General features: G+C 37.6%; 2 protein-coding genes across 2 annotated transcripts; one reads left to right on the forward strand and one right to left on the reverse strand.

The window, feature by feature from the left end:
• The first annotated feature begins 6,435 nt into the window (after positions 1–6,435).
• On the forward strand, positions 6,436–26,914 carry FRRS1 (ferric chelate reductase 1). The gene is made up of 16 exons (XM_032191808.1): positions 6,436–6,462; positions 13,735–13,930; positions 14,161–14,297; positions 15,446–15,540; positions 16,204–16,354; positions 17,158–17,337; positions 18,188–18,286; positions 19,510–19,657; positions 20,207–20,323; positions 21,088–21,203; positions 21,480–21,566; positions 22,022–22,119; positions 22,264–22,322; positions 23,039–23,182; positions 23,958–24,019; positions 24,113–26,914. The coding sequence occupies exons 2-16, from the start codon at positions 13,735–13,737 to the stop codon at positions 24,203–24,205; spliced, it is 1,782 nt and encodes a 593-aa protein (XP_032047699.1). The 5' UTR covers positions 6,436–6,462; the 3' UTR covers positions 24,206–26,914.
• Positions 26,915–29,487: 2,573 nt separating this feature from the next.
• PALMD (palmdelphin) lies at positions 29,488–56,363 on the reverse strand. Its single transcript, XM_032192762.1, has 8 exons — positions 56,112–56,363; positions 53,073–53,153; positions 47,537–47,667; positions 38,049–38,163; positions 37,131–37,164; positions 36,932–37,042; positions 35,116–36,204; positions 29,488–31,000 (listed from the first exon to the last, which is right to left on the reverse strand). The coding sequence occupies exons 1-8, from the start codon at positions 56,154–56,156 to the stop codon at positions 30,957–30,959; spliced, it is 1,650 nt and encodes a 549-aa protein (XP_032048653.1). The 5' UTR covers positions 56,157–56,363; the 3' UTR covers positions 29,488–30,956.
• Between the last annotated feature and the right edge of the window lie 15,726 nt (positions 56,364–72,089).

The raw sequence follows: 72,089 nt of genomic DNA on the forward strand, positions 1-72,089 counted from the left end.
GGGGAGTCTCGGCTCCTCCAACGGCGCGCACCTCACCCCCGCCAGGGTCCCTTTTTATATCTTGGTAATTCCGGGATTACGCAGCACATCCTGGTATATTCTGCGACTGCGCGCACTGTTGCTAGGGGGTCGTCTCTGTCCCTCTGGTGGTCGTGAAGATGAAGGCCGTAGTCTTCCTCCGCGTTGTGGTTCAACTTCTTTTTTTTATTTGGTCATGTTGGCCCAGCGTGAGACAGGAATGCAGGATGTTGATACACTAGTTTAGCAACTTATCAGGAGATGGTTACATGAACTTTGCAGCAGTGTCTTTGAACAAAAGAGGCAACTGAGATGCAGAAGGAGAGAAGGGGAGGGGGTTCTCTTTTTTGTTACATTAAGCAAAAGAATTTTCATAGTGTCTAGCAAAGGAGTTTTCACAACTCCTGTTCCTCAAACAGAACTCCTTGTTTTTATAATACAAAAGACAATGAACAAACATTTATTGTGTATTACACTTCATACACAGGACAGGCTTGTGCTCAACAGAAGCTCAGCTCTGTCAGTACACTACCTGTTTTGGTAGTGTACTTCTCTGAATTGGAAGTGTCCTAGCAAGGAAATAAAATAAGTTCCAGCAGGTACGGGAATCACAGGAACAAAGTCAACAGTAAATGAAAGAGATCTGGACTGTATATTTGCTATGGTCCTCAGCAGGCTTCAGTATCCAGAAATGACTTTGCAGTTGTGCTGCCACAGAGCCTTACACCAGTGCCTTTGCCTCCAGGCTAGCTAGTGGCCTGGTGCATGCTGAAAACAGAGAAGGATTTAGAAGTCTTGTAGCTGCTTAAGCAGTGAACAGTTCTAAGACAGGAAGAAAAAATAATACCCATGTAACTGAGTCCTTGGATAGTTACCCTAAAGTATGTGCTTGTGAAAAACATTTTAAACTAGAAGGGTATTTGTGACTGTAATTTCACCAGTGCTACTAAATTTCCAAATGTAGCTTCTGTTCTCCCTACTTGAATTTCCATTGGGAGCAGGGAAACACCTTGCTAGGTCAGCACTGACATGTCTCTGCTAGCATATCCATTCAGCTTTTGAAATGTATCCAAGTTTATGTTAAAGGATTGTTAAATTTCACATGACAAAAATCAGTAGGAAACCAAACCAACATAGAGCCTCCTGATTCCCAACCCTAAAGCAGTTATTTTGACCAATGTTTATCACAGTAGCTAGAACAGACATCAACAATCTAAATTAAAGACTTGATGTGCTATAGAGCAAAGATGTTCATTAAGTATTATTAAGTCACTTAATAATTAGAACAGTATAATTTCATTAACTTTCAATTCAATATGATAAAAAAGAACTATTACAAAGTTACTGAATGAATATACCAGATCCCTTGATGAAGGGGAAAGCAGAACAGACTGCCCTAATCCTTTCTCCATCCATATCACCTGATATGCTTCACATCTCTCAAAGCTTTTGTGCCTGTGTTAATTCAGCAGTGGTAAATTAAACCAGTTTTCTGCATATGGGAGTCGCACCACCAAAAGATCAATGTGCAACTGCTACCATTTAGCATTGCAAACATTACATAGGGCACAATTAACAGCAGTCACGAATAGTATTTGTTACACTGGCATCTAAATGGTGAATTTCACAGTGCTGTTTCATCGTCAGTTTGCAGTTTCTTTGTGTGTGATGTGATACACCACAGCAGGAAAAGATCAATAGTAGCTTCAAAATAAGAGTGGATCAATGCCATTGATCAGGAAATAATTTTCCATCTTTTTCAAACATATTCATACCAGAATATTTTAGTTCTTTTATATGTGTTCAGTTTTGGGCCCCTCGCTACAAGAAGGACATCGAGGTGCTTGAGCGGGTCCAGAGAAGGGCGACGAAGCTGGTGAGGGGCCTGGAGAACAAGTCCTACGAGGAGCGGCTGAGGGAGCTGGGCTTGTTCAGCCTGGAGAAGAGGAGGCTCAGGGGCGACCTTATCGCTCTCTACAGGTACCTCGAAGGAGGCTGTAGCGAGGTGGGGCTTGGTCTGTTCTCCCACGTGCCTGGTGACAGGACGAGGGGGAATGGACTTAAGTTGCGCCAGGGGAGTTTTAGGTTGGATGTTAGGAAGAACTTCTTTACTGAAAGGGTTGTTAGGCATTGGAACAGGCTGCCCAGGGAAGTGGTGGAGTCACCATCCCTGGAAGTCTTCAAAAGACGTTTAGATGTAGAGCTTAGGGATATGGTTTAGTGGGGACTGTTAGCGTTAGGTCAGAGGTTGGACTTGATGATCTTGAGGTCTCTTCCAACCTGGAAGTTCTGTGATTCTGTGATATACATCTTCCTGGTACTCCCTCCCTTCCTGCTTTCTGTTTTGCACCCCAGTATTACAGAATACTTATCCTAGCAGTGGCCTCAATATGCTTTGGGTGGCCTATTTGCTAGATGTGAGATCATACCTAAGTCATATTGCTCATGGTTACTTTAAGGATTGACTGCAAAGCGTAGCAAAGTAGAGTATTTGCATGACAGTATTTTTTTTTTCTTTTTAAATACCAGAATAGCTTCCAATAACAATAGTAAAGGCAAATTAGCACAGAGAGAACTTAACTTCAGGCTAAAATTATAAGCAGATTCTTTTGGCCTGCATGCAGGAGATATTTGACTTTATACGATTTAAAATGATAACACAGTTTTTCTCAATGCCCCACACCTCTGACCTGTAAATCCCTGAATTACAGGTCATGAACTACATATGATGATTCAAACAACAGGAAGTTTCAAAGGTGTTGAATCTTCTGGCTGGCTGTTGTCTTCTAATGGGGAGATCTTCAGAAATGCAAACCTGATTTTGAAAGAAAGCTCCGTTTCTATAAAAGTTTCTCTGCAATTTGGTTAGATTGCAGCCTTTTCTGTGAGTTGGATCTTTGCCACACAGTGGCTGAAAACAGTGTTGTTCTCAAACACATTACACGCCCAGCTGGAATTTACATGTGGCCTTGGACTTTAGAATCTAGTATTGAGAGAAAGTGTTGGCCAGAACATTCAACTGATCACCTCCAGACCATTTTATCTCTTTCTTTGTTTAAATCCCTTCTAAATAACTAAACAGATTGCAATAGCCTGATACGCAGGGAAAAACAGTAGGGTGAAAAAAAATATAGTTTTGTAAGTAAGAATTCATATGAGATGAAGGGGCTAAGGCACTAGCCTCTGCAGTTTGTTCTTACTGAACATGTAAATGCCCTTTACTCTACTCATTTGGCAGTATTGGTTTGACCTTTCAGAGATGAACTTTGTGTCATCGTGAATTTTTGGACTGCTGGAATATTTCTTGTCTTGTTTTTAATCCTAGCTTTGCCACTCTTCTACTCATTGGCTTCAAACAAACCATGGTTACTGCTTCATGGTCTCTGTAAAATTACACTGCTAATACATACACATATATACATATGTATTAAATACGTTAATTATGTTAATATATGTTAAATACATATATATTTAAATAGAAAATCACGAAATTCAATGCATATATCATATGCATATTAAAGAAGTTCAACTATAATTTTATTATTAATATAGTTTTTTTCACAGACTTTAAGATATATTTTACTGTGCTTTTGATAAGACCTTTGCATAAATTTGATATTAATGGTCCTATGAGAATGGGGTGACCAGACTAATTTTTTTTTACATGTAGGACATATTAGACCTGCTTACTGAATCACTACCAGCATTTTTATTTTACTGTAAATCGTTCCAATTAACACTAGTGAGATATGGTGAGATCTAAGACTTCAGAGATCCTATTCCTAAAGTAACTGGTAATAATGTTTTGTCAAGAGGAAGATGAGGTGGAACTGAGATTGGGTAGCAAAGAAACTTGTCAGTGTGTGGAAGAGCATTATACTAGGTTTCAATTCACCTGGTAGTTCCACGTAATCCAGTTTTAAGTGCCTTAAACTGAAGCACTTGTTGGTTAGTGCTTTTGCTAGCAAGCTCGCTGTGCCCTGTGAAATGGGATAATAGGATCTCAGGTACAGTGAAATTAATAATTAAAACAACAAACAAAACAAAGAACAATACCACAGAAATGATGAAAACATAGAAATCTCAATTAGATTAATATTTTAGTACTTTTATCAGAAAACTTCAATAGTTTGCTTCATATAATGTTATGGCCCACACATCATGAAATGGGTAAAATGATTTTACTACAGCCCTTTATTATGATGTGCTTTGAATTGAGCAGGGACTTTGGGTAAAGTGGCAGGTTGCTATTGCATCATAACACCTGCACAGACCTGGCTCAAATTGATATTGGCAACCTCAATTAATTCATTTCAGATAAGCGAGGGAATACTTTTGTGTTTAAATTCTCTTTAAGCCAAAGCAGATGTTCATTTTGGTAGAAAGTATCTAACAAGTGTACTTCAGCTGTTGATGAATCAGAATAGACACAAAAACAAAGTACGTTTCTGTGTAGCCGGAGTAGAAAACCTTATTTTACTTAGTGGCTAATGCCACCAGGTGGCTATTTAGTGTAATTGACTAAAAGCAGTAAATTTCGCTTTTACCTCTGGGTAAACAAATATTTTTGTTAAATACATTTCCCAGTGTTATTTGTTACATTTGTGAAACATTTAAAAATGAGTGAACATAGGGAAGCTTGATTACCAGATGGAAAGAAAGACCAAAGGAAAAAAGACATAAAAAGAGTATTTATTGGGGCCAAAGGTAAAAATCAGTTGATAAGTTTTAAATAGTGTCAGAGCTCAAGGAAAAAGAATTAATTAAGTATGGAGAAAAATATTTCATCCTACATTGTGACTTTTACCATCGTTTATTTCCTTTTAAATGGTCAGGATTGTTTCCATGACTCAAGATTCCCTTCTCACTGGGGGGAAAAAAAAAAAAAAAGGGAAAAAAAGAAAAGCATGTGAAAATTGCACTGTAGGAAAAAATCTTCCTAAGATAATGTTATTGTCATTATTTCCCTAATACTTACTTAACTAAGCTAGTAAAGCTGAAAAACTTGAAAGTCTCTTGATTTGAACTCAAGTGCTGTCTTGCAGTGGTAATTTCACCAGTGACGTAGAGAAACCATTTGCCTAGTGCACATATATGGCACTTGAGCAAGAGCTGACCTTACAGAATTCCCCAGTTTTGCTGTATCGTTTGCTTACTAGCCAGGAGGAAATTTGATTACGAGGAACCACATAAAAACATGGGGCCTGTTCAGACCTAGCTGCAATGGCTTATTGTTTCCCATATTCCCTTGGGCTTGAAAAAATAGCACAGCTATCAGTACACGCCAATATTGGACTGAAAGCTATTTAATTTCCAAAATTATATGTTTTAGTTGTTTGCTCAGTTCTTAAGCAACACAAATTCCCCCTGAAATACTCGTCATGCAGTCTGCTTTGTAAAATTGCTGTTGTTCTCAAAATTATAAGCTTTCAGCTACTTCCTTATGGCCTTGCCAGAAACCATGCAAAAAAAAGCCATCAGCTTCTCTTTATATTTGATGGTATGTTCCAGGACACAGAACAAAGGAAGGCATTTGCCACTTGCCATAGCCATCCCCTGGTGTAGTTCATCAGCAGGTTATACAACTTTATCTCTCTTCAGGGTTGTAGTAAGATTAAAACCCAACTGCCAGCCCTCTGTGTCTCTAACGGATACTATGGTTAGGGCAGAAACTTCTGCTTTGCAGTAAGTGTAGCATTGTTATGAGCACGTTAGCACAGCTATAACTGCAGTACATCTTACAAAGAAGATAAATCCATGGGCTTTTTATAGTTCGTATATCCTAATGCATTTTATTTCCTTAATAGTACTTGACTATTGATACTTAAGAACAAGTTAACATGCAGTATTCTGTCATGAGAATATATTCATTAAGTCTGCATAACTATTGATTTTTTTTTTTTTCTCTCTCAATAGAAGGACTAACATATTTCAGAAGAATCCTTCCAGACAGACTGGTGACCGTGCAGGAGGGCAGAGGTACTTGTACTCACTAGTTAAAGAATTTAACTAGTGAGTTAGAAATTGTTGTCTCTTACTTTTCTTGGTTTATATCTCTTTAGCAGTAGCTTACGCCTGGTTAAGTAATACAAAAAGAGATGCAAAGCAGCATTCCTCTCCTTACCAACTTTACCTTTCACACGTAAGCTAATATATTTCCCTAAACTCTCTGTAGCTTCCAACAGCATTGCAGCTTGCATTTCCATCCCTCCTCGCAGACCTGCAGGCTTCCATATAGCTTATATTTCTTATACAACAGAGGCAGGGCTGGCTGCAGCCCCAGACACCCCGCACACCTCGGCCCCCCGCACACTACGGCTGCCCCCAGCCCGGCCCCCGGGGCCCGCGGGCGCCTCCTCCGCTGCCGGTGCCGCCCCCGGGGCCCGCCCCGCCCGGCGCCGCCAGCAGCAAAGCGCCCGGTGCGCGGCGGGGCCGAGCGGGCAGGTGAGGGGCTGCTGGGGGGGACGGAGGGGGCATGGGGCTGCCGGGGGTTGTGGCTTAATCAGCACCAGGGAGCGTGGCTCCAGCGAGCTGCTCGGAAGCTGCTCGTGCTGTACGGCCGGCAGTAGTCGTGCTGGAAGCTGGGGGCCCTTCTGAGCGCCTCTGAACTGCTGCTGTCAGTGCAAGCGCTTCTGAAAGGCTTCGGACAGAGCTCTGACCTGGCTTTGCCCTAATATTGTTAAAATACTAGAGAAGACTCTAAAGGTAAACGCAGGGTTATTGCATCTGAAAGTTACGCTGCTCACGTGCCTCTGGCGTGTTCCTTGCTTCTTAGTGCTATAGGAGTATTTCCATGTGTTATTTCTTTATTAATATTCATATTTCTTTATTAATATTCATATGAGGTAACCTCATGGTAACTGTTGCAGTTGACGATGTAGTTGAAATTGGTTGTTGAGTGTAACTAAACTGAAGCTACTTTTTAGGACAGTATGCACCTTACAGGGTTCTTTGTATGCTTACAAGCTTGCAGGGTTGGGGCCCTAATGGTTTGTATGCAGAGCAGTTGTCCCATATAAAATTAAATAATTAAAATCAGTCACCAAACAGGGTGAAATCCTTGCCTCTTGCTCATTCTTAGTGGATAAGAGGGAGGGTAGGGGAAAAAAAAAAAAAAAAGCTGAAGTTCCTCTTTAAGACTTTATTTTTCTTCTGAAAGAAAAAATCTCTTTGATATGATAAGCTTTAAAATCATACTGTAAATTTATAATAACTTATGCTGTGAGTAATAAGGTATCAAAAGTTTTTCTTTTTATTTCCCCCCCCCCCTTTAACTGCATCAGAAGGTAATTAAAGTAATGACTTAATGCAGAACTGCTGTGAGGCATGTGGAATGAAGATGTGGGGTCAGTGCTTAATGGTAACTTCATGCATTTCATCTGAAATCTAGCCTTGTGGGCTTAGCTGGGGATGCAACAAAAAATGTTGGCTTGAGGTAAAGAACACTCATAAATATTTCCTTTTTTAGTGTCTGTGTCCTGTTTCTAGTTGCAGAAGAACTTCCTCTGATCCTGCATGTGATAAGGGTTAATACTGTGAGATGTGAACCAAATAGAAGTTATGATGTACCTATAAGCTTTCTTGCTATAAGTAGAAAGCTAATGGCAATTTTATTTGAACTTCTGTCACTGTAGCAGGACTGGCTGTGAAGTTAGCACCTGAAGTAGGAAGACCAACAGGCTGAGGTGTACGTGTTTTGTCATTTTGTGGCTGTGTGTTTTTTCTTCTTAATTTTGAAAGGATAACGAATTATCATGAATGTGAATGCTAGCTGCATGAGTAAGGGCAAAAAACAGATAATCTGATATGGCAACTTTCAAACCAGCAGGAGAAATTGACGCACGCTCTCTTTCTGAGAGGGAAACTGACTCTTTAACAGCAAGGCTCTCTGCTTTGTGCAAGTGTGTTTCTAAAGAGACACAGCACAGTATCATGTGTTCATACAGCTGATTTTGCTTTAGACAGCTTCTTCCTTTCCTGCTTGCCCTCTTCTCTTGTGGTGTTCAGGAGAAAAGTTTTGGCCATGATGGTTTTTGTACCTTTTGCTTGGCAACATGTTCGTCTTGCCCATCCTCTCTCTCTCTGAAACTAGTTTTAGGTTTCATACTATGCAGCTAGTGAAATTCTGTCAAATAGCTGAAAGACAACTTCTATGAAGAGATGCTTTGTGTGTGGGCATTATGTGTTTGAGGAACTAGACTGCCAGGGCTTGCTTTCCTGTCACTACCTGCAGGGACTAGGAGCCTTTTAAACACAGGAAGGAATAAATATTAAAAAAAAAAAATAGTACAAATTTAGTATGGACCTTCTCTTTGCCTCTGTTGTCCTCAGGGACATGCTGGTAACAGGAGAAAAAAAAAAAGCTTACAGATAGTAAGTATTTACAAATAACTTTTTCTTTGTAGGTAACTACAAAAATGAGAAATATCTCTTTAGTTTTCTTCAGTTGTTTTGTTGATTCTGAAGCCACACTGTAAATATCTAAATTAGGCTACTAAATTAGCCAGCTGAAGGCAGGTAACCAGGACTTCTCTCTTTCTCCCTTCTTGGGAGAGAAAATATACAACTGCTTTTGGTCTTTGAAGTTTGACAGTGTTAAAGTTATCCACCTAAAAAACAGTTGAATTTCCTCCTGTGTTTTAGATGCAGCCTGCCTGGTTAACCCTCCTAGCAATCCAGTTACTAGTTGAAGCCGCGTGACCCATTACAAATTTTCAGTCTTATTTGTAGCCTACTGTATGGTTGGTTCTGGCTCTTTCAAAAGCTGTTTCTACAATTATAACACTCAATTATTCCAATTGCTTCCAATCTTTCCCTTCCTTTTTCCTTAAAGAAGAAGGAGATGACTCCTGCATGAATGAGATGGCAAATTTCAGATGTTCAGTCAAGATACCACAGCAACACTTGCTGCTTTATGGAAGCTGGTGGATACTGTTAAGCAAACCTGTCTTTCTCTTTGCAATCAGTCTTTCCAGGCAGTCTCTTGAGATACAGCCAAAGACAATTACTTTGACAAGAACATCGCTAATACTTAAAGTTCAAGCCCATCACAAGTAGCAAGAATGCTAGCTACTACATCTCCATTTCCGCTAGCTGAAAGGTGGTTTCTAGCTCACTCTTTCAGGACTGTCTTTTGTAGGTTTTCGGTGAGCTACATGTTATTAAAAATAACTGACCTGCATCCCAATACTGGTGGAGCAACAGGCCATGCCTTTAGGACTGCATTCTGATTCTTCTACATGACTTTCCCCCAGATTCATTGTGACTTCTATGTAGTGTAGGTTTCCCAGAAGGGTGCTCTCACTAGAAGCTCTTTCTCTTGGGTTCTGACCTGTCCAACAAATGCCAAGTAACATGTCGTAACTCAAGTGATGCTTCACTGAAACTCCAGTTCAAATTCAGCCAGAACTGTCACTTCATAAGTCATCTCTCAGTTCTTAATACTGACTAATCTCTGCATGAAATTGAATTTTACAGTTATAATCAAGTTTTGTATGAAATAATCAGTAGTTGACAGTCTTGGTATTTGATCCCCTTCTTAATGGTAATGAGGTTTTCCTTTTGTGCCTTCCCTCCCAGGGCAGGGTGAGGGGGTGAGTTGTTATACTGAAGTAGGAGGGAGGGAGAGAGGGTGAAGGAGGGAATATGTTTGTAGTCATGCTTCAAACTGTTGGGTGTTGGAATATTTTTATTTGACAATAAGGGCACAAATCATAGTGGTTTGGATAACTTTCATCTAGTAATGATGTGATATGTTATAGTATTGATTTGTCAAGGAGTTGTATTTCAAAAGTTTGTAAATAAGTCACTGTGACCGAAGGTTCTCAAATCAACAAGCTATAATAACTTAGAGTGGAAACAGTATTTTCAAATGCTGTAGGTAAGAGCAGACCATTCCACTGTTTGCATGCCTCAAAACTTGAGTTAACAGAATCAGACTATCACTTTGAATCTAGGTTTCATGGCCATACTTGATGATTTAAGGGTTTCACATAGTTCACTTTCAGTCAGTTTTTTTTTATTCACTTTTCTAGAGAATACAATCAAGGTGACAGCTGCTGATTCACCTTTATTAGAACACTTTTTAATTTCAGCTATGTTTATGGGAGGAGTAGAATAACTGGATGAATGAGTTCTCTAAGATGGTTTTGATCAGCTTCTCAGGTTCTTTTTGACACAAGGTAGGGAGCTTATTTTGGTTTTTACTTTATTCTTTAAAAGGTACGTATCCTTTCATAATGTGAATCATGTTTCACTTTGTTACACTTCAGCTTTCCTGAAAACAACCTGTCTGTAATGAGCACTGCCCTGCCTGTGCAATTAAACCTAACCAAGAAAGAGGCATTGTACTTTTATATGTAGCTGTGAGATCTAGTTGTCTTACCTTCCTGTGCTCTTCCAGCAAAGGGGAATATCAGGAAAAAGTTGCACATTGCACAGTTTATTGTATATTCACTTACTGTAGGCCTCGGTCCTGTTACCTGTGTTTGATCAGAGCATCTCGGTTCAGTTCTTAGTGTCACTACTCCTCTAAGTAGCAGTTCTGCGTTATAGGATATAACATGCTAAGCATCTAAAAATACAATCCTTTCTTACAACATCACTTGGAAGAAAATAACTGTTATATCTGTAGATCTCTCTAGAGAAAAGAGAAAACTCAACGAATGAAGTGATCAGTCTACACTGGAGTGACTTGTTGCTTGCCAGTGGTAGACTTGTTTGTATTTTTCCCTGCTGAACAGGTGACCTACTTGTCCAAATACCTGGTGGTGATGGATATAATTGCTTATTGATCTTCAGCCTACGTATTTCTTTGTCACTTATCAGAATTACTTATTACCGATTCATTAGCTTAATTCATTCCCAAGCTATAATGTGCTCTGCTTTCCAGACAAAGTCACTTTTTCCTTCTCTTAGGGTGGTTATACTCAGGAGGGCATGACATGCAATTTCATGCTCTTGCAACAAGTACTCCTTTAAAGCTAAAGGAGACATCTTAGCTTTCTTGAATGTGGAAGTTCTGGGCATCTCTTGAATATCCCCTCTTCCTCTCTCTGTATTCCAATTGTCCTTGCACTGCTCATTATGTGAGGTGTGTTTTGAACAGATACTGGCTGAAGGCCAGATAAGTGTGTGCATGTTACGGAAGGGGTTGGGGAACACTAGAACACTGTAGGATCCTAACAGTTGGGGTGCAGAAGGTAAGTGATTATAAACTTTTTTTGTTGCTTTTACTTTATTCTTTAAAAGGCATATATTCTTTCATAATGAAGTTAAGCATGATTCACATTACACTTCACGTTACACTTCAGCTTTCCTGAATTCAGCCTCTCTGTAATGAGTACTTTCTTTTTTTTTTTTTTTTCTTTCCTAAACTATTACCTTAAATATTAGGTTATGGAAAGGATTGTGTGTTATGAAAGAGGTTTTTCCTATGGTATTGGAATTTAAGTCCAGAGTTCTTCAATCTGAAGAAGCTAGTTAAGGAATAATCTCTTCAAGCTTGACTTCTCTAGAATTGTGACTTATACTGTTTGGTCGATTATTAGTTTGTGAGATGTTTTCTGAAAACATACAGAGAACAACAGCAGAATGATTGGTATTATGAGAGTGCTGAGTGCTTCCTGTCTTTCTGCCTCTTTAGCTGTGTAGGTAGAAAATGGGGAGTGCCAGAATATATTTCCAGGTTAAAGGGGAAAACTGAATAACTGTTGTTTAAAGCAATATTCTAATCTGGAAGGTTCTTGATAATATCTCACTTGATTCTTGAAAGTGTACAGAGAAGGTTGTTCCTCTATAGTTAACCTTATTAAAAAAATATATATATATATATATTCTTCAGTACAGTACTTCTCTCAGGTTTTGGCCTTTTGTCCTTTTCCTCTACTTATTTTTTCTTTTCTGCCAGCTTTTGAGTTGAACGAGTCTGCCGAAGAGCTTGTTTCACTTTAAATCCCTACCACATCCTCTGCTACTTAAGCTAGAATGCAAACCTATTTTTTTTTTTTTGTTTCTGTGATACGCAGCCTTATCTCTTCTAGTAGCAAAGTGTTTTGAAGATTTCTCTTGTACATATAAGCTACTTTAATACCACTATTGTACAGAAGCTTAGTTTTTAGCTTCCTATAGATTTCTTTAATTTATAAATGAAATCACATTGCTGTAGATTTGTGATGGTTTAGAGATATTGGAACTAAAAAAAAACAAAAACATTGACTAACTAGAAGTTATAGATACTATCATAATGTTATCTTGGGTGTTTGGAGGAGGAGTTGAGTGGTGATCTTTTTGTTCTAGTTTCTGAAATGTTTGATCATCATCCCCTAGATTTTGTTTACTGGTATGAAGTTGAGAAGGAGCTCTTACATTGAAAGATGAATGTAGCATTGCCCTGGATTTTTTGGATGTTTAGCACTGCATGTATGAGGACTTTGGAAAAGTTAATAATGATTACTCTTACAGTGTGCAAGACTAATGATATGTCTTGTTTCTACTTGACTGCCTGTAGATATCAGAGTTGAGTCTGAAACATCTCTGTGTCTTGCTTATCTTCACAACCATGCATGCTATCAGGGAACTTCTTAACCTGGTGTTTCTTATCACTTAGCACAGAATGGACAGAAAGCAGGCTTATTTGCCTGGTCCATGTTCCCCTAGAGCTGATAATTTTTTTTTTTTTTTTTTGTCTAAGGATTGGAAGGATGGTGTCTTAGTTCTCCCAGCCCCTTTGGACATACCTTGTTGGCTAAGACTTCCTGCAAATACTGGGTGCAGCTGTAAACTCTGCATGCTGCAGAACAACAAAAGATTTACCACAGCTGTCTTGAAAACAGCATTGTTTCAGAACAGATTATTATATGATGAATGCTGAATTTTAGGGGGTTCTTATAACTGTATTAGGCTGGTTAGTCCTACTACCTCACATGGTTTTTCATGTCTCCTGTTCCCTTAGAGATTATAGCAAGCAATGATATTGTTGAACTAATTGTCTGGAGGTCCAATACCCAAAAGGAGAAGTTCTAAGGAACTCCTGTGTTTGTCTTAAACATATTTCTGTTTAACCTTTTATACCAAATCCTCTTTTACATGTATAAAATCTATTTCTGACATCTGATAACCACAGTCTCCCTGCAGAAAGGAGAACTCGTCACCTGGGAGTTCTTTGTCATAAGTGAAGAAATAGACACGAGTTGTGGAAACTCATGTTGGCAGTCCTAATAATGTGCAGTTTGGAGCTATGATTAATAAATGAGTGGGAATGATGTTAGCTTGGAATGATGTTAGTTTTTTCAGTACTGTAGATGTTTATACACCAATTAAAATATTTTAAGATCCATCTGTCCTGTAGATGTGTTTAAGGGACCTGGATTTTATTTTAAGAGAGTGGGAGAGCTGTAAATAAAAAGAAACTTAATATAAAATATAAATATAAAATAAAAGATGATGTAAATGTCTATCTGGTGGATCAAGGGATCTATACTCTTGAGCATATAAATGGTCTGAAACACAATTTGTGAAAGTCCTTGTGAAGTCTGGTAGTTACCACAACCACTTACTAATTGTAGCTACTGAAGATGGGAATGGTGTTTTCTCATGCAGGCTTTTGTTTTAAATGTGCTTCTAAAGTTTAGTATTTAACATGTTCTAAGAATGAATAGTGACCTGCAATGTAAATGTCTGTGGTATTTAATTACTTGTAACTCTTACTTTATTCAGATGGAGCTGCCTACCCTGGCTTCTGGTTTTTGGATGCTTATTTGTTTCTGTGTATCTGTGAATGGATATCCAAATGGGAGAGTAAGAGAAGCCTGCATGAGCATGATACCCTGTCATGGCAGCTCACCACAGCCATCACCTGTGCACAACATTGCAGTTAATTGGACTGAATTTAAACCTGGGGACACTATAGAAGGTATTGTGTTAGTTATAACGGAAGAGTTTAATTTACTGTTTCTTTGTGTTGCAGCATGTATTTACTTGGGTAGCTACAGCAGATCTATTTAAGCAGTTGAGTGTTGTTCAGGGCATCCCTTCAGCAACCACTCGGTGTTTGTAAAATGAGCTTCTAGTGGTTGTTGATGAAGCGCTTCATTTGTCCTCTGGAGAATGTTCAACTTCCTTTTATTTTCATTACTGCTGCAGTTCACCTGTCTGGACCAGATTTTGAAGGGTTTTTCATACAAGCCCGGGATGCAGAACACTTGGATAGCCCCGCGGTTGGTTCCTTTATATTAGCTGACCGGAAACATTCTCAGCTTCTGACGTGTGGCCGTACCAAGGTATAATCTAGTTTATTAAAATGGGACATTGGGCACTAGGGTGTTTGTTCTGTCCCATTACAGATGTGGTCTAGTACAAAGCTATGTAATTTCTGAGCTCAGTAAGCATCCCAGGAAATTGCTATAACTTGCAGCGTAGAAGCATGGCTTACTGCAATTTTATTTGTCTATTCTTATAAACTATTTAAATGCTCCTGGTGGTAGAAGTCTACTGAAAGCATACAGCAGTCATAATTAGTGAACAATGAATATGTCCTACTGCATACGTGCTTATTGTACTTCTTAAAAAGAAGACATGCTCTATTTGCTTTGGAGAAGAGTAACCAATTGTTTGACATGCTTGTTAATAATGTCTCATAGCAACTAAACCTTCCGCAGTAATTGACCGAAAGGAAACACTAGAATAGGCCACTATCCTTAGTGTAGCTGTGTTAATTAGTGTTAGTGGAGCTGCCTTAGTAACAGGTTAGATCACAATCTCAATATTCATTTTATTTAAATTAATCTTGCTTCACATGCAAGAGATCTGAACTGACTAGTGTTTCAGCAACCAGCATGAACTTCATGCTCATGTGAACTGATCTGGACAAAGAATCTCAATCTTCCTGGATTTTTTTTTTCTGTTTTTACCACCTGCCCCAATTAATGTATGCTGTATTATGTATGCAGTACTGTAATGACATGGGGTTATGTTTCGTGCCTTCTCTGATAAAGACGTAGTTCGGTGTTGTGCCTGATTTGTTTATCTTTCGTTTCGCTCTGTAATACTGGTCCACTTCTCTCTATACAGTTATTACACTGTTCCTTCATGTTCTCGGTGTCAAGAAGTGTTACGACACTGTTTCAGCATAAACACTGCAGGGATCTCTTTTGTCACTGAAGTCTTCTGGACTAAAAGACCTCTAGTTTTTCCTTTCTAGGCTTTTTTTTTGCAGTATGTATGAATTTCAGTGGTAGACTTCATCTGAGTGGATCATGACTGACTGGAGAAAAGCCAGTTGTCGACTTTAAGTTGCTTGCAGTGAATATGTGCAGTACAGCAGTGCAATATCTCTTCAGAATTCAGCTGCAGCCAATGTAATGAATGTGTTAAATGAAATGTCTTTAGTGAATACCCTCTGTGTAACTCTTAATATGTACATTTTCAGAATTCAGCAGTCAGTCACACAAGTAAAGCAAAGAAGAGTGATGTAAAAGTTTATTGGATTGCCCCTGGAAATGCACCAAAACACGTACAATTTCTGTAAGTAAGCCCAGTATTAGCTTTAACATTAAAATGCAAATAAAATAAACATGTACAATTGTCTGACAAATACTGACCAGCAAAAGTATCCTTAGACTAATGGTCCCAAAAGTCAACACTTGCTTACTGCAGAGTCTACATTAATATAGACATTTATTCTTTACATAAAGTTTGGAGTTTGTTTTTTTTTGAGCTGACAGCAGGAGGGAATTCTGAGACTGGTTTCTTCAGTAATTCCTGTTAACTGCTTAATTCTCATATATGTGGTATGCAGTGGTAATATTTTTCTTTTTTTTTTTTTTTTTTTTTTTGTACCTAACAAAATGGCACACAACCTCCCATTATACTGTCATTTCTTTTGGAACTAGTGGGTAAAAGCCAAGGTGTAAAAACATCACCCTTCTGAGGCTATGATCTATGCTAGAGACACAAATGTGTTTTATATCTAGTAGGGCATGTAGTAGGATGCTTTAAAGTTAATTTTCCCCCCTTGAAATGCTTTCTTATTTCAAAATGCTAGAAATGGTGGGGGCTGGCATAAAGATAGGTGTCTAGCAAGTATGTTGTAGAAACTATACCAGTTAAATGTTACTTTAAAAAAAAAAAAAAAAGAGTTCCTAATGTATGCAGTACTGACCAAGTGTGCATGTATTATTTCTTAAGAGCCACAGTTGTGAAGAAATACAAGACTTACTGGGTGAAGATTCCTGGTCCTGTTGTTTCTCAGCCTAATGCACCATTCCCAACAACACCCTTATATGTGACATCTGAGGCTATATCAACATCACATTCAGCTTCCTACTTAACAAAGCCAGTGAGTAACTATGAACCCAAATAATTCAATCTCTAATGCTTGTGATGAATGAAATTTATTAAGTGCCATTGATACAGTTAGACAGAAAAGGAAAGATGGTAGGAGTAACTTACATATCAGACTAAGAACATAGATGTCTACCCTGTTGTAGTTGCTTGAACGTGGGTTGAATGTGACCATGCCTCATGTGGGTTAAGTTTTAAATGTTCTTTCAGCCTTCTCAAGTCCAGATGAAAATTTTGTGTACCTGGGAAGAGACTTACTCTGGTCTTGACTCCTAACTTATTCAGTAACTTCAGGTTCAGAAACTTCTGAGTACATCTGTGTTACAGACTTCTACTACTGATTCTTGACATTTCAGTGGATTGAGAACGCATCACTACTTGATCCAGAATAACATTGTGACTTCTAGTACATGGTTTGTCTCATTGCTTGTCAGTGGACTTACTGCTTTAGAAAGGAAATAAAGTTCTTCCCTTCTTCCTGCCCTCATCCTGCAGTTGATTTCAACCTCTCTAAAATAAAACTGAAGGAAGTTTCTTTCAAGTTTTTACTTTTTAAGGTTATTCTGCTATAATGTCTTTGACATGAAAATTCAACTTAAATAAAAGTACACCTTAGAATTCCCTATTATTTTACTTACTACCTATCTGGTAACTATAGGGATGGGTTGAGAAACTGGTATGTGGGTGTAGATGGCACTTCTTTCCAGTTCCTTGTATGCTTTCTTCTACAGCAGGTTACAAGGGGAAAAAGAAGAGGAATTCACATTGCTTATGACTTATTTTTGATTTGTTTTCTAGTTTAATGCATCAGGTTGTGGAATTACGAAGTTTTGTGTTAGGAATCCTTCAAACTGTGATCCCGGAAGTGCTTCGTGCCTTTTCTTATCCTTCCAGCTGCAGAAGAGTTCAGTACTTATTGAAATGAGTGGCGCCAGTGAAGGGTACTTAGCATTTGCATTGTCCTATGACCAGTGGATGGTGAGTGTCCTATTTCTACTTTGGTTACTTTTGTGATCCTGGTAGAGTTTCAATGATGCTTCAGGAAACATGCATATAGGAATTGGGTTAGATTACAAACAAATTTCTTCCCTGTAGTGCTGAAAGAAAGCACAGGTGGCTTTTTAGAGAGGTTTGCAGTCTTAGCTTGAGACTGACTTTCTGCAATAAATCTCCCTGTGGATACCTGTTCTCACTGAATTCAGCCTTAGTAATAGCACAGTAGCTGACTGGAATTCCTGTCTGGATAAACTTTGCTTTGTTACCCAGGAATTAAAAACACCACCTCTCAGAACTTGCCTTGCTGTTTTCTGAAAACCACTTGCATTTTGGCATTGTTCATGTAAGAGTGACTCAATCCTATCTTTACTAAGTGTTAAAAGATTCTTTTTTTCTAGTTGCTTTTAAAGTGAAGGGACAATGCTGAAAATATGAAATCCATGAAGTGTTGCACAAAGATGCTTTTTATTCATCTTCCTACTGCAAGAGCGATTTGTTCTTAACAGTATATTTGTACACTTACAGTTATGAAAAACAACTTGCAACTAAAGGTTTTTAAAATACCATTAGCATCCATCTCTTTCTTGTTTTAGTAAAATTCTAAATAAAGAAACTTGTGATACTATGGTTGTTACTTTGGAGGAGGGGGAGGAACATGTTAAATCATAATATGTCTTACTATTTGACTTCATGTGGTTCCCCTATACCACTGAGGTGTTTGAAAGCTGGGATATAGCTTAACAGTTTGAGATTTGAGTCTTTTGCTAGACTTTTGGAAACAGTCATTATAGGTTTTTACTGGTCTAGAAATAACTCTTTCTCAAATATCTAGGGTGATGATGATGCATATCTGTGTATTAACGAGGACCACCATGTTACTGTAAGCACCGCATACCTGAAGGGACGAAGACCTCCTGTGTTGGATTCAGAGGTATGCATGGAAACCATTCCACAAATGTGGGTTTGAAGTGATGAATGGTACGCTGCTGCTTTGTGCTTTTATTTTACAAAGTAAATGTAAATAGTCAATTGGATTTAGAATTCTTTAAGTTGAGACTGATTGGGCTCCTCCTCAAAAATGAAAGTTAAACTTCTGAAGGTAACACTTACCAGGAAGGAAGTCATAGTAGGAATTTACATGACTTAGGAACTTTGTGCAAATTACTCATGCAACTACCCTTTTGCTAGGGCTGAGGTTGTGATCTATGTATCTTGGGTTAGAGGGTAGAAGGGAAGCAGAGGATTATCACTGTGAGTTGTAAAAACTTGTAGTAATAAATCTAAGCCTTAGGTTGCTACGTTAACTTACTGACATACTTCTAAGTTGGTATGCAAGACTCTTCTTTCCTCAGACCATTGCTGTGTCATTTCTTTGCAAGCAACAAGAGTCACTTGCGCAGGGTTAGTTTTAAACCAATTACTCTCCAAATCCCTTTTGATGTACTAATACAGTAGAAGGTATCACCAAAAAAAAAAAAGTATTGACACAAGCTGGAAGTATCTGCTTAACTAGGGCCTTTAATACAGAAGAGCAGCAAGTTAGGATCTCTACAGTACATCATTTTTAGGATTGCTGTTTTTACCTTTATACCTGCTTCCTTATGTTTGTACTGGATTCTTATCTTCCAGCTGTTTTTGTAGAGCTAAACAGTTTTATGGGAGAAGACTGTTCATTTATCTGCTATAAATGTATATCTTGAAAGCAGTTAACCCAAAATATGATGATTGGCCCCTAGGGTCAGAGTACATGTTAGGAAAATTCTTTACTGGGGGGGTGACCAAACATTGGAACAGGCTTCCTAGTGAGATAGGTGATGCCTGTTAATGTTCTAGAAGCATTTGGATAATGCCCCTAACATGCTTTAAATTTCGGTTAGCCCTCAAGTGATCAGGCAGCTGAACTGTCTTTGTAGCTCCCTTCCAACTGAACTTTTTTATATTTTATGTTCTGCTATTATACTGTAGTCATCTGAATTGCAGGGGAGAGAATGACCTCTTGGCTGTGTTAGCATAAGAAATGTTTTATATCGTGACCTGAGATATAGGATGCTGCCTGTGTTTGCTACTTTGAAATTAGCCTGAACAGTGACCTTAAAAGCAATAAAGAATCCTATTTTTCTGGAAAGACTGAGTATTAAATATTCTGTTTCACAGAATGCCCTTGAAGATGTGTCATGGAGGCTTGCCGATGGTGTTCTTCAATGTTCTTTTAGAAGGAGTATTCATCTTGCAGTATCTAAAGAGAGATTTAATCTAGACACCAGTTATTATATCTTTCTGGCAGATGGGGAAGCTGGTGAAGGTAAACTTGACTTGTGTGGTTGCTGTTCTTTGAACAGTTCTAAACGAGTTACTGTAATGTAAGATATGCCTTAGCTGAGAATTAGTATGTGAACTAAGGACTCTAGTTTCCAAATTTGAGAGGCATTTAGTTCGGTCATCTTTACTGGCTGTCTGGATCATGGCTTTGATTTTCAAAGTTAAAGATGACTTATACTTGTGTTGCATGGGCACTTGATGCTAGGAGCTGTTAGCTGCTTAAGATCTAGCCCCACTTCTTAAAAAATGGACTGGAGCATAATAGAAATTATTCTTCATGTTTTGTGTGCAGTGGAGAAAGCTCTCCTCTGTAGAGGGTTAAATAGGTTCATGTATATTAAGTATGGAAGACAATTTAGATGACCTGCAGGTTTTGATTCACAAGTTAAGTTCCTACCATATTGCACACTAGAGGTTTTGTACAATTACGTTCCATACTTGTAACAGGGCTTACATTCATGAAAAAGGAATAGGCTCACTTTACAAGTGTGACTTGCATTTGCCTTAAATAAACTACTTTGTCACTGTTTAGGTGGGCCAATATACAAACATCGTCGTCAGCCTCTAATTACCAATGGAATGTACAATGTCACAGGCATTCCTCAGGATATTGGAGGTTCCCGGTCCCCAAGACTCATCAAGGCTCATGGTAAGTTGCACCTCTCAGCTTTGCCTTCCAGCTCAAAATTAGCTGAGATTGAGTTTTCCTCACTATTGCTGAGTATTTCCTCTTCTTGTCATTCACTTTATTTTTACTGTTGGGTAGCAAGATTTGAGGTTGTCAAAGCAGTTAAGCTATTAATAATTTTCAATTTCAGAAGAGTTAAGGTTCTCTTTACCCAGGAAAATGAATCTGTTTGACTTTCCTCTTAAATGTTACTTGGAACTTGTTTCTCTTTGTATCTTTCTCTCTGGTTTCGCTTATGTTCACTGTTGGTCTAGATCTATCTGAAATGAGAAACCCTTCGACTGATTGTCCAGAGCTGTTGAAGTGAATTTTCTCTTCTAGTACTGGACCGTAAACTAGGCCCATAAGAGACCTATCATTCATCCTGTTGATGAAAGCCTGTAATAAAGGTCACCCCTTGTTCTCTCTTGTATAAATTGGTAATGAGTTAGTATCTCCCCCTGTATGTAGGGATGTATGTGAAAGGCAAAATAGACAGAGTTGCTCTGTCATGCTGAGGATGTTGTCTAATCATTCTTCTTATGGATGATTCTGACCTCTAGCAACATAAATGTTATAAAATTGTAGTCTAAACCAGGTGATTAAAAATTTATCACCAGTAATTTCTGATAGTATACGCATGGGCTAAAATATTATATGGTCTTTGAAGCAGTATTAGCATACACATAAATGACCTATATTTATTTTTTTTTTTTTTATGTTTATTTTATTTTATTTTTTTTAAGGAGCACTGATGTTTGTTGCTTGGATTACTGCAGTTAGTATTGGTGTCATTGTTGCACGATTCTTCAAACCTGTCTGGTCTCATTCATTCCTGTTTGGAAAGGAGATGTGGTTTCAGGTGGGCAAAATCTCCCCCTAGTTGTATTCTCTTTCTATTCGCAGAACTTAAACCTACTAGATTCAAGAAATAAGAGGTCAAACTTGGTGTGGTTTTCTTTTTTTTAAGTCTTATAAAATGGAATAACTGCAAATTGGAAATTCAGGCTTGAATAATAAAAGCAAAGTCCAAAGACGCAGCTAAGAACATCCTTATCTGCAGATCATTATACATGTATGTATTTTAATAGTGTATTAAGAAAATCATAGTTTCTAAAAGCAGACTTCAATTTTCTAGGTGCATCGTATGCTTATGCTGACCACTGTCACGCTTACAAGCATATCTTTTGTTTTGCCTTTTATATACCGAGGAGGTTGGAGCAAAGTAAGTGTGTGGTTTGTTTTTAACTTTGTTGTAAAAATAGGACCAAATAAATGAGAAGTACATTGACTCTAATATTAGAACTATTGTCAAGAGAATTGTTGTAAAAGCTATTGAGAAGTCAAACTCCAAATTCTGGCAACGCAGAAGAATGTTGTCTCCTTTATAACTGTAGCTAAAGGAGACTTTAAAGCTAGTGCTGTCTGCTGTTTAGATGGAAGAATTTCTCAATACAGCATAAAGGTGGGGCAAATCCTGGGCAGACTAATCAGTGTCTTCCTTCTTCCTGGGAAAACCATTTCCATCCATCTGCAGAGCAGCTTGTTCTCTCCTTTCTCCTCTGCCAGGATAAACACATTACTTTTCCGCCACCATAATTTTTATAAGCTTAAATGAAATTAACATTTGTTTTTTCTATATCTTTACATAAATATGATATTCAAAGGTCTTATGTTTAGCAAGCAGGTTTTCATCCCTATCTTGGCTGTACTGTGATGGCTCTCACAATCTTTCAACTGCTTATGGCGGGTTTCAGACCATCTCTTCATGCACCAAGGTATTCAATTCATTCTATAACTGCAAGTAAGAGTGCAATGTTTTCACTTCATTGTTACTGCTTAAAATGTTTTTTTTAATATTCTTTAATTTTTATTTTAAATTACTTTCCCGAACAGCATAATGCTTTTCTTCATTTCTGTAGGAGACAATTGTTTAACTGGTTTCACTGGAGTACTGGTACAACAGCTAGAATGCTAGCTGGTGAGTAAGTTGTAACTCCCTTTTAAATGACTTGAAGGAACTCTCAGTAATTATCTGGTCTATTGCTCATCTAAAGCATCTGGACATCTAGGCATTGAGTTTTAGCACATTGGATCCTCTGTGCCATTTCAACTCTGAAATAAAATTAAACCACAGATGATAGTTAAATCCTTTTGTTTAACATGTTTCACTTGCTCAGCCGTGTTTAAGGTAGGTTCAGGTATCTAATACCAAAGATACTTCAGACAAATATTAAGGACCTCTGTAGTGAGGAACTGTTTTTTATCTTGAGTCCTCTTTTCCTTTTTGAAACTTTTGAGGATAGTGTTCTTATCGTAACATAGCTCAATAATTGACTATTTAACTTAAATAACCATAATTTAGTCTTCATTCTATATCCATAAGGTTCCACAGGCAGCTTAAACACAAGTTTGGGTGACTTTGGACTTGTTGGTCGTCACACATATTAGTGATTGTGTGACTGCACAGGGCACTGAGCAAGATGAAAACTGCTTTGGCATCCTGGCCTTCTCCTTCCTTCCCTGTTTCCACACCCACCCTGCCCAGCAAAAGCTTTTCAGCTGTAAAGATTCCTTTAACCTCACTCGCCATGCAACTGTAGGCAGTTTGTGGGAAATCTGTTTCCAAAGGTGAAAAACTTGTTTTAATTGTGCTGATGAAGTACTGAATGTCTCTATCTCATTTTTGCTGACTAGTGGTGACTATGTTCTTGGGAATGGATCTACCAGCACTTGACCTACCAGACCCATGGGACACCTATACAATGATTGCTTTTGTAGCTTGGCATGTTGGTATTGACGTTCTTCTTGAAATACACAGCTACTGTCTCATACGGAAAGGTACAAGCCCAAACAATCTGTTGTTTTTACCTTGCTTAGTGAGATTTGTGACAAAAAAAATCTAAGTGAATTGAATTTGTAGAAGTGGTTTTTGGCTCCTAACTTAGAAGCTGAAGGGAATAACTGTAGAGTAATAGCATGATATCTTTATAAATTGCTATGGGAGTAAAACAGTTCTTGAGACCAATGTATTATAGAAAAATTGTTTTTGCGCTGTCTCAAGTGGTAGCCTCTTATTTCTCAAGTCACAATTCATAGGGCAGACTGAAATGTGTGAGTGTTTTCCCAGAATCTATCACCTTTTGCTGAGGTCTTGATCCCAGGTAGGGTAGGACTCCCGCAGATTAATTCACACAGTCTTTTTATTGTCATAATTTACTGGTATGAATGGATATATTGCATGAGCAAAATGATCTGAAATGTAACCACAAATGCTTGCAATTTTGAGTGAACAAGGGAACAAAAGTGAAATTACGGCTCCAATATGTCTGATAGTGACTTCACTGGAAATTCTTAATCTGGCTGGCTGCTGTCACTAAAAGAAGATCACTGTACACAAGTAAATGACCTGTATCTAAAGCAGAGAGGAGATGTTTGCAGGATTGAAGCAGCATGGTATCTTAACAGATGGTGTAAGGGGGCAAGTAGAGGAGTGATTAAAATAAACTTAGGTTAGTGTTTCATTCCTAGAACTAGGTGAATGAGTCTAATGTTTAAACAATCTAAACACAAAACAATTAACAGTAAATAACTGCTTTTCTCTTCCTATTAACAGCTGAATTGATAGAGGATGACAGAGTACAAATATTGCAGTCACTCACATCTGCAGAAGCAGAGGTAAGGCAACATTTGTAAACACCTGCTATGAGATGGGAAGCGTGTTTTTAAAAATAAAGACTGACACACTTTTTTTTTTTTTTTCCCTTGCAGGGTCATCTGTTTAAACAGATTGTGTTAACAATCTATGTCTGTGGAAATATAGTATTCCTCATTGCCTTCCTGGCAGCAGTCTACCAAATATGAAATAAGCAATTGAAAACTCTGCAATGAAGTACTGTACACTTGAAAAACCTGTGAGGAATACTTTATTATGTTTCCCTCAACACATCCATGAAGATGTAATTGAAGAATAATAGCACATGTTAGGGAGAACTTGAATTCAAATCAGTAGAAGGATGCTGGAATCCTGCAAAAGCTGTCTTCTGATGTGATTTTTAATGTGAGTCTTTGCCCGAGTAAGGAATTAAGTTTCTATTTTTAATAAGGGCAGTAACTAACTTGATTGGAGTTTATAGGCTAAGAAGACTGAGATATACTGAAACCACTGTTTTGATAGTTATAGTTCCCTAAACCTTTTGGGAATATTACTAGAAAGCATGATCCCAAATCTATCATATTTGTTTACTTTACTGTATTCTAATGATGTGAAATGTGACAATTTCCTGCTTGTGACAGTTGACCTTTACAAAAACTTACTGAAGAAAACTGTCACAAATGCAGGTTAATGCATTGTTTATCTTTGCAGTTAAATGCAAAAGTTATTCTCTGCTCTAAGAGCAGTACACATGTGCATACGGGTTTAGGAACTTCAGTCTTGTAGTTAAAACACAATTTGCGTCACTCAAAATACTGTTTTGTTCCCCTCAGTGCTTCTAAACCATAAAGAGAAAGTATGTTTGCAATACAAATACATTAAAACTAGTTGTGCTTATATAACTCTGAAACAGGAAGAACCTATCAGTATATGCATGTATTTGGTTATGGTCTTAGCCAGTTGTGGCTTATGAATGAATAAGATGGGTTTATGCTACTTGATTCTTAAATTGAAATGAAAATACTTGTTCGATAATGTTGCTCGTGTTTGCACTGTTGAGTGAAATGGAGATCTGGAGTTGACCTGACTTCAGGAAAACACAGCTTCTGTTAATGTTAAATGAGTCCTTTGAGCTGTTGTACCTAGGAGACTGACTTGTCTCTATGTGATAAGGGAGAGCATTTTTTTAGTCAATAACAGATTTATCTGAATGGTATGAACTAGGTAAGGGTCATGGAAAGAGATTATTCTTAAATTCTTTGGTTCATGGTTTACTTAGATATGGAGGATCACTCTAAAACAATCTCAGAAGTTAACCCTTAACAAAGCACTGAACTGCATGACACATTTCTTGTAACAATTCACAGTATACTTCTAGCCTAGGGCTATTAACCTAGCTAAGAATAAAGGTGTTGGAGTACTAGAATAAAAAATACTGGGGCATATCTTGATATTGACTGTTTTAGCAAGAGCTCTCTACTACCTGACAGCCAAGATTAAAACACTCATGTGGGTCAGGAAGTAGTTCTCTCCATTTATTAATGCAGTCTAGTTTGGCCTCTTCTCCTGAAATCCACAATGCAGTCTGCAGTGACAAAACATTCAGAAAGCTATAAGTTTGTAGTCAGTTATTTTGGCTGCTCCAGAAATCTCTTTAGTCATAGGAGCATATATATAGCTGAGATTAATCCCTCTGTCAGCAGCAGCTGTAGACTGAAAGGTGAGTGTAAGCTGAATGGTCCCGTTCCTCCCAACTGGACAAGTCAATCTCAGATTGAGAAGGGGGAGACCATGAAGAAATATGGCAAAACACAGGCTGAAGGGCAACAAGCACTTCCTTGTGCATTTTTTGATCTTTTTGATCTCAGAAACCTGGGAATCACAGGTCTATTTAATACTAAATTTCTGAGGGACTTTTGTATACTATAAGTTTATAGAAGAATCTCTAAACTTAGGTGTGATTGGCTTTTTTAAACTAAGTCAATGCCAAATTATTTCTGTAATACAATAGCTGTGCTATGTTGCTTCATTCTCATGTGAAAGTGGTCACAGGGTTTTTAAAACATGAATGTATGTATCTTAAAATCTTTTTTAGTAAAATGAAAACACTATCAAATAGAAACTAGAAAATAATAGTTTTGCCTAGCAGCAAAATGGATTGTCTGTTTTCATAGTAGGCGCTTATTTTATAAATTTAAACTACCCAAATTCTTCCCAGAGAAACTCTTATTGAAATTGAACGTTGGAATATTAACATGTTTCTCTAATGTAGAATAGCTCTCTCCCAAGAGCTAATGAGATGGCAGATTTTTTTTTTTTAGTTGCTCTTTGGATAACTTTTTTTCCTGGTACTAGTAATATTGTGTAGTTCGTGTGAGGCCTCTGTAGCATATTCTAATATCTTTGATTTAAAGACTTGTTAACTTTGTGTTCCCCCTGCATGACTAGTAAAAGGAAACAATGTGTGATTGTATTCTAGTGACTATCCCTACATTCCTATTATACTTAGAAAATAAGCTGTGCAAGAGGTTGGTAACAAAAGGCAGGTAGCAGGAATTTTGGTTCTAGAGGCACTACTGGCTGCTCTACATACCTTTTCTTTATTGATAACTTGATATCGTTTGGAGAAAGATTTCCCTTTTCTTCGTAAAGGAATCCCACTGAAGAGAACTTCATAAGAAGAGATCAAGAAGGTTTTGACGTTCTTTCAGGCTCAGATTAAACTTGTGGTGACAAATCAACAGTAGTATATTTCTGCTTGGATTCTTCTAGATAGGCAAATACTCCCTAATGAGTGGAAACTCACCACTGAAGCTTATTGTTTTGATTGAATTGTTAAATGAAGTCTTCAAATACTGATCGTCTGCTCTTTACAACTACAAATAATGTTTCTTGTATATGTTTAGAAGAAAACAAAGTGGTGCAAGTTGCTTGAATGCTTTTGAATTCTTTGCTTTTTTACTTGCAATCAAATTTTTGCTAGTTGATATGCAGGTTGTAGAATGAATTAAGAAATAAAACTTTTTTTGTATGGTGAATGCTATTTCCTTTTATTCCTTTTATCAAAACAAAAACACATTTTTGGGGGACTTGTATTGAGTGTAATAATGCCAATGTGTTTTTTGTTTTTTGTTTTTTTTTTTTTTCCTTTGCCCAGGTGTGAAAAGGTTGGAGAGAGCTTGCATAGCTTTTGTTTTGTATCTCTATTTATAACACTATGTGGCGCTCTTGTTTAAATAACAGCATTTTTATTTTGCTATCAACAAATGATGTTGAAAATAGGAAGTGTTCCTAAAGCTTGAGAATTTTTATGATTACCTGATTTATTCAGTGGATCTAAGTTCACTTTAAAGCAGTTCATACAGATGAGAATGTTTCATTACATCTAAACTTTTGTTTCTATAGTTACGACCTGTTTTCTTTTGTCAAGTGAGTAAATTGTACGTTACATGTGTACATCCTTTTCCAAACAACTTAAGATAAATGGCAATCATGGAGGAAGAACCAACGTCTGCACTTCAATGCACAAGTTAATATCTCAGTGATTTCTGACCCAGAGACTCCATGTGAATCAGCAGATTCACATCAGAAGGATGATCTGCTAAAACTGAGTCTGTGTTCAGTTCAGTTTGATTCCAAGCTCTCTAAAGGGAGTGCATATGTGAAGGGGAAGCTGTTGCATACATTTACCTGAGGGAGTGACACAGCAGAATCAGCATGTGCCAAATGCTGCAGAACATGTTTTAACTCACATGAAAGCTAATTCAACTGTTGAATAACTTCTGCTTTTGGTTTTCCTTGTGCTCTTCAGAAGTGACTTTACCTACTAGTTGCTATTATAAAAGCTGACCACTTGCATTGCACTGAACCAGGGATCTATGACAGTCATCCTGGACAAATGAAACTGTGCTTAGGACTCCAACTCTGGCTTTATTTCAGACTTTTTTTTTTTTTTTTTTTTTTTTGCCAGACCATTGAAATTATTCAGCTATAATAGTGAATTGGGGTTTTGTATGGTGTTTGTACTGATGTGAAAAATTATTGCCTTCTTTCAATTCTGTTCTTGATATGGAATGTGGGAGAGCTCTGGGGCTGCAACACTCGGCTGATGAATCTCTCTTCTTCTCAGAAATGCTTTTCTTGGGTGCTCCATTTTGTCTCTGTTCTTTCAAAGTGATTAACTGCTATCCATGCTGCTACCTAGTGTTACAGTTTAACCTGTCTAGCAGCTAAGCACCACACAGCCATTTGCTCAGGGGTCTGTATACAAATAGTGTATTAGTGGGGGGCAGTTCAGACTCACACAAACAATAGTTTTAGTAGGTGATGTTAGAAATGCCACAGAGCAAAGCAGATCTACTGAGCCTAGTATAGTCTACACAAGTAGCACTAATGGGTGCTTATGGCAAGAGATGTAATGAGACTGCAGTGATATAATGAGACTACTGTGATACTTTCCCTTCCTGGCAAGATCTCATTGCTGCTTGCCAGAATCGGTGTAAGGAAACTGTAAGGTAGATACTGCAGTTGGACTGAACCTTTTTGATGATGGGACTTATCCATGAAATGTACAATGATTTCTTAAAAAATAAATAAAAATCCATCAATGTTTGCCTTCCCACTTAATTATTCACTGTCAAAGCATTTGCTTTTAAGTCTGTCTCTTGATATCGTACTTTATCTTCCTGCCTTTATCATGGTTCTGCAGACGTCTCATACCAGTCTTACTGTTTTTATCCTGTATGATTGCTGTGTTCAGTTATTTTGCACTTCTGATCTATCTTGATTACCCTTCTCTTTTACCCTTCAGGGAAAGGGTGACCAAAACTCTACTTAACAAGTAAAAAAAAAAACAAAAAACAAACCTCTACTTAACATGTTAACATGCAAGACCTTGCCACAGTTGTTGGGATTTGTTGTAATGAATCCCGAACTTCTTTATGTTCATGGAGTTGATACTTTGCAAATGCCTATCTAAAATACTGCTATGGTGTTCCCCTCTTACCCAAGAGGCTGGTAGTACTTAATAACTACTTCTGCTGTGTAGGGTTAAGCTTTTCTGTTTTTATGCTATTTTACATCTTTCAGTACTGAATTTCAGCTGCCAATTTACTTACATAATCACAATTGTGATGTCTCTTCTGTTTCCCTTCTTTTAAACTACTTCAGTAATATTTAGGGAACAGTATTTTTACCCCTTTGTCAGCTCACTTAGGATTGATAGCAGAGATCACTGGGGCAAGGCGGGGACAGATTCACAAACCCTTCTGCCTCTGTTGTAAGACCCACCACTGTCAGTTCATGTCACTCTTTTCTACTATCTAAATTGTACGCCATTGAGAACATCTGAGTTGTCTTAAAGGTACCTCCCTCTGCTCACAGAACCAAGTAATGGGAGAATAAATGTCTTTAGTGAAAAGGGGAAGGGGGGAAAAAAACAACAAAGCAGCACAGGCCAGACATAGAGAAAATGTAATATAGTTTATTCATTTTTATCTACTATTCCAATCTCCAGGTAACAATCTCTCAAATCCTAAAATTTGAGATTATCCTACTTACTGTCCTACTTGAGACTAGGAGCCACCCAGTGTTTAGAGGCTACGTGTCAGCTGATTACTACCATCCACCCTCACTATGAGGTAGTAGCTTTAGTTTCCTGCTCTGAAACGAGAAGGACAAGCAGAAGGTTACAGTTGCTTTTAGGTGGTACATAATTTCTGACTCAGCTATATAAGAATAATACAACCTGAGCATTTTATCTGCTTAAACATTCAAACCAGCCTGAGATCTAATGAAATAAAGCATCATAGTGCTTTGAATATAAGGATGTAGCGCTTTGAGGCACTTTTTCCTCAAGAAGGTACTGGAAAAATCTGACTTGCCCGTGACTTTTCTAGATGTAGTTGTACTTTATGGCTGCTCTAAATGCCCTAGCTGTTCCCTCGTGTGGAAAGAATATGTTGCTTGGTGGGAGTTACGGACCTTGCTGGAGGGCTAAGCCCAGCAGTGGCTGTCCCTACAACAGACCTGTTGTGGCTGCAGGACAAGTCACTGGCAACTCAGTATTTCTGAAAGGGGCCTTGAACTAATTTTAGCTTTCCTGGCCAAATGAAATGTGTACTAAGCACTACTTCTCAGTGCCTGACAGGTGCTGCTTGTCTGGTAGCCTGCTTTCTGGAAATGTGGGGCTTTCTATAGTGAGCTAGGAGGTGAAGCCATGCTTAGGAGATCAAGCTGTTTACAGCATTATGTGCAGGAGCTGTGAGGTTATGGGTGGGAGTCATACATGGTCTGGGGAACTGAGCAAGGTCTTTTGGTGGCTATACTGTCATATGTGAAGTAGAAGGGTGGGTAGACTGGGGTGCTCAAGAGGGTGGCTAAACATGTAAGTGCTGAATCTGCTGTTTTTGGATTGTTTTGCTGCTATTTAAAAAGGAATGCTTTAAATTTTGGCTTTAAATATGAAGCTTGGAAACCAGCTTTTATATTTACACTTCTTCCTGCTACTCTCTCTTATGCTTAGTTTTTAAAATAACTATTATTATTTTTTTTTAATGAATGAAACATTTTCAATCAAAAGTCAAAGCAGGTGTGCTTAAAACTGAAAGGATATGCTGTGAAGTTCCTGGAGAGGGATGTTTATCTGCTCTGTGTATATGGCAACAACATATTCCTGATCGTGCATACCTGTCCCCACATCTTCACACTTGGATGTACACTGCATTTATGGACTTGCGTAACTTTACACTACCTTCAAAATACAAGCTTTGATTTGTGTGTGGCAGCTGGCCGAATCTAAGTCTGTTAGAGTCCATTGGGTTATGCAATGGGCAAAATAACCCAGATGCATAAAATAGAAGAACAAAGCATTAAGCATTAAGATCCAAAAGGTATGTTGAAGAAAATCTTCGTAGCTTTATTCTGCTTTGAGTAATGAAATTTACTTCCATCTTATAGCTGTTAAATCACCTTTTTCCCCAGCTTTGCCATTCTCATCCTTAGAGCTGAAAAAAAGAAAACAAACAAAACCATTGTACTTTAAGTCTTTCTATTTCTCATGTTAAATCTTTGTATTTAGAATAATGAAGAATACACGTACCTCCAATGGTTAATCCAGCAGAATAAGCATTGTTTTAGTGTTACAGAAAGAAATTAGTAGAAGGCATTAGTTCTAGTAATTTGGCAATAAAGTGAATAATAAGAAATGTACTCTATTATTGCTATTTGAAAATTAGCACAGCTCTCTTATCTGTTTTGTTTCTGTTACCTTCACTAACACATTACAGACAGATGGTATTGTCCTTGACTAGAAGCTGACAGATTAAAAGGATGCATGAATAATGAAACCCATTGTTTAAACTAAACTCCTCAGTGGGCACTGTAACTGTTTGGAAGCCTTTTTCTTTTGTTGATGTTCAAAGCAAACTTCTCTCTTCCTGGTGCAGTGAGTCAGGGTGGGAGTTAGTCATATTCCTGAATTAAATGTGACGGAGTAATTCATCTGTATAAACATCAGCATGGATATAGTCTGTAACTGGGTATAAGGTAGGTTCATTTGAAAGTGACAATGCAGGGCAGATGATTAAATGTTAAGGTTATTTTTAGAATAGCAATATAATGCTTTTGTTTGATATGTAAGAGCCTCCCCCCACTAAGCTCTTGATCTGAGAATGCAGTGGGAATAATCTCCAGCCCTCTGACCTGTTAGTTTGAAGACTCACCCAAAATAGCATTTCTTCCCTCCAACATGCATGTTCCTCCGTACTGGGAGACAGGGGGCCAAAGCAGCTGTTTACTTGATATATACAGGTCAAACAAACGTCCAGTTCAAGTCATGTTTTGAAGTTTGTTGCAAATCATAAAAGCATCTGAGCATAACCTTATTATGGGACCACTGACATTAAGCTTAACTCTTACAAGGACTGTACTGTTTGCAGACCAAGGCGTTCTGGTGGATGCAAATCCTGGTTGTGGTTTGAGAGCAATTACTCTGTCATAATCAATAGTCCAGGGATGTGATTTTGTCTTTCACTCTACATTACAGAAACAGGTGGCATGTATGCGTTTTCCTTTTCTATTAAATAAACAGTTTTGTTGTACAATACTTTCTTCAGCACAAATTGGGCAAGTATTGTTTTCCATTGTTGTGTATCTTCCAGTGGTAAAGAAAAAGTCAGCTCATCTAGACGAGCTACCTGCCAAAAGTTGCACTTTCACTTGCCATGAGAATCTGTTCCATGCTGTCAACGAGGTTTTTCTGCCTATTCAGATTGTTTTTCCATTCTTCATTCATTCCATTATGTCTAGCCTTTGTTATGCCTCCAAGGACTTTATTTTCCCTAGTGAGTATTGAACCTTCAAAATATTTTCATGATTGAAATTTAAAGAAGAAAATAAACTTAATAACCCTGAATGCTAGGGTGCTAATTACAGCATGGCCATCCCTCTCCCTCTGTATTTCTGAAGGTGTGTGCCATGAGATATTGGTCTCCCACCAAGCTCATAGGGAAACAAAAATTACTCCAGTATGAAAAGAGGTATGTCCTGTGCTTCTGTCAAGTTAGGGCTATGCTGAAGTCTCCTAATTTAATCCCATATTTCTTCATATTGGTTGGGACATGGAACACTTCCTCTACATCTAAATTGTCTTTTATCATCCCTAACTTTTCAGTAACTTGCTCTGGAGTTTCATTTTGCTCTCAAAACAAGACTGTAACATAATTGACCTCCTTCCTGGTCTGTCCTGTGCTTTCTTGCTTTCTGTTCTTTCAAAGAGACCTCAGTGTCTATTTAATGTTCAAATACTGCCATTGCTTCCCAAGTCTTAATTTCAGAGAGGATTATTTTTCTTTTACGGTTTGTTGCTTTAGTAATGAATGTTGAGATACCAAAATAATTTTCTACTCCCCTCTTTTCACTGGTGGTGTTTATGGTTAACCTGGCAGGCTGAGGCTTGAAAAGAGTTTATTTCCTAGCTCTTTGTCATTCATTGTTCTAGATGTAGGAGGCTTTCCTGGTTTTGTTTCTTTGTTAGAATTAGCAGTGGGATTACAGGGCTGCTTGGGAAAAAATGAGTCATTTCCTGTTTTTTTCTCCACTGATGAAAATGTCCTAAGGAGTGGTAATAAATAGGTGGAGGGGCAATATGGTTTATTTTCTGATTCTACTGGGCACTTGAAGGTGCTCACTTGGAGGCAGAGCTTAACATGGAGGTGTGTTTTTGACTTTATTGGGGCAGTTAGCAAGCTGCTATTAATTGGAACATGGATTTTTCCTAAATGGCTATTTTCTCCGTAGTATTGTACTTGTAAGTAAATGGGTAAGATGAATATAAATTAATAGAACAGGTTCTCAAATGTCTTTGCTAGGTTTTCCACTTCCCCAAAAGTCGTTATTTGTTTTCTTCTAACCTCAAAAGAGGGAAAACAAATTGCTCAGAGACTGGCAGGAAAAATGAAGCATCAGAAGCTTCTTTCAGGAGACAAAAATAGGCGAAAGATTGTTACAGGTGGAGGTGCTCAGCTAACAGCTCAGGTATGTGGCCCACCTGAATGGTGCTGCCAGCTTTCCTCTTTCCCAGGGTCTATTCAGGTCTGTCTATTCAGGTCTATTCAGGTCAGCAGGCTGGAGAATGAACAAATCATTTTTGCTAGCAACTAGCTTCTGGAGAGCGGGTATTGCTTCTCTGTATTGTCCAGACATACGTGATAGGGGAATTAAGACTATTCCCAAAACACGAGGGGCTAGAACAGTTGATGGAATGGTTTATCTTGCCTGTAGCCAGCCACTGGTGCTTTCATTTGTTGGCATCGAGTTTTTGGCAGCAGCCTTTACTCCTGTGGGACACAGGAATTGCACAGACAGCAGAATTGATGCTTGGGCGAAGCAAAGGTTCTCCTGAGTGGTAGACAAGGGCAGTGACTGATCAGAAGTGCTGGGCAGCACTGCTGGAATATTTCAGGCTGTGTTGTGTGTGACTGCATGAGGTTGATGCTCCTAAACTGAGAGAATTACTTAACAGCTCCTCCCAGTCAGTGCATACAGCTGCACAAATACTTGAAATTTCTTTATGTGATCTAATGTCCACCCTCTCTCCTGGCTTTACTCTCACTGTTAAGAAATTCTGAAATTTCAGTCCATCTGTAGGCAGGACCTTGCACTTTGGCTTCCAAATTGCAAGATTACGCAGGATATAGTCAGGTAGAAAGGGGAGAGGGGAGGGAGAGAATGTAGAATCAGCACCCCTGGCATCCCTTTAATTCAAATACAACATTCTCTAGTGCAGAATGTGGCTACTGTCTGAAATCTGGTGATCTGTAAATACTCCTAAATGCAGTTTAATTATATGCTCTAAAATACAACATAACCATGCTATTATCCCTTCAACCCTTCTTGCTATTGTTCTTTCACCCTTTTATTATAAATGTTATAGTAAGAAACAGACATCTTAAATATGAATAGATTATAAAAACTGCTAAGAAATAATAGTATGGTCTAACCAAATGTAGAGAGGAAAACTTTCATCGTTTTTCAGAAACTATAAAGATATTTAACTTAGGTCAACAAAAATGTTAAAACTTGCATAGACATTGTCAAGGCAAGGCTGGAAGTGTTGGTTCCAGTAAAATAATGAGTAAAACAGGTTATTAAACAGCCTTTCTGATTTAAGGTGCAATCTGGATTATCTAGGAAGTGGTTAGAATGCAGATAGGCACAAAAAATTCCAGTATGGTGACAGCATCAAGAAGCAATGCTGTTAGTTACCTTGTAGAAATGAAAATTATCCTTCTAATTGAGGTAGCATTAATGAATCCATAAATTGTAACTTTTAAGAGAACAATTTTAGTCTTTGAAAATCACAGAAACTGGCTTTTCTGCGATAGGTGGTATTTATTCCAAAATTTTTATATGGTAACTAGTGCATTGCTAAAGATGAAATAGTTCAACAGTATCAAAATGCAGATTAGCGTTTGTTAACAAGGAAGCAAAGAAATGATTAGTAATTGCATATTGGTCCATGAAACAATCAAAATAATAAGTGAAATAGCTGCTACCAGAGAGCAGTATCAGGAATGCTACATGAGTGAGCAGCAGCGGCATGATTTTCCTTTTCCATTACCTGTTAATGAGGGATCTTCAGTACCATCTCCAGATACCTGACTCTGAAGATGAATGTGGTGCGTAGGTGAGCTTAAGCGTTCCTCTTGTTCTTGTAGGGAGATGGAGTTCTTGTGGGGTGTCTTGTTCAGGCTTGAACCCAGGCTTCTCACCGGGTTCATCTGTGGCACTTCTGTGTTTTTTCTGCTTGGTGGCTGATAAACCTGGCTATAGTGGCCTATGGGATGATATGATGGTTTCTCAGATTTGCTGTCGTCGTCATCGTCATCATCAATAATAACTAATTCTGCACGGATAACCCCATCGTATCTTGACAACTTCTGATCTGCTTCTGCATCATCATCATCAATGCGCTGATAACCCATGAAAATCATTGTAACTGGTTCAGAGTCATCCACGTAACATGGTACAGCTTGGACGATTTTGTACTGAACATCTTCCTCATCCTGAGGTGCAGGGGATGTTTCATTATGATGGTAGGAGTGTAAAAACCTTGTCTCATTATGTCTTTCTATTGTATTCTGGTAAGGTTTTAATTCCTCATGTGCAGCTTTTCTTTTTTCGTTATGTATCATTCTGTTCTCAGGATTAGTGTGTGCTTTCTTCTCTGAATGTGAAAGTTCTGGAGAGGGAGACTTTGGTGTTGGCTTTGGAAGACCGAGCCCATTCTCTTTATGTTGCTGCATGAAGTGTTCCCCCTTAGGAGAGAATTCTGCCTGAGTGAGTCCATTCATCTCTCTTCTATGTGTGTCTTCCAGTTTTAGTCCAGGGACTAATTTGTCTTTCTGAGGAGTAACTGGTCTGCAAAATTTGTTTGCAAACACAGGCTCGTGATACTCTGTGGGAGACTGGGAATTTTTTTCAGTTGCCTGCCTTAGAAGGTCCTCTACCTCAACAGGAGCAAGTTCATCCATTCCATTTTGTGTTGTGCTGCCATTTGAGGACACTGCATAGACTGACTTCCTACCATCGTCATAGACTTTAATACCTGTCTCTTTAAACTCATTCGAGGGAAGAGGTATTGTTGACAACACTGTGTTTTCTCCTGTCTTCATGTCTTTTTCAACTTTAATTTCCATTGCAAACAATGCTGTTGAAAGAAACAAGTGCTTAAACTGATGATGCAGCAGCTGGAAGAGATGTTTTAGAAGAGTTCTGACACTAATGGAGAAAGACTGTCAGAATGAATTATCAAAGATGTAAAATTATCGCATACATAACCAATGTTTCCAGGTTCTCATTCTGAATCCCCCCTTCCACCTTGTCAAAACTTGAAGTGGAAAAATATTTTTGGTTGGATCTACTTCTGCAAGGGAAAATAGAGGGAAAAATGAGGAGCCAGTTTTTGTTATGTGATTCTGACTGACACCTTTAACCTTAGCCTCCAGTGGTGTGCTTGGCAATAGGAGTCGAAAGACCTTGACATTCTACAAACTGAAAGTTTTGGGCACTCAGAGGGGTTAGAAAGTGGTGTTGGTAGGAAATAACCAGGTACTGCCAGTTACCTGGTGGATGTAACTGCTGGCAGAAAATGTGAAATGTGTAGCATGAAGGGAGGAGCTACTAAGTTATGCCAAATAGAGGAATGAAGTACTGGAAGGAAGCTTCGGTGTTGAAAACATTTGATCTTATTCTCAAAAGCAAATGCCTGGTGTCCCACCTCTCAGTTTTGTTGACATCACTGATAACATAATGCAGCTTAACTGAGAACATCATCTGATATCTATAATGCTCATCCTTTCCTTAATGTGTTTGATTCAATTTTTAGGAAGCCTTTGCAAATACTGGCAGCCTTTGCAGTTGTTAGTAAGCAGTACCTTTTCTCTTTTCTTCATCATCAGTGACAGTATGTCCTGCCCTCTTCAGTGCAGAAGGTCTGAAATACTTGGGAAGGTCAGGTATGCTGGCATATATGTAGTCAGCTGCCTCTGAATAAAGAATATCACCAATGCACTTATTTATGTTTTTACTGACTTTTACAAGAACTTTTTTTGAATTAGTTTTTACAAAACGTACCTTCTTCAGCTTCTGCTTTTTCAGTCTTCACTGACTAGGAAAGAGAACCATTAATAATAAATGTGATAGGTCAGTTTTAAGACATTAACTAGACAGTGTTTTGCTTTACATAATAGTTTTAACTTCTGTACGTGATTTCATACTGAGAGGTACCTAAAGGTGGAATCTGCTCAGCTTGGAGTATGGCAAGTGGGAAAGAGGAACTTGCTTCTGGTCATCTTACCCTGTGTCACTTAGAATCATATTGGTAAAGACAAGACATCAGGAAGTGTTACTCAGTGAAACAGCCTCACGCTGTAGCCTAGACCAATTGACTTCAATGATTTTTTCAAAGGCCGTACTTTGGCTTTCCAGTTAATTATCTCCCTGCTTATTTTTAGAATGTATATGTGCATATGTAAGAACAACTGGAAAACTGAGGTTGAGTTTCATCATTTTTTTTTGAGAAGGCTTCAAATTTTCAAATATCAAAATGACCTTTAGACAAAGGCTAACAATACATCACTTTTCACTATAGCTTCTCTCAGGGACTGAGGAGAAAGCTTGATGCAGTTTAGTTGGATGCATCACCTGAAGGAGTGTAAGTCGTTCTCTGTATGACTGTGTATATCTCTGTCCTCTGTGTATATCTTTTGCTGAGGTGCAAAGTTGTTGATTGGTGGCAGTGCTGTTTTCTTGAGATGTGCTATAAGTAAGTTATGACAGGAATTGTTTCCTGACCTCCAACCCCTGCTCCAAACAGCAAATGGAAATAAATGGACACTTGAACAATATAATTTCTTGGCCCCTCTTTGTATTTGATCTACTGTTTTAGAACAAAGGTTCATGACCACTTACATGATCCAGCTTGCTCTTCTTTCCCTGATTATGATGATGAATAAGTAACACATTCTACCTCTGGAGTAATTTGGCACTTACCTTAATTATGTCTTCTGTTGTTTTCTCAACTGACTTAAGTTTCTTTAAAATAGATTCTTCCTTAGCTGAGACTTTCATTTCCTCTTTTTCAAGGGCCTCGATTTCCTTCTCCAGTCTGCAATTACAATTCCCTTTGATTTAATATCAGGAAGAGAACAACACTGCAGATTTGATTCATTTTGAATACAGACACTAGTGGGGTTGATTCTACTTACACTGGCAAATCTCACTCTGATATAGAATCAGCTTGTAATTTCACATGCCTCAGGAAAAACTGAAATAGTATTCTCAGCTTTTAAAAAACGTACCTGCCAGACTCCTTCTGGGCCTACTGTGAAAACAGTGACTGAAGTTAACTTATTTACTTTTCATGAGAGAATAGGTAAGGAATATACGCCCCCATAGGATTACCTCATCTTTAAGCAAATTTTCTCTCTACATTGTCTCAAGAAATGCGGTCATTCCATGGTAATTATGATGTAGGAAACTAGTCTAGTTACATACACCAGGGTTACGACTTTCTTGTTTCTTCATTGTGTGTGTACTTGAACATTTGGGACAAAAGCTGTAAATTCTGTGGTTGTAAAGGTCAGAAGGATGTTCTTCTAACTCCGAGAGTTAGAGTTATATGAGGTCACCTCACACACTATATTTTAATATATGTAGCTAAGCTGAATTCAGGAGGATAACCTACATAGAAAAGGTCTAATCAATCTAGTAGAAGCTGGAATTCCCATAAGACCATCTTTATCCATGGAAATAAAATTGCATTCATATTTCTGAGAAAGAGCAGGTATTGTGCTGATATATGAAGGCTTTATTTGATAAAATAATGGCATTTGCAAATACTTTTGTAGATCTAAAATAGGTAAAACAGCACTTAAATGATTTTCTAATGTAAAAATTAATATAGCTAGGAATCACAATAGTAATATGTTTTGCAGACTACTTTTATGAAGTGATAACTTCATAATCATGTGGATTTTGAATACCATGCAAACTGCACAGCAGCGGATGCTAAGAGAGACTGAAGTCTGAAGCTTTCTTATGAGTTTGTTTTGGGACCAAGAATGAAGAATTTGCAGTCACCTAGAGTGGTAAAGAGGCTTTTCAAAGGTAGGCTCAGACACCAAGATAGTTCTCTACAGTTTTGCATGTGTGAATGTGGGTTGTGGGATTTCAAATTTATTTGCTTTGGTAAAATAGATGTAACAAAGCCTGACTGACAGTGGAAACTTGGTTCTTGAGGTGAATAAATGCAAGATATTTATGATTATAAGATATTTATATATGCAAGATAAGTGTGGGGGCAGGATGGCTGTGTGACTGTAGCATTTCTGATAGCTACAACAGCTCTTGTCTAGTCTACAAACTTTAAAACACCAGGCAGTTTTAAGAGTTCCACTTCAGGATTGTGCACTAAGGTGTCTGCAGATATAGGTGTGCTTCCTAATTGTTCATCACTTTTTTTTACTTGATTCTCTGGGAAAATGCTGAAATCAAGTCTCTGGAAAGGATTTTTTTTCAACATAACAGTAGTCATATTCAATGTACCTTGGACAAGCAGCTCGGAAGGCTAATGTTTGAAGTGTTTGCTCAAGTAATATCCTCAGCTGTATTACCAATGAACTGGCAAGAGAAACTGAGCACTTCATACAGTACTGATACATGTCGCATCAGGTGTTAATAACCACTTTATAAACTTGGATTTAGAGGAGATTTCCTGCACTAAAACAACTTGTAAGGGTCCATTTAGTACAGAAGGAGACTTTGATTGCACCTCAGTCTAGTCAGTGAGAGTTTTGTTTTACAAAGATAACTTAAGGATACCAAACACACTAACTTTGGATATTCTCTAGAACAGGATATTCAGCACTGGGCTCATCTCCATCAGATTTTACTAGCACAAGTCACTTGCCAGTGAAGACATGGCTGGTGGGTTATTTTCTTTAAAAGCCCTCATTCTGTAAAAGATTGAAGTTCAGCAGTCAGAATTTTTTGGCCTATTGATTTGTACTCTAGCCTTGTACTTGATTTAAAAAGGGCCACAGCTCCCTTTCTCCTTCCCCTTTTTTGTTGTATGTTAAAGCTATATGATATGGTTTCTTGCATATTAAAGCTGAGTTAAATGTTTAAGGTGTCTCTTTCTTAACTGGAGTTCTTATTTTCTCAGCACTAAGATGCTTGATGAAAAATTTCTAGTCAGAAAGGTCCAGAACAAAATGTTTAACTTCTGTATATGTGAGAGGGAGAAATCTATGCCTGGTTGTTAAAGCACGTCTATAAGGTAAAGTATCTCAGTCAAATTCTTTTCTCTGGTGTGACTAAGGTAGTGACTTTAGGGAGGTGCCCCACAACCTATTTTTTCCTCTGTAGTCAAGACATTTCCATTCTGCATAAGCACATATTTTGGGGGGTTTAGATAAAAGCTTTCTTTGTAGCCTACTAGTCGTCAAGTCACTTTTCCATGGGGGAGATTCATAATCAAGTCCAAATTTAGCTCTGAACTGGATCTCTCCTGCTATGGATGAGTGCAATATAGCCTTGGACTTCTGGTTCATCTCTTTCTCCTTCTTGCAAACCCTTTAGCTTCAACTTATAGAAAAAAAACAGAAGTACATTTTTAAATGTTCCATATTTAACTAAAATATGTCTTCCATTGTTTTTGAATCCTGTAGAAGTTGATGACTGTAGACTTAAGGCACCTGCAAATGGTATCACAGTTGCTGACTCTCTAATCATAAGAGAATTATCACTGGATGATCAGATCCAAAACTAAAAATAAAATAATGATGGACTATACCCCAATATTCTAGGAAAAACTGCATTATGATTTGACTTATTCTTTAGTATGGACTAAGATCTAAGACATCATACCAAAGTCAATGCTAATAATAGAAATTTCAACTCCATTTAAAACAGTAAGCAGGCCAGAATAGTTGAATGCAGCCTAGCAGAGAAGCATTATTTAACTGCTTTTGTGTGATTGCTTGAGGACTCTGAATAATGTTGTGGCTCTTGCCCTTTTTAAAATCAAAGTTGAAGAGCTACAATAGTAGAACACTATGTGGATTTTCAGCTGGTGGTAAGATCCGCTTTTTTGCAACACATATGGTATCACAGATCTCAGAACTGAGATGTGAAGAAAAGTGTATTCAGGATGAAAATAAAACAAATAAAAATAAGAACTCTTACAGTGCTATGAAAAAACTAGTGTAATGACCACATTCCATATTTCTACATTTCTTACAGAATACTATTTAATATATCAAAATGTGGTTTCACAGGAGACTTTGATTGCAATATTATAATATTAAAATTAATCATTAAAAACTTATAAAAGCATAATGAACTAAAGGATCGTTAACCTTTGTTATGGGTTTGTTTTAGTCTGGACTATGACTGCTGCTAGACACAGGTGTAAGAAGAAGAAAAATCTTGGAAAGTTATTAAAAAAGTAAAGTGGGGGTGGATGAGATGGCTAGGCAAAAGACAAAAATTAAAAAAAGTTATCTGTGACATCAAGAAATGTATTTAATTTTCTGTATGCTCTCACGCCCATACAAACACCCACTTCAAGTGGTAATTAAGAGGACTGATCAGTGGGGCTAAAGAAAAATTATACCTATGCAAATCGAAAATTGCATCCAGAACTTGTCTCTTTTTTTTTTTTTTTTTTTCAACACATACTAGTATATAGATGTAAATACCTCTTATGGTTCATTTTTTCACAGGATGTTGTGTATATGCACATTAGGACTTGTTGAAAGGCAACTTTTTAAAAACACAGTATATGTTGTTTAAAAAATCAAAGTCCTTTTGATTTTGTACAGGTCAAAATTTAGGCCAGGATCTCTTTCCAGTGTTTAAATCTTTAGCAGCTTCTAAATACTCTGAATCAATGACATTTTTAGGAAGTTAATCACAGTCTGGTTTGAAAGGGTCTAGCAGCTGAAACAGTGACTATTTTAAAGCAAACTAAAGTTAGCTTAGGGAAATGGTTTAGTGGGGACTGTTAGCGTTAGGCCAGAGGTTGGACTCGATGATCTTGAGGTCTCTTCCAACCTAGAAAATTCTGTGATTCTGTAATATATATATATATATATTTTCATGGTGTTGCTGTGTCTTGCAGAGGACTGGAAGCATAATGCAGTTACCGTATTAAATCAGTCCTCTGGATATTTGTCCTTTCCTCCTTGAGTAGTGTTTGTTGTTTTAGAGGGCAAAGAAAGTACTATGGAGATGTGGAATTAAATAAGGAGCTTTAGAAGATGAGGTTCTAAACTGGTGGTGTCTCTGCCAAAGCAGTAGCTGAGTTAACAAATTCTTCAATGTATACCTGACTGCTGCTGGCCACCAGCTGATCTGTGATTGGCACCACTACCATCCCAGAAGAAAAAGGCTTATGGATGAAAAACAGATAGTAGGATACCACCCTGGAGGATACCAGACTGAGAGGAAAAGGCAGCTTAGCAAGTCTTTGCATGTTTTGAGGTGAGTCAATGCTTTAGCAGCACTGGGAACCATCTAGCCTTAGCCTGCCTTAATGTATGTATCACATTACAAACTAGAGTAGTCATTAGTAACATGGTGATGTTTGTGCATTTTTTTTAAGTATGTTGTTTAGCAACCAAGTCTGTCACAAATGAATGCTATTTGCTGAAAATCAAATGATAAAATGGGACCGAATCTTTATTCACCTTGTTCCCTGACCCATGACATGCTCACTTGGCTCACTGCAACTTCTAACAGATAAACAAGGTGAATAGAAAAAAATGTGTAAATGCTGTTTTTGTCTGTAACCAGAGCCTTGAGTCACTTGTCTGTAAGGTGGCTCAGGCCATTCAGTGAAACACTGTTCACTGTTTTACTGTTGCTACAAAGAATGGAACCTTCCCTTTTATTGAAAAATGCCCAAATCCTAACAGATAAATGCTAGCTCTATTTGATATGCAAGTAAAGAGTGTTTTAAAACAGGGTTAGGAGAGTAATGGAAACGCCACTGTTGTAAATAACTTGCATACAACTGCAAACGATTGTGCTCTCAGCTGAGAGAAACATCCATGGTTCTAGGGGTATTGAAAAAAATATCTTCATTTTTTTAATTGATAATGACAACCACATAACTGTCAGAGTGGACAGAATCTACCTGAGGCAACAGTGAATTTTAATAATTGGATGCACAGTAGAAAAATTCTACTGAGCTTCTCAATATATTGTATTGTTACTGCATGACAAGTGTGTACATGATCAGTATTGCAATTTGATAGCATAGGTCAAAAGTGTGACTTCATTTTATGTATATGTAGTCAGGCCAGCTTTTACTAGCTTGGGTACCATCTATGACATGGCAAAAGTGCTGTGCAAGTATGGTGAGTGCACGTGTTGTGCTTTTTAGTGGACTTTGTTCATGCTAGACTTGGCATTACTAGGTTTCTCTGTCTCTGTCTAGTTTGAAACCGGGTTGAGGATGTTTAAACAAGACATGATATGGAAGAGAGCATGGATGCCTCTCTGGAGGCCTTTGCCAGACCACTATTGAACAGTGGTAGGAGGTACAATTTACAGGAGGAGGCGTTTGAGAATAATCCTGCTTAAATGTTTAGTTCAGAGGGAAGTTTCCATATGACTCAAGCTATGTTCTTCTGCCTCAGTTCTCCATCTGTAAAGTCAAATACCTTGCCTATCTCCTCTGTGTGTAACAAGGATAAAAGCTGCCCAAGTCTCTAAAGTATGGATTGCCTCGTTACAAGAATAAATATATCAATAATGAAAATGTTTCTTTTGCTAGTAAGGCCTTAAAACCTCCAAACTGTCTTTAAAACTTCAGCAATGCTGATATAAGTACTTTTTCTACTGCTAGGTGGGTCAGGAGTATAATTAGGACCATTTCTGTACCTATTCTTAGTTCCAGGATGCATGTTTCTCGTTGTATTGTACCTTGCTTGGTGATAAAACTGTTTTTTCATGCTTTTTTTGATTTATAGTGGGTGAACATCACCACTTATTTTTTTCTATATGCTGTCTTGCAAAACACATCCACAATAGAAGGAAACAATATTTGCTATATAAGTACTACTTCATTGTACCTGTGCAGTTATAGTGAGAGTGAAGACAGTGTCATTCTGTTATACTTTCATTTAATCTTTTCATTTTATGCTTGTCATTTTATGATGTCTTTCACTCCAAATATATCTGAAGTGTTACACATATACATCAGGTAGTAGGAATCATTTTAAGGAGAAAGCAATGTAGGGGAGGTTGCCAGAAGGTCATGGGCAAGAAAAGTTTGTTGGTGAGTCTGGTATTAACAACAAATAGTTGTAGAAATATTTAGTGGGGGAAAAAAAACACAATTGCCATGGAACGGTGGTGTGTATATATGTGTGTGTGTGTGTATATGTATATATGCGTGTATATATATATATATATAAGATGAAACATGCAGGGGTGTTGTAAAGAGAATAACAATTTTAATAAGAGGAGAAAGGCCTGTGTCTAAAACCAAACATTTAATGCAACTTTTCCACTGTGGTACTTAAGGTTGCAAGCAAAGTTATTTCATTTTCATCAATGTTTAAATTGCTGATTTATGGTCAGAATCTCAGCCATCCAGATGCACAAACATTGCTTGTGCTTGTAATTAAGTCAATTGGAGTTAAGTAGGAGAACTCATGCCTAATACATTTCTCTGAAATGCAGGCATATAAATAGAAAGTAGTTTGAAAAACAACAAAAACTGGCATCCCTGAATCTGACCTACATGGGAAAGGAATTCTAAACTCTTTTTTGGGGTGCAGGCTGAACGTTAATCAAGTTTCTTGTAAAAATTCCAGTTGGAATGTAACAGACATTTCTGTAGTTAGGCTGTTGCAGGTTCAAGCGTACATTAAGTTTATGAGCTCAGGAACTTTGGCCTTGTTTGGTGTAATGTGTGCGCTCTTGGTCATGTGATACAGTACTAAATGTGCAGCCATTCACAGTGCATCTGCATACAGGCCTTGTAATTATATATATATAAAACTATACAAATGTTTATATATGAAGAGGTGGTCTGAGATTTTGCTCTGGGATTCATGATGTCCTTTAAGTAAACAATCAGGTATAAATGAATGGTTTAGCACTCTCATTTCTCTCACTTCTTCCTTAAAGCAAAAATGCATTTAGAAATTTTAATTTTAATGTCTATGGCTGTATTTCAAAGGATCTGGAAGCTTCTAATTCAGGTAAATTTTATAAATTTATTACTTCTTCTCAACTCAACTGCAATCTGGAATTAAAGCAGAAAAATTAAAATTTCTTTGGTGTTAATTTACCTCTATGAGTTAAAGTTTTTTGGGTTTCAAGCTCCAGATTGGTTACTGTTTTACTATTTGTAATAGTGTTAAATTCTAATTAGGCTAAAACATTGTATAGCTGCATTCAGAGAAGTGAAGCTTAATATGGGTGTAATAGAGAATTAAAAGTAGAAATGGTGTAAACAGAAATTAAGGATGCTGAACTGAAGACAAAGTCAAGACAGCAATTACAAGAACAGCATCAAAATACTCCACAACTGGAAGGAGAACCCAGATCCTGGGAGATGTTGAAATGGCATTGCATATCTGACTTATCAGTCCTATTTGCTGAAATCTCTTAAAAACCATCCTATAATACTAATTAAGTCTCAATCCTGCTTTCCCTCCTGTTCTGTTTCTGGGAAGACTTGGACTTGCTGCCAGCATTGCTGTGAGACAGCTTAATTGCAATGACTCAGGTGCAGGGAACCCTTAAGGTTTGTTATCAGGTAACAGACTAGATTTAGATGCTGGAGATTAGCCTTCCTGATGGAGCACCTCCGTGTTTATAAGGCAGTTTATATAGCAGAAGTTAAACAGTTTTTCTTTTTAGTGGCATAGACGCTTACAAACCTCCGGTATAATAGCATTGCTTATTCTTTACTCAGTCATCAAATTAATTAAACCAGTGTAGGTTTTGTCAGGAGAATAAAAACATCATCTCCCCAATATATCTACACACCAAATCCATTACAAGACTTGGTTCTGAACCTTAAAAAAAATAAAACTCCCCTCACCAAATTTGTTGGGGCACAAAGGAGACTTCAGCTAAACCTCCAGCTCTTACCTGAAGTCAACAGGATTTTGAAATCTATTCTACCTTCCCAGTGCCTGGAGAAGGGTTGAACTTCCACTAGACTGGTGGGGAGTTGCCTACTCTGTGCAACTTCCCCAGTGCTCCTGCCCCACACAGCTCTGTTTCGTGTGATCACACAGGCAAAGGGACCCGTCTCACATATTCATAAACACCACCTGTGGGATGCTTTAGAGTACAGTCTTCCTCCTACCACTGCAAAAAAGAATTCCAGAGAGCTACTTGAAAAGCTGTTCTGTTGAGAAAAGTGCTTTCAAGCAAGAAGTCAGCATAATTATAGGAAAAACTAGCACAGGCTGTTGCCTGTCAGTGAGGAGAATTATCATTTGTGTCAGATGGAGTAAGGGGGGGAGTGGGTGTGAGATAACCGGTGGAGATAATCTGGGTGACAACTTTGCCAAAATACTGTGTAGGAGAACAGTGGAGGAAGAAGAGAGGAAGGTGATATTGAACTTAAATAGAGGAAGAAGCCTAAAAAAAAAAAAGAAAAAAAAAGGGTGTGTGTGTGTGTGGGTGTGTTTTGTTTCTTTGCTGAATCTAAAGCAACCAAAACACTTCAGCTTTGCTGTGGATGCTAATGGGAGGTACCGCTCAGGATGCCTGGATCCAGTTTTTATACAGAGCTGTACTGTGTTTGGGAAAAGCTAACTTTAGATAAGGTAATGAGTGCCTAGAATTACATTCATAGTAAATAAAAGAGCCATATATATGACTGCCTGTGGAGGTCAAAGTTATCCCTCTGTGGGATGGCAGCACTAGGGAATAAGATTTATAGGGATATTTTTAATAAAAAATAAATACAAAAAGGCCTTCGCTATAACAGGTTTCTGTGATTAAATTGAGGACACCACTGCATGGAAGATAAGTGAAAGTAAGGCAAGTGACACTAATAGGGGTGGACAGCTTGTGATGTTTAGAAGTGCTGTGTTATGGTAGAAATCAAGTATTAAAGGCTGTGTGGGATCTAGCAAAATTGAAGAATTTCTAAAATGATTTACCGATATTTCAATAATCTGACTCAACAATGACTCTCTTAGAGCAAAACCATACACTGTGGCTTACATCTGAGTATAGCATAGCATGTATCTGGAATTAGAAACAAATACTTTTCAAAATATTTGTGTGGTTTGACAAAATTGGTGACATAGAAGCTTCCATAGAAGCATTTTTTATGCTCTAATTCTGGCTGATCAGAAAATACAAAAAAGACTGCTTTACTCTGTATCACACTGCATGTGTTTAACCCTCACTGACATTGTAATCTTTCACAAAGTAAGGCGCGACATTTAAGGAAGGGCCACTTAAACCCAGACAGAGAGAAAGGGTTACTACCCTACCTGAAGATGTCTTGTTCCAGCTCATGAGTTCGTTGTTGGTCCTCTCGATTCTGCTTTTGCATTTCTTCTTGCTCTTTTGGAGTGAGAGAACTAAGGCCATCCAAAAGCCATTTTTCTCTCAAGGCCTTTTTCTGACAGGAGAAATACAGACAAGTGTACTTTAAAAGTTAGTCTATTAAATCATTTACTGTATTTGCCTTGCTGTCATAGATGTGCTCCACACTTTTGTGTCGTATCTAGCATAAAGCAATCTAACAGGGCAACTGCCACTGAAAGAGAAGTACTAAAAAAAAAGTTTTGAGATTGACTTAAAAAGAAAATCAATAAGAACAGTGTCCCGTTTTATTAGTTTACCCAAAGTAAAGGTAGAGGACATCAGTTTCTACCTGACATCCTAAGGTATTCAGCATTTCTGAGTGGTGCTTTTGTCCTCAGTAAAGCAGAATGGTTGGGCCAAAGTGCACACATTACAGATTCATGCAAAAGGCCTCAGTCAGAAGTGCTATGGTTTATTTCTATAGCCCTGGTTTATTGGGTCATGGCACTACATAAATGCTGGGGGAGAGAGGAAAAAGATGAGAAGCTTCTGTAAATAAGGTTGTTTTGGGTAAGAGATCTCTGGGGAGTTAATGATGCAACACTGTCTCCTGAGTTTAAAAGAACTTGAGTAATTTAGCATGTATTCTGGTGAGGGGACGTGGGGTAAGAATAGGACTGGAAAGGTGAAGCTCAGAATGCTGGTAGTCTTTGAGCAGACCTACAACATATGTAGAACTGCTACTGTAGGGTCAGATCCAGGGATTGCATATTTAGGTCCACACCTGTTTAGGTGGAGGGTTTTTTTGTATAGTAGTGGTTTATAAATGAGTGTCTTGCCGTATGTATAGGTAAGTAGATCTCTAGGTTGTCTTCAAATTTTGCAAAATCTGTCTGTATGCACGGATTTCTACAGCCATTCTACTATGTGAACAGTGGCATCTAAAGTCATCTGAGTTCTATGTTATTTCAGGGGAGAGAGATTCATGGAGATAAATTCATATTGGTAGGCTAGAGGTTGAAAGTCATACAGACTTTATTTATCTTTTCCCTCCCTTCCGTCTAATTCAAGAATATAAATCCAGTGCTGCCTTGGGGAAGAAGAGAGAGTTAGGACTCTTTAGGACATTTTCAATTGAGGGAAAGCATGTATCTAAAGCTTTTAATTAACCAAAATTTTTCCATTTGTAATTTAGATTTCTTGAAATATCTGATATCCACATTGCTGTTTTTTTTTTTTTTCTTTTTTTTTAATATATATATAATTGTGTTAATTGTAGGATGTGGATGAAAGTTAAATTGGATTTTGACTACTGCTGCTTTGAGGCAGAGCCATGCCCAGCACTGAGAAGGCTGCATTTGCCTCAGTGCTGCTTGGAGTGGCTGCTGGGGTCCTTGCCCACATCCTGTGCATTGAGTTATTTAAACTTTCGCTTCCCACTCTTTTCTGTTTACTGTATGCTTCACGTGAGGTTATCACTGAGGGCCAAGTAATGGTGGAGGGTTCATAGAGAATCTGGTTGTAGTTAAATACATATTTTCAACCAGCTTCACATATGACACAAACAGCATGATAGAAAATGTGGGTAAAGCAAGCTTTCTAGGAGTTCTGTGGCACTCTTTGGTAGTATTTTCTGCAGAAGGTGAGAGCAACGTTTACAGTTACACTAGCCCTGTAGGACAATGTTCTCTCTCACAACACTGGATCCTAAGAAATCTGTAGGAAACAAGGGCTGCTCAAAACTGAAGTTCTGAGCCTTGACTCTGGCTTTGGGGACTTATCTGCCATGAAGTTGGAAGGGACTGCTGCCTTATAAAAAGGCTCAGATGAAATGGATACAGATACTTTAATGGGATGGTTTTATCTGATCTAGTAGATGCATACAGTTTGGTGTTGGCACAACTTTTATTGACTGCAAAACACTGTTCTCCCAAGATAGAGGGAGAACAGTTGTTAATTTCCTCTGAATTGAGGAGTTCAGGTTTTAGTGCTAGGTAGGACTCCTAGAAAAGTGAGATTTTAATCCTGGTTGGAACTGAAAGTTTTGCACTGCTGACTCAAATCTGTAATTCCTTGTGAGAACTACAGCAAGGCTGGCACTGTGGACCTTACTAACTGATAACCCCCATTGAAATCAACAAAAGCTTCATGTACATGTAGGGTCAGACCCAAGAAAACAAACTCCCTAAATACAGGGATAGACAATGGTGTTATTTCTGTGTTTTCCTAGAATAGTTTGCTGCTCACAACTAAATGTCATATAACCTCATGAATTTCCTTATCCACTTCTGAAAGAGTAACACACTTCACAGTGGAAACAAGCTTTGAACAACAGACAATTTCTAGGTGTTAGTCAGAAGGCTACTCCAATGAGGCATTGGCACAAGCCAGTGCAGGAGCAGCTGCCTTGGGGATGTCAGGTTCTTTCTGCTGTTTAACATTTCTTTCTGTTGTAAAGCATCTTTAGCACAGTATTTAAGTTGTGCATGTTATGCCCTGCAGCTCTAATATGAACTCTAATATGAAAGAACATTTATTTCATATTGCCCTTGTTTCATTAAAGGAAAGGGATGTTTTTATGCTGTGATGCAAGACCCTGAAAATGTCCAGAATGTTGGAAATTGATCCTTTTCTTCTGTAGTTCATCCTCACAGCAATGTGACTACAGTCTGCAAATTCTGTAAATTGCCTGCTGCTGGTATAAGTCCATTGTAATCCTTAACAAGGCTGAACTAACCCATAAAGACACAGCTGCCCACTGGAAGGCACAGGTGTTTTGAGTTTGCAGGTCTTGCTCTCCCAGTGGTGTGGCAGTTCACCTTACATGAAGCTGGGAGAAATATAAATCATTTTTGTAACTTTCATTCAAGCTGTAGTTCAACATCAACACCTGGAAAAAGGTGTGTGACCAGCATCTACAAGATAGTATTTAATGGAATTCAGACATATCAGAGGACAAAAAACTAGACTGGAAAAGCTCTTGGAAAATAGACGCACACCACTGCTGCTGATGTTTTTCGAACAATTCTGATCCTTTCCCTTGTTGCCTCAGTGAGGAATATTCCAGACAGTAGGAAGTACTAGCTGCCAGTACATAGAAGTACTTGAAGATGAAATTTCCCATATACCCTCCCTCGTGGTGCCAGTTAGGCCCTTGCAGTTCCATAAAGCCCTGGTCACCCAGGTGTGCTGTAGTTGCTTCCATGTCCTCTATTTCATGTGGTAGAGAGGCACATGTATGGAATAAACAATTCTTCTCCAATGTAGCTCTACTGGATAAATAAGACGTGTTACACCTCATCTATCTCTTTCTAGTAAGGAGTTAGACTGGGGGCAGCAAAGTTGTTGGAAGCTAGATTCCACTTTACAAAGAGGAACTCACAACAAAAACCCAACCCAAACTAAAAACAAACCATCCCAGACCTTTTTATAAACCTGTTGCTAAGGGTTGTAAATATGAATTAAGGACAAAACTAGGAATAGAATAGCAACATTCATCTAACAGGAACATCTGTATAACAGTGAGAATCATGAATCTGCAATAGCTTCCCAAGGGAAAGGTGTGAGTTATGCCGACTAGGTCATTGAGCTCTAAATTTCACCATACACAACTGGCGATACTATAAATGAGTGAAATCAGCCTTAGTCACTAGGGAAACGAGCCCTCAGTAATGTTTACAGAAATGACTAAATATTTTAGAGGTCTAAACTTGTTTTGAAGTGATTTATGCACAGGTTTCTTGTGTTGTTTGACTCCACTGAAATACCTGAGTTAGTCTGAAGCATCAATCCTTGATAAAGACCAAGTCTCTGAGGACATGCAGCAGAAGATATAGTAAATGTCTGTTATTAGGTGCCTTTTTTCTTCCAAATGAGTGCTAAGACAATTTCTATTTTGGGTGCTCTGAGCAGATAATACAATATATTTATATGTACACTATACATATAAATACTTTAATGTATGCTTGATCCCTCTGTGCCAAGTGAATCAATTCCCATACAGTTCTTGGATTCATTTCATGTGCAATGTGACTGATTTTAAAGAAAATACAGAAATCATACCCTCTGTTGTCTTCCAAAGGATGTATACATATATGTGTGAAATATTACTACTCTTTGTCTGAAAAAGTTGCTCAATAACCAAAAAAAAAGCTTATTTGTCTTCTGTTGCCACATTTAGAAAAGTGTATGTCATATGTGGCTCTGGATTGCACTGTGCGCCTTTATGGCATGGTAGGTGCATTTAGCACATGATTTAATGTAAAAAGAATTTCTAGGAACATTGGCCTATACTTATTTGTAAAACAAGCATTTGTCTGTCTGTGCATATATGTGCGTGGAGAGTAGATTCTTCCTTGCTAAGCTTAGTATCTCAAATATTTTTCTAGGAGCATTTTAGTTTTTGTCAAATTCCATAAAACACCTTCAGAGTATTTTTTTTTTTTTTTTTTTAAGTAAACCTCTAGATGATGTTTTAACTCCATGGTACCTATTAGTGCTAAGTGAAAGTACGTACTAAATCTATTGGTGAACTACTCTAGTACTCTGTCTGCAACACTAGTAAGAATTCGTGAGGTGTCTAGAACAGATCAGTTCCTCCTCAAAAGAAAGGCAGAGGAGTTAGTTTGAATTAATAGGCAAAAAAACTTGAAACATAAATTGTAGTACACCATATATATGGAAGTAGATAGTTGCTCTTTTGCTGTTACAGGAATTGGAAGACATAATTTTCTAATCTAGGCCCATAGTATTACACAATTTGTTAAGCCTGTCCTTGTGGCCAATACCTTCTGATAAAACCTGAAGCATGGGTGACTTGCAGCGGCTTGCCTGTCCCAATGAACCAGTGTATCATAACTTGGCTTGACACTAAAGAGAGGGTAGATGCAACCTAGGAGCAGGTGTCTGTTTTGAAGAGGAGCCTACTTTAATTATGCTTCTCCCACGCTTGCTCAATGAGACACCATACTTCAGGTATTGCATTCCATGTCTTTCTTGAAAACTTCTTATTCACTCCTAAATAAGACATGCAAAATACCACATCTTGCATATTTCTAGAAACAAAAATTGGTCAGTGTTGGATTTTTTTTTTCTTTTCTCTCCCCATATGCCTGATAAAAGTGCAACTGCACATCATTATTGTGCTGTGTCCTGTAGAAAGTGAGGTTGCTGTAGTGGAATTAGGGAATGTACACACCCAGTCTGAAATGTGAGGCTTAATTTTCAGCTGTGAGTTATTCCTGGTTATGATCTCACTTTATGCCATGAAAGTGATCAAATAACATTAGCTCCTGAGTGTGATTTTTTTTTTTTTTTTTTTTTTTAAGCATGATGCTTATTAAAGTCAAATGGAGTCCTGGCAAGACTCCAAAAAGCTGTGAAAATTTGACAGTAAAAGCATGACTTAAATGCATGAAGATTTGCATTCCAAAATCCAAAACCCTTATGCAAGTTGAACAACTTAAGGTTATCTTTAGTTATATAACTCCAACAACTTACTTTTAAATGCTGGTGTTTCAGTTTTTCCTCTTCTACTTTTCGACGTTTCTGTGTAATTTCTTCTTGCAGTTTTCTTTTGTCCTGCAAATTAAAAGAACAAAAACTCTTTAGAGAAATTACTTGGTGCTAAAAACTGGAGTGTGTGTTGTTCATTAGGATGAAGTCAATCCATGCAAATAAAGCCTAACTTTAACTTCACTAAGAGAGTGGTCAAGCAGTGGAGCAGGCTGCCCAAGGTGGAGTCCATGGAGTCCATGTCCCTGGAGGTATCTTAGACACATGGAAGTCTCTTTAGTGCAAGTATTGTTCACTGCTGTGAATCCCTGAGTTCCTCTTTCTGTTCTCTTTAAGATCCTTTAGGTAGCACTTGAGATTCCAAGATGTGATTTTTGGGATATGTCTTCCCAAAGCCGTGGAGTTATTTGCAGTAGAATTTTGTTGTTTTCTTGAATAGCTCATTGCTTATTCTTAAACCTGGTAATAACTTATAGAAGGTATTTTGAGCAAGTTTGCTGATGACACCAAACTTGGAGGAGTTGTGGACTCGAATGAGGGTGGAAAGGCCTTGCAGAGGGATCTGGATAGGTTGGAGAGCTGGGCGATCACCAACCGCATGAAGTTCAATAAGAGCAAGTGCCGGGTCCTGCACCTGGGACGGGGAAACCCTGGCTGCACGTACAGACTGGGCGATGAGACGCTGGAGAGCAGCCTAGAAGAGAGGGATCTGGGGGTCATGGTAGACAGCAAGTTGAATATGAGCCAGCAATGTGCCCTGGCAGCCAGGAGGGCCAATCGTGTCCTGGGGTGCATCAAGCACGGCATCGCTAGTAGGTCAAGGGAGGTGATTGTCCCGCTCTACTCTGCGCTGGTGCGGCCTCACCTCGAGTACTGTGTGCAGTTCTGGGCACCACAGTATAAAAAGGACATGAAACTGTTGGAAAGTGTCCAGAGGAGGGCTACGAAGATGGTGAAGGGCCTAGAGGGGAAGAGGTACGAAGAACGGCTGAGGTCACTGGGCCTGTTCAGCCTGGAGAAGAGGAGGCTGAGGGGAGACCTCATCACAGTCTACAACTTCCTCGTAAGGGGGTGTCGAGAGGCAGGAGACCTTTTTCTCCATTAACACCAGTGACAGGACCCGCGGGAACGGGGTTAAGCTGAGGCAGGGGAAATTTAGGCTTGACATCAGGAGGGGGTTCTTCACAGAGAGGGTGGTTGCACACTGGAACAGGCTCCTCAGGGAAGTGGTCACTGCACCGAGCCTGTCTGAATTTAAGAAGAGATTGGACTGTGCACTTAGTCACATGGTCTGAACTTTTGGGTAGACCTGTGCGGTGTCAAGAGTTGGACTTGATGATCCTTAAGGGTCCCTTCCAACTCAGGATAATCTATGATTCTATAACTTCACGTTATTTAGGCTCCTTCGTTTCTGCAGTGCATTGCAACAAATACACTGAATTGTTTCAATTAAATGCTATGAATTGATAGACAACTATCATATTAGAAAGCACATAGTTATGTTGTGCAGCAAGTGTAATAAATGAAGTTGTGAATAGAAACCAAGCATGATTTCTGATTTCCTGCACTGCAGGAAACTGTCATGGGTTTCCTAAAAAAATAAATAAAAATTCTCCATTATTCCTCTGCAGTCAGATGTTGCCGGAGGATGCTGGATAGTAATCCTCGTATGTGCACAGAAGTCCTCAGCAGACGAATGTGCTGCCTTATTTGTTGTGTCAGATACCAGGAAGTATAAAATATTACAAGGCCTGGATTTCTCCTCTGCAACTTCAAAACATTTCTTATCTTCTGATCCCATCCACTAGAGACAAAGTCCAGGTTATGAGTAAGGTTCAAACACCATTACAGTAAACAAACCAAATTTTCCAACCAAACACCTCCCAAACATTTCAAATTACCTCATTGTAAGTTTGAATCAGGTCTGAAGCAAATATGATAAATGTACCTGTTGGTTTTTATCAAGTGTAATATATTTGGAAAACAACCCCAAATCCTTTTCACCTCCTGTAGATTTCCTTTTGAGTTCTCATATTTTTCAGTTCCAATAGTGTTTTTTTTTTTTTTTTTAACTCTGTCCACAATTAATTCAGACAGTAGTATCTGTTTCACAAATAATCTCACTATTGTGCCAAAAGTGTGAAAAATGTCCCCCTTAATATTTTTTTAAAGAATTCCTGTGACAGTGATCCTTCTGCAGTTTTCTACTTATCCCAAACAGCCAAATTCTTTCAATTTAATTATTTTGCAACTGTTTGGAGGAGAGATTAAATCAGAGGAGAACTTGGATTTGGCCATTTTTTTGTAGAATCAATTTACATTTGTTTAAAAAAAAACCACACAGTATTTTATTCAAAATATTATATCTTATCGAGGCAGATTTCCCATTAGAACAGAAACTGAAAATGTTTACTTAGGTCTTCAGCATTAATTTCACTCAGACCTTTTTTTCCCCTCTGAAAACCGACAGGTAGGAATTTGCTTAATCTATGCTTGTCCTTTTTAGTTTTCAGACATCCATATTTAAGGTAGAGCATCAGCAATTCAGCATTTTTATTTAATTCTACAATGCAAAAAGGAAAATCTTTCACCTCTTCATTTGGTTGTGAAAAGGGAAAATTGATTTGTTCTGGATTTCTCTATCTGCCTTTTGACCTGCTGTCCTTCAAGCAAACATTCAGTTGTGATGATATTTTAGACTGTCCAGTATCTATTTGCACACATAATTTCACTGCTTTAACTTTAAATTTGAAAGTGTAATACAACCCAGTAAGATCAGTACAGGCAATTTAGCTGTCTTAAATCAATAGCTTATAAAACAGAATTAAAATGTAACAATTTCCAGCACACATAAGTCTTTTTCATTTTCCTTCCTGAGATTAAAACATTCTTCAGGAAACACAAAGTAGGCAGGAAACACAAAGTAGCTCATTAATACAATAGTATTTCTAAGCTTTTTTTTTTTTTTTTTTTTTTTTTTTTTTTTTTTTTTTTAAGTAGCAAGTTATAACTATAAGCACTTACTGTTATGGCCTGGAATCTTTCCTTCAGCAATTCAGCTTCCTCCATTCTGGAAATCAAAAACAGACAAGTACTGAAGGAAAACCGAAAGAGACCATAAACAAAAGCCTCCTGATGGGGCTACAAAAATGCTGAGGTGATTTGATCCAATTCCAGAGCAGAGAGAAGGCAGAATTCTTGACTTGTCGGAGAGTCCCTGAACAGATGAACAGATCAGTCCAGACAGACACATGTAATGAGGGTGTGTAGAAGAGGCAGACGTGGAGAGTGCTGGCATGAGTTGACTGACAAGTTGGAACAGTGAAGCACAAGCCCTTTTCCTTCAGAAGCTGCCAACTCTTTGTTTTAATGTGCTCAGTTAACATGCCATTGCTTCTTTAACTGTTAAATGCCCAAAACAGAATCTTTCAGGACTGTGGTTGAAGAAAATTTTTATGTTCCCATTTCTTTTTTCCCTTTTGTGTGTGCCTCTGGTGACCAACATATTTTAAATTTAAGTATTTCTATTTCTTGTGAAGCTTGTTTCACCTGTAACATTTTAACCCATTGTAATGTTAGCACTGTAGCTGGCATGGGGTTTGCAGAGGTGACACCTTTAGTTTAATTTCCAAAATTAATTTTTAGAAAAGCTGTATTCATAGCTGAAAGAATGTTTTAAAGATGATAACCTAAAGTAAAATGAACTTAAGGCAATCAGTTCTACCACTGAATGCATGTTAATCTGTGCAATCACTTGTCAGCTACAAAAGACTCAGTGGAAGCTTTATCTAAGTAAGGATTTCAGGGATCATCATTTCAGTGTCTAAGATGACAGTGCTGTGTTAGGTGAATCTAAAATGCCATTGACTCTCACAATGAATTTCCATTCAGCTGACTTGAAGGTTTTTGTGTGTGTGTGTGTGTGTGTGTTCGTGTGCGCTTTGGGTTTCTGCTGAAAACTGCATTATGCTTCTTAAAGGAAGGCACACATTTCGACCTTTCCAATTACACGAGTGGGAGTCAGCCTCCCAAAATCAATTTAGGAAGCTTGTAAAACAAGTGGAACTGCCTTTAGCAAGATCCAGTTGTGGAAAAAATTCTAACATAGAAGCAAGATAAAGCTAAATTCAAACAGCATAAAGATATAATGTGAATCCAAAAATCTTTGTTTACCTCTCAGTATCATGTAACTTAAATATCTGCAAGGACACCAACATGAGTGAGCATTTATTTTTATTTATTTATTTATTTTTTCCTACTGATACATTGGGGTGACTGAACTCAATGGGATTTGGTTATACTTGTCAGTACATTTACCTGAAGCTTGGTGGGCTCATTACTAAGAAAACTCTAAGACGTTACCAGATTGAACGCTTAAAGTTACATACTCCAATATGAATTAATATTTAATTTCAATTTCCACCTTTCTAGTATGTCATCACTAGTTCACATACCCAAACTATTCCTCTCCAGACTGAGATTAAGGATGCATTAATGTTTTGTTTATACTGTGATCCACCCTGAGGTTTTGTTCAAACATGCAAAGACCCCATATTTGATTCTCCAATGAAGATGCTTTTTTTAAATATTAATATATGCTTCATTTGGTCAGCACCCAAAATTAAAAAAACATTACCACTTAAAAGCAAATGAAAAGTTCAAAGGCAAGTGTACTGAGGTATTTCAAGAGCCAGATTACATGGGAATTTAAACGTATTCAGTTTATGGATTTGAGAATAAATTCAACCATTCCACTAAATTAAATATACTTCTGCTGCAAAAGCCAAGATAGGCTTTCTGTTTAATCTTTCATAAATTAGCGTAGATTTCTTTAATTTTTGTATTCTGTGAAGTTCATCTTAAAGTTTAACTGCTTATGCTGATTTCAAACTGTTCAAAAATATTTGAGGCAGCAAATGTTTACATCAGAAATAATTATGTTTTGGGCCAGAATCTGTTCTCTGAGCTAAACGTGATTAAGCTTTCATTGGGTGAAGAAATAAGACCAGTAGTTCAGGTTCAAATTAGAATCAATGTGATTACATTGTTTTGAATTTTTGTGATCTAGAGTATTTTTTTTAATGTTATTCTTCAAAATTATTTAAACACATTTAAAAACCATACTTCTTGGTGTTACGTATTTACAGACCTGAAAATGATTTAACATCTTTCACTAATCTAAGCCCCCAGATTTTTCAACTAACCTGAAGATGGCTTCTAAAATGTTGCTTCCCTTTTTAAGTGACCATTATTAAGAAAGTATTTAAAGCCCACTTAAAACGTTTTAAATTGTTTAAATCATATATCCTCTTGCTAGGAAGGATTTGTTGTCCAGTCAGTAGGTTGTTTTCCAGTTATCTTAATCCTATTTGAAATGGGATTTATGGACAAGAGAAGAAATGGACCAGCTGTCACTCTGTCTGCCCCTTGAGCCTGCTTCACCAATAAGAGTATCCACAATGTCTTGTCATCAGATCAGTGAATCTGAACAGCTGTGTTTTCAGTCTGTTTTCAGGATTCTTGGAACAAGGTTTTCAGAACTTGCCTGCCAGCAACATACCCAGAGGAAATTATTTACCTATTCTGCAACCTAAAGCCAAAAAAAAAAATTAAAAAAAAAAAATTGGAAGAATAATTTGTTAACCTGTTTCCATAATTGGCAACTGTATATTTTTCCTTTGTTAGAGTCATGCAGAACCTGTTCGTTGTATGACTGAATATGCAATACAAGTTGTATGTTTTGGCTTTACTTCCTTTGTTCACTTCTATTTTGTACTGGATACCTAATACAGGAGTAATAATGGGAATCAAAAGCATGTGGTGAAATGGTTGCATGATGAAGTAATACACAAAAGTGGGTTAAAGAATATCTTCAACAAAAATCCAGAAGTAGGACCTCAGAAGCACTTTCACATCTGGAAGTACGAATTTTGTTGTCCATTTCTATAGCAAAGTCTGAATATTGGTGCAGAGAAATCCTGTCATTTCATAACCATAGCAGCTGTCCAGGGCTGTTCTCTACAAGCAACACCATGCTCAGTTTTATTTGTCACACTGATTTCCTTTGAAAATAAATAAATAAATAAATAAAATAACCTAAGGTAATAACACCTGTATAGTGAATTATAGATTATTGTTGTAGTAAACAATACTTTTTTTTGTAGTAAACAATACAGTAGTTTTCTTTGTAGTAAACAATACAGTTTCTAGGAACAAACATCTCATTACTGGTAAACAGCTAGAAGCTTTCGCTTTTTGAAAATATATGTGAAAAAGTTAGTTTGAAGTAAATGGCATTGATAGATGGTTACTAGTTGAAAACATAGCACATACGTTCTGGAAAGCATGGTTACTAAGTTCATGACTCACCATTTTGTATATCTTAACTTTTCTGATTATTTTGTTTCTTGATGAGCTGACTTCTGTAGCATTTTTAGCTTTTTTTTTTTTTTTTTTTTTTTTTTTTTTGAGCACAAAAGGGGCCTCTTACTCAGCATTAAAATTAATTTTGTATTCTTACACTGAACAAATGCATTGCTGCTATGCATCTGTCTGCTTCTAGTCTTGACCTTCTGACAGCAGAGGAATGGAGAGGAGATAAATTTTATTGAAGGTCCCTCACTGAAAATGCCTACCACAGCCTGCTGTAAATTAACCCAAAGCCCTGGTGTTTGAGAGGCCTCTGTTGAATGACAAGTGTTCTCTTCAACAGATACAACAAAGATTTTGCATTTTAAAAGTGATAAATATGCCAACAAGAAATAGAAAAATTGAAAATCTGAAAACTTGTGTTTATTCTAGATTAAATACATATAAATAGACAACTAAATTATTATTATTTTTTTTTTTTTCCCCAAAACTGTTTTGTTAGAAACTTACTTGTTGGCTGTATGCTATTTCACAGCACTCCCATAAGATATAAGGTTCATTTGTCTTAGTTAAAGGCTAGTTTAATGCCTTCAAAGCTGAAGGCGGTTTCCACCATTAGTCTGCAAACTACTTCCAGCTGGTTCACTCAAGAGTGTATTAACATCGCACAGTAAGCAGCAAACAGCTTTTGTCTTGAATGCATCCAGATAGACTCTTCTGAGGCTCAGTGTGGTGGTATTATCTGGCTTAAAAGCATAAAATGTATACTAAGTGATGGAAAACTTACATATGGAAAGGATACTAGCCAGTAGCAACACCCATTACATCTGTTTTACTTTAACCTGATCTCTTTAGTATTATAAATAATGTTGTCATGCATCCATCAAATCATAAATTCTGAGCTAAACTGATAGGTGTTTCATGGAAAAATGTGTTCATAAGGGGGAAAAAACTTCAAACTGAGAATAACATAGACAAAGGAAGTTAAACTATCCCTAGAATGTTGTATTATATGTCTAAATATGTGTAGGCATGCAAATGTGTGTGTGCAACATATATAAAAATACACAAAAACTATTAGCAGTTAGTAAAGGTAATAGCCTGTTTTCCTTCCACAATTTTCTATCTTAGCTTCTCCCGGTCACTAAATTTTAATCTAATGGCCTGTTTAGCATGTGGGATTGCATGGCCATCATCAGGTAAATAACAGTTAAGGATGCTTTCTTTTATACTTTAGTTGTAGTACAGATTATATTAATTTGTGTACTTGCACGTATATGGTAAAATAAAGTGAAAAAGGAGAAGAAGAAAACCATATCCTTCCAGCGAATTATACAATGTTAGAAATTATATAAAAATGAATTGTGTACATTTCTAGGATCCTAGAGGAAGTTTATAACAAAGCCTCTGCCAGCTCTCAAGATGGATTAAATTGTTGCCTTGGAGGCCAATTTTGGCAAAGCAATACTTGAAAAAAATTACTTACCACATAGGTAAATGAATTAACAATGAATTTCTTGGGTCCTCTCATGGAAGGAAAAAAAAAATAAAAAATCCAAATACCCCTGTTCTTACAGTGTTAATGAAGCTAAATTTTACCTTGCTTGAGTAGGCACACACCCTGAATCCCTGGGAGGAAAAGCCTTGAAGTATTATGTTTCTGTTGGTACAACTCCCTTCCTGTTGCTATTAATAGCTCTGAATATGTAAAGTCTTTAGAAATCAAACTAAAGAGACAGATACTGGCCATTGCCTTCAATTGTTTTAAAAACATTGATTATTTTATTCATATTTTATAATAAGTTTCCTTGACAGATATCTTTCAATGCTAGAGAGAAGTTTTTAAAACACAGCATAGGCTCTGCTTTCTCTTCCACACTGGAGGAATTATATGCACATGTGTATAAACTATATGCACAATGGAGCCAATCTATAAATACTATTTAGCTAAATATGATTCACCTTGCCCCCATTTTCTAAAATCACACTGTGAAATTTGTCAGTCTGGTTGTTCTTTAGTAAGTTAAACATGTTTATGTAGCTTATTTCATGTTCCCAGACTCTTGTCAGTACTTGGCCTTGTGTACATTGGAAGTGTTGTATGAAATTCTGAATGTGGGAGGTTTCCAAAGCAATTTTCACTGTGTTGTTTCTCAGTTAAAGATTACACTTCTGTGAATTGTTTAATTTAAGTTTAAGTACTGTGGTGATACTGAATGTGAGATTCTTAACAGAATGTGTTCAGGTGCCTGAATAATAATGATAATTGTGTGTGTGTGTTTTTGTAAACTGAAATAAATGAAACCACAATTTGAAATACTCAGGGTCACAGCCTTAAACATGTTGTGGAATGCATTGATTGCAACCTAGCATTTTCCAGTTGCTGCAGATATGCATGTCTAAGAATAGTGCAGAGATCTAAATCCTACCCAGCCAACTGTGTGGGGAATTTTTAGCAGGGCTCTGAAAACTAGCTTTACTTATGGAGTTTAGTTGGTTTAATTAAGTGAAACCAAATATCCCATGACCAAGGCCAATCCTGTGGAAAGTAACAAAACCCAGACGGCTATGTTGCTGTCCATAGTAATATAAACTGGATAACATATTCTTCTGATTTTTGTTTGCCAAAACATTTGGAGAACACAAAGAGAACAGTAAACAGTGGTGGTTGTGACTAACATGCTTCAGAAGGACAGCAGAGCAAAGCTAGGGCCTTGCAGATATTTTTGTGAATACTTCACGTTGACAAGAGCTGTGTTCAGAGCACAAGTGCTGCTGGTGGAAACGCTGAACATGCAGATGACTTGCTCTAGAAAGCAAAGCTGACATAGGAATCCCTTAGGGGAGAGCCTTTCTTCTGCATCTGAGGGAGACAGGTGGTAGTGAAGCCATTCAGCAAGTACCTCTAATGACCAATATTTGCTGAAGAGTGGAAGCTGTGCAGGTTACAACAACTGATTCCCATCTCCTGAGGCATGGGCAGAACTCTGCTCCCCTGGGAAGCTGCCTAACCAGCCTGTGCCTGTAGCGAGGTCTACCTTGAATACCGGAGCTTGGGTGTTCTGCAAGACTGGATTAACCTTGTCTGATGGCTCTCAGCAAGGCAAGGAGGAATTACTGTTTTCTCCACCCACACTTCCAGACATGTTTTCCTGCCACTTTCCTTCCTCTGGCTAGTCTGTGAATGCACTGAATTTGCTATCACAAATTCAGGATTGGAAAATAATTCGGAAAATGCTGTTAGGAAAATAATTAAACAAAACAAAATACTTAAACCCCAAATTCATGAACGTCTGCTTTGCCAGTGAGTCGAATAGGCTTGCTGAGAGATTAGAGGAACAGTAGCACTAGTGGGTAAGAGGGAGCGGGATTCTGGCTGGAGATGAACAGGGAGAGGGGAAGGATGGAGGAAATGTGGTTCTTTGCAGCAGTGAGTGACTGGATGAACGCCGACATCTTGCAAGCCTCAGGCCTGCCTCACCACAGTGTTCCAGCGTCTGAGACCTCTTACATTGACGGTTATAATAAGCATGTACGCTTAGCTATTTATCTGAAACTTGAAACTGCTGTGAAAACATGATGACTTCAGACTCTGGCAATCCTTCCTGTGCTTTCTGATATTCACTGTCCTGTGCTGTGGGTGGGCAAAAAATATCTCCATGCGATGTGTTTTGTGTAAGCCCTTCCAAGTATTAGTGGGAAAAAACATACGATTATACAAAATGTTACTGTTAGCAAGGCTGATATATTATTTATTGTAGATAACTCTTTTTGCAAATGTGGGCCTATTTTCTTCAGTGAGGCAGACTTTTTTTTTTTTTTTTTTTTTTCCTTATGAGGTTTGTTATTTGGTAGCTGAGTTTGGTAACTTGTCAGTCATTCAGCCTGTTAACTCCAGCTGTCCCCTGTTTGTTTGCAGTGCTAGTAGGTCATCTGAATAACACAGTGATTCTGATTGAATGGCTGGAGCTTACCAAGTGGAATACCGAGTGATGCAGTGCAAGGAGCTGAAGCTGACTAGTCATCCGGATGCCTGGGAGAGTATGTCACCATCTTAGATTTTTTGTCAGTGAAATATTTAACTTTTGCTTCTCATAGCACCCTGTTTAGTTAACCCCTTATCTCAGAGTGATGGCTATTAAATAGGACCAATAAAAAAATCTTAGTTTAACATGGAATATAGGGAATGGGAATATAATTCCTATATTATTCTCTTAAGATTTATTTTGATTGTCAGAATTTTAGACCTGTTTCATGGCTATATTTTCTTAGCAGAAAGATGTTATGTTCCTTCTTTTCACTTAAATCTGAACTGGATCATCTAAGTAATATTATACTGCTTGCTTGGTAGTTATTTAGGGTAAAATTACTTGAGAAGTCTGAATAGACACTGCTTGGTGTGCAGAAGAGGCATCCCGCTTCTTTCTCTCTCTTTTTCTCCTGGACATGCATTCCCACAGCTTATTTAGCTAATTTAGCTATCTGCTCACTAAGCTGGCAGGGAACTAACCAAGCAAAAAAGAAGTGGCTGTTGCTGAGCTAGCAAATAATATCATTGCCCAGAGAAGTCTGATAAGTGCCAAAATATGGTAAAGGAAGATGGTAGAGGGTGGAACTGTTTGGCTACTGGAAAATGCAAAGGAGAGGGAAAACAGGGAAAGAGGAGGGAGGAGTGTGAAGAAAAGGAACTGGTGGTAAGCTGTTAGATAAGTTTCATTGTTATCTGTAAATTTATCTTTAGAGACTATTTAATACAATGTGCGAAACCACTTTTTTTTTTTTTTGGAGGTCTTTCAAATGCTTTTGGCAGATCAAAGGTTAATATTTTATTATAACTCATGAATAATGCAAGCAATAATCTGGCTGCAGGATGTATGAAATAATCTTTTGGAGAATATAAAGGCTCTTTTGCTGTTGTATCTTCTCAGCTATGATCAAGTTCTTTACTGAGTGACATCAGGAAAGTTGAGCTAATGTGCAGCTCACAGCACTTCCGAATTAGATGTGATTTGTGAAGGGTGTCTTCATATATTTCTCATTGGTCTAGCAAGCAGGATCTTTGGTTGGATAGAAGATCTTGTCCAAATGTATCTGAAGGCTGATGGCCTGCAAAGTCTGCAGATGGATGCTATTTTAACCATCTACAGCTTTTAGCAAAACATTTTTAATTTTGAAAATATGACTACTGCATTTTGCCTGTAGGTGAAATGACTTCTGGAATGGGTTTTGAGGCATACAGTTAATCTGGGAAAGAGGCTTGTCAGGTAATTTCTCCCTTTACAGAGTATTATAATAGCTTAAATAAATAAATAAAGATGATCTAGACAGATTTAATTGGTCTGTACTCTTATTTATTTTGGCTAATTCAGCTCAGGATTTTAATCAGAAGTTGTCATAACTGTTGCATAGATTTATTGCTGAGTTGTTTAATGTGGTGGTTTAGAAATTGAAGAGCTGAAGTTAGATAGATTAAACAACTTCAATAACATCAGTTTAGACTTCCAGCTAGCAGAGAGGTACTTTTGGGGACCTAATGATATATCTGAAGGAAATGACAGCTTAAATGTAGCAGAGGGACCTTAGCTCTCCTTAGTCCCAAGAAATGTCCTACATCAAGGTCATATTATTCTAAAGTTATTCTTTCTACCAGTATGAGTGCATGGAATTTATTTCATTTCACAGTTTCATTTAATGTGTTGATCACCTCTAGAGAACTTCATGCTTATTAATCACATAGTCATGTATTACATTGTCTCTCAGCCCTTCATTCATTCACTCATTTCATAATTCTGTAAGTATCTTGAAGTATTGGCAAACTGTAATTTCAGTTTCCTGTTTTGAATATTGATTGTAGCAAAACAGTTGGAATAATAATAATAAAAAAAAAACAACTTTTTTTATTATTTTCTTTTTTTTTTTTTTTTTTTTTTAAGAGTACCATGCTACCAACACAAGTTAAGTAACTTTTGCAGTTAAATGATGTCTTGAGGAATACCTGTTCTTGACAGAGGCAGCAAATGGCTTTGTATTCATTTGCCCCCAGAGAACTTCAGAAAAAAGTTCCTCTTACTGGCAGAGCTGATTACTGAATTTCTGAAGCTAGGTTAACGAGAATAACAACAGAACTTTTACATTTTGTGCAAATTCTCAAGATGTGCAATATAGATTGGAAAATGAACAATTTCTGTACATTATGACCAAACACTTAACTATGCTTAGCTATGTTTGGCAACGTTCAGATAGCAATCTGGAGACTTGTCCTGAAAAACATGTGAAGGTGTGTGTTGCGGATTTTCAGAGCAGTGTGAGTGCCACGTGCTTGCACTAACTGCGTTGGCAAGGGCTGAGCTAATGCTGCCTGTTGTGTGATACCATATGCAAAATAGCAATTATAATTGATGATGCTGGTAGTAGAATGGATCTGTTCAATGGCTCCTGATAGGGGATTGAAAATAAATCTTCTTCTGAGTCCTAATTCCTTTGACTGCAGCCTTTTGCCTTAATTTCCTTATTATTGTGGCAGCTTTAGCAAAACTGACAGCAACACTTGCTGTCACGTGGTACTTTCACCAAACAGACATTCTGTTTTCCAAAAAAAACCACACTCAGCCTCCTCCTCCCACTTAGACATTCTCCTAATACTCGGTCTTTCTCCTATCCTTTATTAATCCTATAAACCCTGAGCAAATCTGTCTACCTCTGTCAGTGTTTGGTGAGGAAGGTCCTGTTCTCCAGGGTGCCAGGTCTCAGTGTGAACAGTCTGCACTGACAGGCTGCTAACAAACCTGACCACAGCTTGAATCCCTTGCTTTAAGTGTCCCTGGCCTAAGAAATTGTGAAATCCTTAGAGCAGCTTTAAGCACTCAGGACATTCTGAAAATATTCCTTGCATCCCTGTCCCTTGGGTTGTCTTGTCAATAATGGCTGTATAATGCTTGTGGTGTAGGACTCTGAGTAAAATTAAATGCCAGTTTTGAAAGCTACATGAATAATACAAGAATAGATATACAGGACAGACTTTGAAAGCTCATAAGCATGGCTGAAGCAATGAGGATTTTATTCTCACACAGTGCTTTCAAAAGAGAGTTTTGAATCAACAGAACATCTTGACTGAATTCTTCTTGTTTCTCTTCTAGAATATTACTTTAAATTCTCCAATCAACATTTCCTTTGAAGTAGCAATTCTCTTATGGTTTTCTAATTCCTGTAGGTAAAAGCTATCTGTAGTACAGCTTGTCAAAAATAATTTTTATGAATGAGAAATATACTAGAGCCTAAGGCAAATCCTCCTGTGCTAAATCAGTACTTTCAGATCCGCTTTATTTTTTTTTACACAGTCCTATCTTCACCCCGTGAATGAATCCTACAATATCATTATCCAGATTAACCTCTTAGATCTAGTTTTGCTTTTAATTTTCTTATTTGACCTTTTGAGTGATTGGCAAGCAAACTTTGGTCTGGTTTAAAGAAACACTCCTAGCTATTGAGACAACAAACGCCTACTCTAATTTAGTTACTTCTAGTTCCTAGATATGCTCAGTTACAGGCATGAAAGTGGGATAAGAATTATTTTGATTCTTTGGTTTATACATCTTTGATTATTCAATTATTTTGCCATTTAGTCTTTCTGAATTAGTGGATCCTCGTCAGTAATGAAAAGGTTTACAGCAACTCATAAACAAGGTGCCATGTCTTTTCAAGTGAATGTGGGATTCAAAATAAAGAGTTTCAGACCTACCATGCATTCTCATTTATCTGTAGATTAAGTTGTTAGTCTGCCTGGGTTAATGTCATTGTTTTAAAAGTTTACAGAAAATCTCTGATGGCATCCACCTCCAATCTACTTAATTACAAAGCAGTTGTCTAATCAGGCTTTTTTTTATCTCTCTTTTTTCTTTTTTTAATTTTAAAATTCTGTTTTGAAAGTATAATATTAAGAATAATACATTGTATAGGAACAGCTGAAGATCTCTATTTCTCTATTCCCCTTTGGAATTCTGCATATCATGAAAATTCTTAATTAGAAATGTTTTGTAGTTTTCCTCTAAGCTTAAATGATGCAAATATACTTTTGCAGTGGCCCACTGTGCAATTGAGAAGTGACAAACTGCTGCATTTTTTCTTTAGTTCTAAGGAACTGAATCTTAATTTTTTTCTTGACTTGCAATTATGATAATTCAAACCCAGTACAGCTAAGTGCTAAAACAACAGGACAGTATTCAATGATTGAGATTTGTATGTGCTATTATGCAGTAGGAAGACTATATACATTAAATCAAATTATAAGAAGTGGCCTTTTGTACTCTTCATTTTTTTAATCCATGGCACCTTTTAAAAACAGAAACTAAATGAAAGCAACTGAATCTGAAACCATCTGATTCAACTGTTGATATCTTCCTATATAGGTATCTTGATCAAACAATTCTTAGTTTAGGATTAATATACTGACTGGGAAAATAATGCTGTTGCAAATTCTTCTTTGTTCCATTCAATAATAATAATAATAAATGCTAGCAATTTACAACTTATCTTCATTGTCTTAGAAAAGCAATAGAAACTTCTAATGGAGAAGGAAAGAATAAGTTGACAGCATTTTGAAGAAGAGTTGATTTTTTATTTTTTTTTTTATTTTTTTTCCCCCCAGCACCATGAAGGATCAAAATGTCTTCATAGTGTGGCAGTAAATGAAAAATGAGTAATGCTACACAGGAAAGAGGTGGTTTATACATCTACTACATCATATTAAAGCTTGACAAAGTTTCTAGTGGCTTCTGACGGACTATGTTACTTTCATACTGAATTCCTGTGGTATTTGAAGAGAGTAATAGCCTCTTTCACAAAGTCTTAAAGCCTTGGCTGTGATTTCTTTCCTTTGCAGATATCATTTGCTCTTGAATGGAGAGGAATAATTTTATCTTTGCCATTCCCTAGTACAATAAGTAGAAATGCAGTCTTTCACAAAAGTTACTGATGTAAACTGTAGCATATAGTATAGCTTAAAATTCTTCAGTGAAATGTATAATGGTATTAGAAGAGATAAATAGTCTAGCCCAGATAATTTTTGGCTTGTTAGCCTAACATCTGTTCCAGGGAAAATGTTGAGTAGGCTGATACAAGGTCTAATAATGCATTAAAGGAAGGTGATATAGTGAGTACCAATAAAGCGAAAATATTTCATCACATTCATTTGATGCTTCTTCTGGGAAATCTAATAGAGTTGTATTGTTTCCATTGATGTCTTCATTAAGAACCAAACTTAAAAAAAGTCAACTCAAGAACACAAGGGTTGTTGTTGTTGTTGTTTTTTAAAAAAAGCAAAGACTACAGTTCACTGTCATGGGGTGATCTGGAACATTAGCAGACTGTTTTTCACAACCAACATTCATTTTAATATTCTCATGTGCAGGGTCATGTTTAGGAAGGATGAAATTTATAAGATTAAGGCACTATCCCGAACATTTCTGATGCTGAAGAGATGTTGGGAGTCGTGTTGGATAATCAGATGAATAGATGAATATTAACTCTGATAGCAAGCCTGTAGCTAAAATGGATAATGTGATCCTAGGACATCCAAGTAGTGTTCAAGAGTAGGTCTAAAGAGATTTAAACTTATTCTGTGTTTGTGAATGAGTGCAACTGCTATGGGGAATAGATTACCCAATTCTGCTAGCAGTGTTTCAAGAAGGATGCTGAAGTCTGACTGGAATGTTAAAAGAAGAATGATAGAAAGATTTAATAGGTAGAAACCATGTTCTGCAAAATGAGTTCAAGTTCTTCAGAAATACTTTATAAGAAAATTGACGATAAAGGATTTCCTACTTTAGCAAAATGATAATGAAATTCAGTGACAGGATATTGAAAGTTAAGATTTCAGCACACTAGGAGAGATTTTTAACAGGGATTTGAAGCAGTTAATGCAACAAGGTCTGAGTGCAATCTCTATTGCTGCACTGCTGCAGACTTTAAAAAAAAAAAAAAAAAAAAAAAAAAAGGAAAAAACAAGCAGTTCCTTGGCTTTATAATCAAGGAACCATAATGTTTGTGGAGTGGCTAAAGGAAAATTATGAAACATATAACAAAAACTGACAAATTGCTTAGCATGCTTAGGAAAATGAGAAATTAGATGATAATAAAAATGGCTTAAAAGGTCAGCCAAACTTATCAGTACAATCCAATACTGTTTCAGCCTTTACATATCAAAAATCCCTGACACGGAACTGGTATTCTCATGTGCCCAGCAATTCTGCCACTCCAGCTATCAGAAATGCTCTTTGCTCTTCCACAGTTTTTCTAGAGCAGTTTTCAGGTTCTGGGAACACCTAAGCTTTCCTGAGAGTCACAGACACCACCTTCTGGTTTTAATGAAACATTTCCTTGCTTTTCTTTGAAGATAAAGCTGTTATAGGGACTGACAGACAAAAGTAAGAGTGCAGATAGGAGCAGAACTTTTCTATTGAATTAAATTTATTTAAGACTTGTACCTAAACAATACACTTATACCTTAAACTAAGTCTGACTTGTATTTAAACAACATACTTATTAATTTCTTCATCTATCACTTTTTTGCAGTTAGTGTTAGATGAATGAAGACAAGTAAAATTATTCAAGATACTTGAAGCAAATGTCTTAATGTATGATTGAAAACACTATTTACAGAACAATTTAAATTATTTCTTATGAATATTTTTCATTTATTTCTGACTTTTCACATTGTCATTAAAAAAAATAATTAGCACATCAGAATTTGCTATTTGTCATAGGGAGGTGGTATTTTTGGCACTTAGGTGAGAGTATTATAGTATCTACAGTCCTACTGTACTGGTTACAGACCATATTTACAGAACGTGCTTGTTGTGACAGCTACTGAATTCACTTGCTTCCTTCAAGCCTGTACATTGTAAGCTGTCTTTTATAAAATGGAACCAGTGTTTTTCAAATGTGAACTGGATTTGCCAGTTTGGTGGTATTAGTAATGAAATGGAAGTGCAAAGACTGTGTGTCTCTTCACTGTCGTATCACAAACCTAGCTGAAGCTCAGTAGTTTGGATGAGAACTGAATTATTCAGAATCTAGGTGAAATGACAGTTGCTTATTTGGTAAAATAAACATCAAAAACAATCCCTTTAAAATGCCTTTTCTTAGCTTACAGGTGCAACTGACTGTAGCAGTAATGGTATATTGCTGAAATTGAACTACTAAAATACAGGCCAGGCCAGAGAATTGAAACAGCTGCTTGATTCCCACTGAACACCCTGGAAGTCTTAAGCAAGTTCTTGCTGGTATGAGGGGCTGATGTTTCAAAGGGTGCGTCTTTTATTTTATTTCTGTTGCAATACGCTGTTGTGTCTTTCTGGTCTCCATAATTTAGCTTTTCATGAATTATTTTGGATGGCACAGACCCAGTAGCAGGCTAACAGACCATAGTCTTTATTAGCAAATGCCGTTTGCCCTTGAGCTGTCTCTTATGCTAATCTTTTTATGATATCACCATTCTTTTTTCAGGAGTAACTGCATTTGCTAAATGCAACTTGCCCCTGTCAATATGCCAAGGGAAGGTCTTGTCATGTGATTTAGTACCTCTCAAAAAATGTCTCAGTGTGGCTTGGCTGACTTAATTCTTTGCATACTGAGACTGTAGTAGACTGACTGTCTTCACAGGGGGCTATAGTTCAGATCTTGTCTTAGTGCCCTTCTAAATCAGCAACCGGACATCTTATGCATTAGCAGACGATGGTGCTTGGTTTGGTATTTGGCATTTTTCACCCCAAGAGGCTGGAGGTTGAGCCAGGTGTTGCCACAGCGTTTCTCCTCAGTCACAGCTTGTGCAAGAGCCCCTGGCTGTTTTGATATGGAGCAGAAGATGCAACCAGTAAGCAGGACTTTGCTAAATCCTGAGTCTCCTTGTACTCAGGGTTGCTTTAGGAGTCAGCCTGACGGCATGATGAGAAATTATCTGGGAGGAACAGCACTTCCCACTTGGCAGAAGCATCATCTATGTTACATTGCAGCAGTATCACTGCCTCAGTTTAGTCGCTGTGACAAGTATGTTTGCTGCAGCAGACACAACTGCTTTTTACAAATTCATTGCATGTGTGTGGCAGGTTCAGCACACTGGGGGCAGATTTTCAAGATGGCTGTCAACTCCTGTGATGCTTAGAGGCTGTTTTCTGAAGACCAGGGATAGTGAGCTCTGAACAGAGAGGATCGTAGAAACTCTGCCTCTGACAGCAGTGGGTAAAGTCTCTTTCTGTGTGCAGCAAATATCTGTTCATGTAAGCAGCAACCACAAATTCTGCTGGTTTCAGAGGAGTTAATTGGATTATGAAAAGAAAATTGTGACTTGTCAATTTCTGAGCTTCTAGTCAGGTATTTAATTCCTTCTGCCTTCATAAATGGTACTCAGTGATAATTATTACGTGGTGTATATACAGCACAAGACACATGATATTGAGCAGAAGAGATAATAACACCTCTTAGATGCCTTCACATAGTGTATACCTATGTATGCATTTAAAATCCACAAATTCCTCCTACACACATCTCTATTAATACCTTCTCCTTCATCCAGAGTACTGACCATTGGCAGAACACAGTCTGTACAGAGTCTTTTCAAAGCAGCAGAGCATATTGTGT

The sequence above is a fragment of the Aythya fuligula genome, chromosome 8 (genome assembly GCF_009819795.1).
Source record: "Aythya fuligula isolate bAytFul2 chromosome 8, bAytFul2.pri, whole genome shotgun sequence".
In the NCBI taxonomy this organism is placed as follows: domain Eukaryota; kingdom Metazoa; phylum Chordata; class Aves; order Anseriformes; family Anatidae; genus Aythya; species Aythya fuligula.

What these genes read in the sequence shown, in the direction of transcription:
- FRRS1 (XM_032191808.1), top strand. Translation starts at nt 13,735, where the DNA reads ATGGAGCTGCCTACCCTGGCTTCTGGTTTTTGGATGCTTATTTGTTTC. An exon ending in CTCCTGTGTTGGATTCAGAG is followed by an intron (nt 18,287 to 19,509) that starts GTATGCATGGAA and finishes TCTGTTTCACAG; the next exon opens with AATGCCCTTGAAGATGTGTC. An exon ending in AAGACTCATCAAGGCTCATG is followed by an intron (nt 20,324 to 21,087) that starts GTAAGTTGCACC and finishes ATTTTTTTTAAG; the next exon opens with GAGCACTGATGTTTGTTGCT.
- PALMD (XM_032192762.1), bottom strand. Translation starts at nt 56,156, where the DNA reads ATGGAGGAAGCTGAATTGCTGAAGGAAAGATTCCAGGCCATAACA. An exon ending in AAAGATTCCAGGCCATAACA is followed by an intron (nt 53,154 to 56,111) that starts GTAAGTGCTTAT and finishes TTTAATTTGCAG; the next exon opens with GACAAAAGAAAACTGCAAGA. An exon ending in TGAAGATCCCTCATTAACAG is followed by an intron (nt 31,001 to 35,115) that starts GTAATGGAAAAG and finishes TCTTTTTTTCAG; the next exon opens with CTCTAAGGATGAGAATGGCA.